At 35.1% G+C, this 60,948-nt stretch overlaps 1 long non-coding RNA gene across 1 annotated transcript; it reads left to right on the top strand.

The window, feature by feature from the left end:
- The first annotated feature begins 720 nt into the window (after positions 1–720).
- LOC121405572 lies at positions 721–31,358 on the top strand. Its single transcript, XR_005968652.1, has 6 exons — positions 721–829; positions 1,534–1,683; positions 2,337–2,456; positions 12,832–13,107; positions 26,127–26,620; positions 30,455–31,358. It is a non-coding gene; the product is annotated as an uncharacterized LOC121405572 (long non-coding RNA).
- Positions 31,359–60,948: the final 29,590 nt, after the last annotated feature.

Here is a 60,948-nt window from a genome sequence, read left to right as displayed (position 1 = left end):
ACAGCATCCGCAGCCAGCTGGTCCGTCCGAAAGACCGCCCGATCCCCGACAGACGCGATGGGGTTGTTTATAAGATCCCTTGCTCGACCTGCGACAAAGTCTACATCGGTGAGACTGGTAGACCTGTGGGGGAACGCATGAAGGAACATCGCCGTGATGTTCGGCTTAGGCGCACCGATAGCTCTGCTGTTGCAGAACATGCTTGGGACTCCGATCATCCACCTAACTGGGATGAGGTCAGCTGCATCGCTAATGATAAGCATTGGTATACGCGGCGCATTAAGGAAGCGATCCAGATCCGTTTGCACCCGAGCAATATCAACAGGGACAGCGGCATTGAGATCCCTGATGAATGGTTACCTACCATCCGACGGCATACTGCATCCACGGTTCACAGCGCGCGGCGCCCGCACCAGCGGGTGCCTGACACCAGCGCGGACGCTGATTGGCCGGCTGCATCGGCCAATCACAGCGCGCGGTGCACGCCCGAGCGGACACCAAGCACCAGCGCGGACCCTGATTGGCCAGCGGCTCCAGCCAATCACAGCGCGGCTCACGCCCGAGTGGAGCCAGACAATAGCTCCCGACGCTATATAACCCGTGCGCAGCAGCGTCTTTGCTCATTGCCTGACGAAGTCTAGCAGCTTGCAGACGAAACGTCGCTTTCCTACTACGTTTGCTACATCGTGAGACAACTGGTTATTTCTTCTACTCAATAAGAGAATACTTGCAGCGAACTTATGAGTATCGGCAGGCACAGGTCAGAGGGGAACTCTCTGTTACCGAGCTCATAGACCTGTATCTATGATACGAGGATTTATCCAACTTGGTAAGAAACAAAGATGCTTCTGTAGAATGTGCCAATTAGTTAATTATACAGTTTATCCCCCGATGTACATGTAGTGCTTAGTAGAAATCTGTATCATATAATGTGAACATCTACAATTTCTTTATCATTATTTCACCTTTTAAAAAAATCTACCATGTACCAAAATGTTTGCAGAGTAGGCAGAACCACTGCATTCATTGAAAGTTATTATGCAAAATTGAACCTCTAACTGTTTTTTGCTGTGCACTCTTGCAGCCAATCACGTTGTAGTGTGTGAGTTGCTAACTTGACGCACTTTACTATCACATCACAAAAAGTTGTGAAAGGAGTGGAGGATTCATTAAGGCGATTCCTTGTGAAGGAATACAGCAGTCGATTGCTGGAAAGGTACTTCATGAGTCCTCAGGATCCAAACTTTAACCATTAGCTGAAACATGAAGGTCCTCCCATTGTCAGACTGTGGCATGGCTTCTCCATTTTTCAGAGACTGTGCCAACAAAACATGTCTCCAATTCGAACACACTCCTGTGTTATGCAAGCATGCCACATTGTCCCGATCTCTACCTTGGCCAGGCAGGGATATAAGTTTGCCCCCCCCCCCTCCCGTGTAAATCCATTTGGATTCTCGCAGAGGAATTTTGCGCGAATCCACAGATAATCATGAAACGGTGGGATTAATTAGTTTGTGTTTTATTTTATTCCAGATCAATGTTGAATTTGCACTTATGTTTCCTGAGGAGTCTGGGAATTTTCTGAAAAATGGGGGACTACCTTCAGGGAGAACATCATCACCACTGCCAAGGAGGATTATGCTACAATACAACAGGTCATGAAAGATCATGAAGATTCTGACAGTAAGCTGCCATTTTTTACGTTATTAAAACTGCCAAAATTGGAACACTGATGTGATCAAACATGAAATATGCATCCAACTTAGGAATGTTGTGTCACTTACTTGCATTCCAGCCAGATTTGCATTTTCATGAGTGTACTTTGTTGAAATTGAATAATTAGGAGGTTGTTTTTCATGTTTTGATTTTAATTAAATCTTGTTGTAGTGCAAATGCAGTAGACTTACTTTTTTCACTGGAGTGAATTGTGCCTTCGTCAGATAACAATGAACAGCTTGCAGCACCTAATGGGCAGGTCTTGTTTGTTGGATATCTTATATGTATTCAGAGTGTCAGCGATTTCATCGCTTGACCTAAACTCTTAGGCAAGCTATGTGCATCCATCAGCATCCATAAGAGACCAACGCTGTGTGATGTTGACCAACAAAATCACTCGAACTCTGAATGCACCCTTTTAGTGGCCTTAGCTGAGCTTTCGATTGCAACAGTCTTTTCCAGGCTTTGCCTTTGAAATCTGATAATTACCAAACAAGTCTGCCCTTGATGAATGTTCTGCAATTTACTTCACATGTCTTGATTTGTGGTTTCATGCGATTGCGACAGCTTATGACAACTACTATTTAACATATCTGTTTTAATTTTGTCTGCTTTTAAAGGACCTCTGTGGGGTCATAGCCGTAATATACAGGTTGCATCGACCTGTGACAAGGAGGAAAGGGGAAGACTTCTCATGCAGTAGGGCAGGAGCTGTGGAACACCTGATGCAAACTGTGCCTGTAAGTTATACCCTGAACTTAGATGTACGGGGGAGTGGAGATCCCAAAGTTTGCCATTTATCTTCTCTAGCATGGAAAAAAAAATGTGGGGGTATTTGGGTTTTGCTCGGAGAGTGCTTTGGTAAACCTTTATTATTATTTTTTGGGGGGGGGATATGAGCATGATTATAATTGCACAAGAATGCTGCGACGCACACTAATTTTATTGCACCTTATATGCATTGTGTTTTCCCGCTTGTCTCGGCAAGGACCGGAACACATCCAAATTTCTCCCCATGGCTGACAAAACTTTACATGGGCGGTATTTGAACTTTGCTATCTCTGTTGTACGTCTATGGTGCAGAAACACCAACAACAAACTATGCAAATTACAATAGCTGCATATTAAAATGATATGTGGCAAGAAATACCAAATTGAACCTTGAATTACTCAGTAATAAATCTTTGTACAACATCCACTTAAGTCAGTTTTGTTAGGTTTGTGCAGGGCTTCTATTAAGTACCGGAAGCCATTCACCCCATGGTTACTAAATTTTAGCTCCTGGTGTGTCCAAAATGTTGCATTAAATTAAGAACCAGTGACCAGGAGCTTTGTCTTTGCAAATAGCAAATTTTATCTCTTTGTCCAGCAGTACTTAATAGAAGCCTTCGAAATGCATTTATATACTAGCAGGGTTTCACTATTCAAAACCAGAGGTCTACATAATATGCGATGTGAGATACCTAATCTATTACACAATTGTGTGCCCTTCATGGGCGGATGGGGAATGGCTTCACAGCTTCACATATTGTTAGCATGTTTGATAAAGGCATGTTAGAGGAAAAGGCCAAAAAGATTGAGATAGCTTCAACACTACAAACTGTGATATGATATTTATCTATTTTTAATCTGTTCCATTGCTATATATCAGGCTCTGCCATTTGAAAATTGATGGCAAGTGACAAATTGCACTTCTCATAATTGTGTGGGGAGCTCTAGGCGAATGATGTCAATATTCAGAGATGCCAGTCTTCAATAGGATTCACCGTACAGGGATGGGGTTTTTTTGCATTTCAGGTTTATGAAGAGTAATGACTGGCATGCATCTCTCAATATTATCCTGTTATTAGACCAAATAAAGGCAAGTGATAAAAAGCTTGCTGCAAATGACAAGGCCTGATATATTTTTTTGATGAAATAGATGATGGATATGGTTTTTACTGATTTCTTGAAAATTGTAATATTTCAGGAAGGAACTGATTTGAGGGTGACGGCTGGAAACAGAGAAAATGTTCAGCCAACCTTTCCTTTTGAAGAAGAGCAAGCAACACTACTTGGTGTTGGACCAAAAAGTCCTTGTGGCAGGTGATACCGTTGTTGATTCATTTGACAGGCTCTTCAAAAGCCCATTACTGTTTCAATGTCCACTTTGCCCAAGTTTTGGCACCATTTTATGAATATGTAGCAGCCTACATATATGGGTTTTTGCACCCATCCAAGATGAGACCTGCAGTGCGCTCACTTGCATCAGTTATTATGTCTGATCAGTAATCCAGACCAAAATGTTATACTTTGATCATCACTAAATAGGCAGGCCTGTTAACATCGTGAATTGATATAGAAAAGCACTGAACACAGCACAAATGCAGCTTCTGTTGTACATATGACACGCGCATCGGTATCTATGACTTGCGTGTGAGTGGGATTACCTTGCGCGCAGATGAAGAAAAGCCTCACATTTCTTGCCTGTTTAGTGATAATCAAAGTAGAGTGGCAGGTGATGGCTTTGTTGAATTAATTGACAGGCTATTAGAAGCCAATTTTGTTGTTTTAAGGCCATATTCCCTAAACATAAGACTGATAACGAGGTCCGCCGTGTTTACTGGAAATTTTAGCTGGTTTACACTTGTTGGATTTACAGTTTTTTAATACAGAAAGATGGAAGTCATCATGTTATATTAATCATCAAAGTTGTTGTATAGTATAATTCTTCCAAGTAGTACAATTAAAATTGCACTACATGCGACATTTCAGTAGCTAGCAGCCATATTTATCAAGCGCTAAGGTGAAGTGATGCTCTCTGCACACAGCTTGTGTTGACTGTTGCCTGGTAACACTAGTAGAGTTTCGAGTTGAATTGTCAATTGATTTTTATCTTAAAGAAGGGGGAGAAACAATTTTTTTTCCTTATCCCTCAAAGGGGTAAAACAACATGCAGTTTATTTGACAAGTCACTGAAATAACTATGGTATATTTCACACAATTTTGATGAAATTTTGGTTCAGTATAGGAGGGTCAAAAAAGTTTTCCATGTAAAAAAGAAAATTTCCAACCCAGCCATACCAAGTATTTATGAAAACTTCCTTAATAAAATTGTTTTCATCCTTACAAATATGCAGTTAGATCCAAGTTAACATTTCCACCAGTGTCAGTGACAAATTAAACATGGATTTGGTTAGGTAAACTTTATCTCATTTTGATTTAGAAAATGGATGTAACATTATAATGTGCCTCTATACAGTCCACACTGCTGTTTTCATTGCATCTTTTTAACTTGCATAGTTCTTCACTCTCTGAAACACTGTGTTTAAATCCTACCTAAAATATGCAATATGTATCATATCCATTGTCAAAGTTGGATGAAGTGTATTAGTATTCAAGTATAATATTTGACCAAAAAAAATGGCAAATATGGATTGAGTTTATCTGAGTATATAAATACCAAAGAAAATCAACTTAAACAATTCTGTATGATGGGGGGACCTAAAGCTACGCACTTTGTTTACAAGCGATGTAAAATATGCCAACTTTTATATTTGAACAAATCATCTTTTACTAATTTGTGGCAAATATTCTAAAGATCCTTAACCAAAAAGAAAATATCACAAAACTCACTAATACGAAAATCCCGTCATGTTTTCCGAACACCTCTTGAACTCGCCGCCCGATGTAGAAGGGGTCCTAAAGCTACGCACTCGATTTATCATGCAAAAAAAATAATATTTTCTGTGCCTCAATTTTTAAAATTTGCTCAAATTATGATAGTATAATATGAAATTAAATCGAATGTAACTCAAAAATTCTAAACAATTGTGGGTTTTCTCTGCATTTAGAGATTTACTGCAGCCCATGTAGAAAAAATTGAAAAGGAATCGTTCGTCACACTGCAGTCACAGTTCCACACACAGAGTGCGCATTTGCCATTAAAAACTGCATGCGCGATGAGTGGTGCGTAGCTTTAGGACCCGCGTAGCTTTAGGACCCCCGACCATACATGTATTATATGATAATATTAAAAGCAGATCAACTGTAGTTAGGTAGCATGATTAATTGAAAAACACTGACACCCTTACAATTTATGCCATTTTTGCATGATTTGATCTTGTATACATTTCACATGGTCTGGCCCTAGGGTAGCAAAGTCAAACACTTGGTTATTTTCAATGTTACAGAATGGCTGTTTAAAGTGCAGCTTATGTCTAATGATATTGTGTGATACTCATTGCCTACTCCGGTCCTTCTTAACCAGATTGTTCATCAGTTCAATAATTTTCTATATGTTTGTGGCTTAACCCTATATAGCCGGAGGGGGGGGGGCTTTTTAGCCCCTCATTACTCTTTTCGATATCTGGTACATGAAAAGTTCACACCATGACGTTTGATAATTTTAACAGGTATATGGTTCCGAAATTGCGCAACATTTTGTAAACACACGTCAGACCCAAAATTGTTCAAAAACATGATTTCATGTACAAATTCAATTCAAATTCTGTTTCTAGCCAAAATTCATAAATGTATCATTAATTTCATGTTGTATTATGATCTGAATAGCGTCGCTGACGATTTCCATAAAAAACAATACAAAACAAAAAGTCGAAAAAAAATAACAAATTCAAAACACAAAGAAATACATAGGAACAAAAAAAATTGATACCACCATTTTTGGGATACATTTGATGAGAATCCTAAAAAGAGTGTTTAGACATATATTTAGCAGTTTTGGATCTGTATGTATATAGAGATGTACAGCTGAATTCTAATTTCATGCATAAATTAGGAGAATTGATTTTAAAAAATTGAATAGTTTCGTAATTATACAATTTTGGAGATTACGTTGCGGAAAAGGTGCATGCCAATTTTCGTCGCGATCAATGGCCAAGATCTGGGGGGGAGGGCAAATAAGCCCCCCACCCCACCCTGGGCTATGCAGTTTCAAAATAGCCCATGCTATATAGGGTTAAGATAAAAGCTGATGAACTACACAATTGTAATTTGGCAAGTGTGCAGATCTACTCAATCCATGAATACACCAAAAGTTTTAGGTTATTTTGATTTTTTGTTTATTAGCTACAGGTAATTCAACATGGCCAGTTAGCGGTTTCAGAGAACGTTGTAAATTGTGCCCAGTGCGGCGACTCTGACTGGCCTTCCTGGACGGGGGTCGTATTCCTAGCTCTCCCTGCCATGTTTGAATTCACCAGGCCACTTCTTAACCATTCTTTACGAAGTGGCAGTATCTCCAAATGTGGTCTCCATGTTCTTGTTGATTTCTGTTTGTGTTAAGCCCTTAAGACCGGGGCAACGGATGACCGAACAGTGCCAGATTTTTTAATTTTGTCCCAAATCTCATGGTATAAAAGGTTAAAAACTGATGACAAACTGTATATTTTTTAAATTAGCTACCTAAAAAACGAGAGATGGCACTAACTTTAAATGAATTAGGATCTGCACACATCTGCCACAAACTTATGGACCACCCCTTTGACTGTAACATATTATATGAGTAAATGGCAAGAAATCTTGAATTAGTAGGCCTGATTATTAGAGGCTAGTAAATGAAATAAATCTACATGATGTACATTCCTTGATTGGATTGCTGCTGTTGCTTACTTGCATTTTGTACACACAAAAGTTAGGGCAATTACTGAATTACCATGACAAAAGGAAGTGTTGACCATAATTTTTGACAAATTTTAGTACATTTTACTAGGCATAAATTTCGATATACCTTAATACTTTGTAGTTTTTTATTATGCATCATCAGTTCATCTGTTATACCAATTTGAGCTATGAATTCGCAACAAAATGGAATGAATCGTACAAAATATAGTTTTTGCTTTATAACTCGTAAACTATTTTATGGTCAGCTAGTACTTCCTTTTGTCGTGGTAAGGCAGTATATGACAGATTGATATTGTAAAAAGGTTATGAATTGGTTTGAATTTGCATATGTTGATTTATTGTGGAATTTGAAATTCTACATTATCTTATAATTGACTATTTCATGGAGAAATAAATGTTTATGAATTTGAAGTACTTGTATCGTGTTTCATTTGTCGTTGTTCAATATTTCTAATTCTGATATGGACTTGAAAACAACCCTTATGTGATTTGTTTTTATGTTGGGATTTACCATTCATATTTAACCCTAAAAAGACTGGGGGGGGGCTGATTCAGCCCCCCCCTCGACATTTTCGCGATAAATCCGCTGCGCGAAGTTTTTTGACCGCGTCGCTCGCTGACTTTTTACTTTCAAGTCTCGCGCGACTTTTGAGACCAAAATTGTGACCCCCAGGTACGCGGTTCCAAAATTACGCAACATTTCGTAAAGTGCATGCAGACCCCAAATTACTCAAAAACGTGAATTTGTGTATAGTGTTCTTAGCCAAAATTCATAAATGTATCCTTATTTTTCCTTTTACTGCTTAAAATCAATTACTTTTATCTTTTTTATGTTAGAAATAAAGTCCCCGACAATTTCCATTGAAAAAACAATAAAAAACAAAAAGTCGAAAAACAAAGAAATATATAAGAAATTTAGAAAACAATAGAATACATAAGAAAATGAATGTGATTTTGAAATTTTTTAAAAATCAATTCGATCAGATGCCTATCTTGAGTATGTGAAACAAAAATTAGCATTTCAGGGGCATTATTTTATTAATTAGAGCAAACTTATGATTTTACGCATAAATTAGCATAATTAATGAGACATGAGATTTTTTGCAGAATTTGATGCTATAGTTTTGTAGATAATGCCATGGGTAACGCATGTGCCAATTTTCGTCGCGGTCGCGCGATCATCAGCCGAGATCATAAGGGGGGGCTGAATCAGCCCCCCCCCGTCTTCTTAGGCGTCGAAATAGCCCAGTCTATTTAGGGTTAAACCGTAGAAAGACTTAAACTGCAGTAAATCTTGATGGTACTTAAAAATAATTCCTGAAGGATTTCAATTACAAGTCCAAACAACTTAAAATTCAAAACTTCTACAGGCTTAAAATTTTAAGTCTAAGGATGGTTTTGTTTTTAAATGCAAGGGTTTTGTCATTTTAAAGGGGAATCCAACCCAAATAAAAACTTGTTTTTATAAGGAAAAGAAAAATCAGACAAGTTGATAGGTGAAAGTTTGAACAATATTGGACAAACAAAAAGAGAGATATGAATTTTTTAAAGTTGTAAATATTGGTAATCACTATACCCATGGAGATTTCAAATTGGCCGCATATGGGATGTCATAGTGATGTAAGGCAAGGACTACTCTTCCATGTACTCCAATACATATTATGGCTAAAATGTCATTTTCCCCAAAAGTTTTATTTCAAATTATATTTTTCTTTAATGAGGACATAAAACAATATACTACATGGGTTATATTTAGATTACTGCCCCAGGGGAATGGGTACTTAGGAGAAAACCACAAATCCCTGATAATAAAGTACATGGCCTATGGGAAAGTTGTCCTTGCCCCTTGTCATAATTTACTTACCCAGTTGCCAATTTGAAATCTACATAGTAGTAGTGATCTCAATTTTAAAGCAGCTATAACTTTCTTATTGCTTGTCTAATTTCTTTCAAACTTTCACCATTCTGTTTAATTTATTTTTCTCCTTCCCAACACAACATTTTATGGCCAAGGCTTGATTCCCCTTTAACCAGTCTCTCTTGGTTTAAGATATAAGTCTTGTGGACTTAAAATTAAGTCTTTGGAATTTTAGCCTTCTTTGGGAATTTACCCGAAAGAGCTATGATCCTCCCAAAATCTTGCAGATGACCCTTACGAGATTTGTGAATCATTCACCATTTACATTCATGTCACAATTATCCTTTGAGGGTAACTGATTTATTGTGAAAAGGCCAGTATGAAAGCAAACCTGAGAACTTCTCGTCAGAGGTCATTTTTTTTCTCTCCTGAAGTCCCCTGTACCGAGATTCTGCGTGCGATAAGTTGGAAGCTCAGCTGAATGCTATGGCCAAGTAGATACCCTTGAACGTATATTTTTTTACTAACAATATTTATTAAAGGTCAAGTTCACCCCAGAAAATGTTGATTTGAATAAATAGAGAAAAATCTAACAAGCACAACACTGAAAACTTCATCAAAATTGGATATAAAATAAGAAAGTTATGACATTTTAAAGTATCTCATATTTTTTCAAAATAGTTATATGCACAAGTCAGTGATATGCAAATGCGAGAGTCTATGATGTCCATCACTCACTATTTCTTTTGTTTTTTATTGTTTGAATTATACAATATTTCAATTTATACAGAATTGACAATAATGTAAAACTTGACTGAACTACATAATGTTAAACAATGTTAATTCCATAAGTTCAGGGTGGAATAAAGCTTGATTTCAAATGACATGGGTGAGAAAATCAGAATATTTCATATTTCAGATAATAAAATATAAAAGAAATAGTGAGTGTGTGATGTCATCAGTCCCCTCATTTGTATACTGGCCAGGATGTGCATATAACTGTTGTGTGAAATTAAGCGAAACTTTAAAATGTCATAACTTTCTTATTTGACATCCGATTTTGATGAAATTTTCAGTGTTATGATTGTTGGATTTTTTTTATTCAAATCAACTTTTTGTTGGGATGGACTTGTCTTTTTATTAAAAAGCACTTTTTACATGTATAAAATGCGCTGAAATATAAAAACAAGTTGATATTGTGTGTTTTTCTCGTAATACTTTTAAAATATGTTGTAATTAATTTTGTATACCTTTTTGTAATAGGTAAGAAGTAATGTTTACAATTTTCTTTCGTGTTGTTCTGCAATCACCTGTTGACTTTCGCCTGGGAAGAAATGTCAGAGCGAAAGGGTATATTTTTTTCTTCACCGGTGAAGTGAGGAATGCAAAGCAGAGAAGTTTGCTGGTGAGAAATGAAGAGGGCAGTATGAAACGGGTAGAGGTGGAGAACTTTGCTGGCATAGTTCGCCAGTGAAAAGGCCAGTATGGAAGCAAACCGGAGAACTTCTCTTCATTTAATGACGTCAGAAGTCAATTTTTTTCTCTCCCGAAGTCCCCTGTACCGAGATTCCGTGTGCGATAAGTTGCAAGCTCAGCTGAATGCTATGGCCAAGTAGATACCCTCAAACATATTTTTTTACTAACAATATTTATAAAAAAGCACTTTTTACATGTATAAAATGCACTAGAATATAAAACAAGGTGATATTGTTTGTTTTTCACTTAATACTTCCAAAATATGTTATAATTGATTTTTTTGTATACCTTTTTGTAATAGGTAAGAAGTAATGTTTACAATTTTCTTTCGTGTTGTTCTGCAATTGCCGGGGAAGAAATGTCAGTGCGAAAGGGTACATTTTTTTCTTCGCCGGTGAAGTGAGGAATGCAAGGCGGAGAAGTTTGCCGGTGAAAAATGAAGAGGGCAGTATGAAAGGGGTTACAGACTAAGACTGATAATGTTGGACATAACTATGTTATTGAAGTCACTGGTTGCTTTACAGATTCATGTCTGTTCCATAATTGGAATTAGAGATAAATGGCAATGCAAAGTGTTTATAGCTGGCCTCACTTATTTCTGTTCTGCCAGGGACAATTAATAATTGTTCTATTGAATGGTATGGTATAGGCTGAGTGATTCCTGAATGGAGCTATGCATTGACTTTGATTTTGCTTGCTCATCCTTGCTTATTGTCTCCTGTTCCTTTTTTTTACTTTCAATTTCAAACATGTAATTAATCGCAACACCCTCACCTCCAGCTTACTTTTGGCTAATTTACTTGTTGTTTACATTGTTTTGGTTTTTTTTCACATTTCATCTCATATCGCTATGCTTGTCTCATTAAAATGTATCACACAATTATCCTTTATGAATATGAGGCGCAATATTAGTAAATCTTTAAATTGAATTCTTTATCAGTACTGAGGTCATCATATTCTTGCATGCATGGACACATTGTATTGTGGGTCATTTTACAATCTGGGTGACCAAATTGTTTAATGAAAAAAACTGGCTAATAAAAAGATTGTTTTGTTTTTCATTATTTTTTTTTGTCTGTAGTAAACAAATGAAATGCTAATGATTCCTAACAATTGTGAGGCATTAATAAGGTCACCCACTTATTTTTATAGGGGTTCAACCTTTTAATTGCATGTTCTGTCAATTGCCATATTTTTTAGAGAGGACAATATCAGAGAATTTGAACCTCATTTTTGGTTATAAATTCAAGTTGGGAATAAGAAATCGCACTTCAATTATCAATTCTGATTGGCAAAACAATACCTAATGATTGCTAATATTAAAGATGTGCATGCTTGAAATGGGGGGTGGACTGTAATTTCGGCCATAAATACCAGATACGTGTATTTTGATAATTTCCTTTCCTCTTGAAAATTACTCTATTAGGTGTCCAATACCAGTTACCCATTTTAATCAGGGAAACAATGTTAAACAGCCAATAAAATTTAGGCATTTCATGGAAGTTGTCATAACCCCAAAACAGACCAGATGTTGATATTAATGAGTTCACAAATGATGTGACATAGTAGATTCAAGAATCAGTAGATCATAAGGTGGTTTCAGACCGCCTCGAAGTTCGCCAGTTCCAGGTATTCTCTGATCGGGAAATTTACCCCGATCAGAAAATACCAGGTATTTTGGTAATGTGAAAGCAAACTACGCGTAATCTCCCCGAAAGAAAATACCCGCTAAATAGTAGGTACTTGGCGAAATTACGAGAACTTTCGTGGGGATTTTTCCAAGGTCGCAGGTATTTTGGCGATGTGAAAGCAAATTACGGGAACTTTTATCCCAGCGTGTCGTTGGGCGCGGCGGCGTAGGTGGCTGCTGGGCTAGTGATTTTGAATCTCCCGCCCTGCCTGCTTATCAGACCACGCTGTGCATGCTCGTAACTTCGGGAACTTATCCCGAAGGATGTGTTTCGGGGCGGTGTGAATGCAGGAATAATTAACGGGTATTTTTTAGCCTTAAAAAGTTCTCGTAATTTAACGGGGATTCTTGTGATCGAGGCGGTTTGAAACCGCCTTTAGTCATTTGAAATAATTGTCTTAATGATACTTGAAAAGCATGAAGTACATTGTACATATTCTTCTGCTTGGTTGTAATTGATTTTCTATAGGTGCCTATGCACATCAAGGCAGATCAGTCAGCAGTCCATTAGATAACATGACTACAGCAGCAGTGGAAGCAGCAGAGATAGAGACCAAGAACGAGAGAGGGAACGTCGCGAATGTGAAAGAGTGAAGGAAAGTGAGAAGTCTCCAGTGAAACGATCCAGGTCTCCACATAATTCCAAGTCTCCACATAATTCCAAGTCACCAAGAAGATCACCACGACGTACCAAGAGAGTAGTACAATGATACTGTGTTCAGATCCCACACTTTGCTCTGGATATGTGAGTCATTACACCTTTATTCTTATTCTGTATTTTATTGTATAATGATAGGGATGATTTCTAGATTACTGCCGGTGCAGCTTTGCTGCTCTTTCATCAGGTGCTATAAGACATACATGTATTCTATATTCGAATGCATGTGTGCCTGGTAACAGGCTTCAAGGCAGGAAGGCATAAGATCCTACTTTCACCACTGGTATGATGGTTGAACATCATACATGTACTTTAAGTTCACAAATCATTACATGCACTGCATCCATTGTAAAGAAAGGAATTTTTCAACTTTCATATATATGTATTTGTACACATGTATTAACTGCCTACAGCTCAGTTTCAGTTTACTTTAAAGACGTTCCACAATTAAAGTGAAATCCTTGTTCGTTTCACCAAACTTTGCACATTGATACTTTAGCACCTGAAAATTCCAAATATGCAAAAATTAACATTGGTCCATGTGCTTGATTTTTTGCAATAGAGAGGTTCAAAGTTCACACAAATGGATGTTCTTAAGAATTGCACATTTTAAAGAATTTGGCATTTTCAGACCGTACGAGAGATTACTACAATAATTGCATCCTTAAGATGGAGAATCTATTTTAATTACTATTCAGTGCGCCCCCCCAAAAAAAAAAATGTCCCTTTGATATGCGGCTAAATTACTTCAAAAAATATAAATTATTCTCAATGAAATGTATGGAACTAGAAAGCTCCTCTCTTGTTCTAACTTCTATAAAAATTTCATTGGTCTTGCTTCAGTGGTTTTTAATACACAGTCTATTATATAACTGGTATTTTCAGCCCATTCCAAGTTTGCATGCATGCAGCACTTCTGTGCGTACTTCACTTTGTAGCAAATCAAACCCCTTTGACCATTCTGACAAAGGAACTCCCTGATCTGACTGTGGAAATCAAGATTTCAAGCTACACTGACTGCCTCCTTCAATCTTGAAGATTCTTGCAGTATTGTAGTACCGGGAACCGGCAGGTGCAACCTTGAACATGTTCAGAAGGACAAAAACAGTATTTTACAGTTTATTTCATGTTTGATAACGGGAGATGCGTAATGATTGAGACAACAGGTCATGTCTGTTTCAAAAAAATCATTTTTCTAAGCTAAATATCGGTTACCAAAATATGTTAAAAGTGCATTTTTTTTCACTGTTTAGAAAATTCAAACTTTTATCTATAAAAAGACCAATCTTGAGAAGAATACACAATTCTAAGAGCAAAAAAACGCTGATTGGAAAGATCGTCTTCAATGAGCTGCTGTCAGCTCAGCTACTCACTACTCATTGTGTGATGTCACTCAGCTGGAGCTCGGTGGAAGGCAGCAATATGGCATGAAAATAAATCATTTTTGAGCTGATTTTTGCAAACTCTAATCACTATTTTGAAAAGTAAAGTTATATATTTGATTAGTAATACTTCCCCTTTACAATGATGACCACAAAATGTCATTATAAAATATTTTTTATTCTTTGGGTGTGTGCTTTAAGTAAAACTCAAATTAACGGCTTTCGCGGGGGGAATAGGACAAATGGCTTTCCATTGCCTTTCTCCTGCCTCAAGAATGAGACATCATGTTGTATGAGAAGTATTGTGATTCCATGGGCTTGTACAATGAAAAGAGGGTTATTTTTCTGCTTTTCAGATTCAGATTTCGAATTTTTGTTTTCAATTTGCAAAAATAAATGACAATGACAATTATTCAGTTCTCATATTGCTATGTCAGGAAAACTGGTTACACATAATCTGATTGCAGATATATTTCAAAAAGCTGTGCCAAATGAGCAGGAAATAAAATATGATGAAAACTAGTCAAAGCCATAGATTTCATCAGTTCAAGCTAGTTTAGAAAAAGATAGGATATCTCTATGTGATAGAAGTGAAGAAATAAAGTGTGTAATCTGAAAGAGGGTAAAATCAGCCAATTTTTCTGTGTACAACTCGGTCTCGAGGCTGGCGAAAGCATTTACAAGGAAAGTGTATTTTCAAAGCCTGATAATTGGAGCTATTGTTAAGCCAAATATCCAGCTGTTAGTGGTGAAAAGTCATATACATGTAGCTTGCATTTCTGTATTGAGTAGTTTATCATACCCCTTTCATAGTGGGCGTGTTTCAAAATTGTCGTAATCATGTCGGACGGAATTCGATAGAAAAAACTGCTGTCATTTTTGGTCCAGAGATAGAGGCCTAATATCATTTTGCCTGTATATGGATATGGGTCATTCCATAAAGGTCGGACGTACATTCGGACACATTTAAGAGCTGTAACTCCTTTGATTTAATAGCAGTGTTTTATTTTTCCGGTATATTATAACGTGACCTAGGCTTATCATTACACCATGACAGGACCAGGCTGCAATATGAAAAATAGAAAATATGGGCAAAAATGTGAGAGCTCGGACGTACATCAGACAAAAGCAGGTTTTATGCTTTTAAAGTTCATGTCAAAATCTCTGTGATTTGTGTGACCAATACAGGTACTGACATGACGAAAAACTTCCATTTGAGAACACTACCCCAGTTCCCCTTCTCATCAATTCTCTTCTCCAGCCGTAACTGCCTCAAGAAGCAATTTAAGTATCAAAACACCTGTTTCTTGACGTTGGTCCGAAGATAAAACAACAGCCCGGCATATACATTCACAGCAGGGGGCCACACACGATGGGATGCATGCGCAGCGCTGAGTGCGGTCCCTGTAAGCATGCCGTCATTTTTATTCGCTTACTTTCCTTATTCCGAGGTCGATTTTCTTCGTTCGAAATTAAAAATAGACTAACATTGGGTTACTGAATACAATATGCCTTTGAAAACGTGATTAAATATGGAATACAATAATTTCATTCCGAAGGTCCTACTACAGGCAGAGAAGTCTTACGTAATAGCGCAGCTGTTGTTTATCTTTTCGTCCTTTGCTCAACGCTCATATACTGGCCTTTGGGGGTGAAATTGAGACAGCGGGGATTACCCCTGGATTACTTGGCCAAGCGCAGTTGATAAGGGCTTGGAAATGGTTTTTAGGAGATCCAAATGGAAAATGGGGTACAACACCGCAGTTCGCAATCCGAACTGAGATCCAAATGGAAAATGGGGTACAACACCGCAGTTCGCAATCCGAACTGCGGTATCGTTTCAAAGGGAATTTTGATGTTTTACAATGGAAATTCTAGTATTGGCTGTTAGCTAAAGGATGAATCTTAAAGGAACTGAAGTAAAGAAATTGATAAGCATTGCCTTGTTTTAGTTACTGGCTGATCTATTTGGGGTCAGACGTACGCTGTGCAAGATATGTGAACACTGTACGTCCGACCCTCTATGAAGATCAGTTACACAAAACATAGAAATTATAAACTGGAGAATTTTTGTCTCGCCTGCGTAGCGGAGCGAGACATAGGTATCACTATTTCCAGCGTTGGCGGCATCGTCGTCAACAATTATGTTGTACACCCAATAACTTTCTATAGCTTCAAGGAGGGATCACCAAATTCATACCAGAGGTCCATCTCCTGAAGGCACAGGTCAAGTTCGAATATGAGTCGAATTTGAATAAGGTCAAAGGTCAATGAACTTTCCACGACTGGCACAATTGTGTTGTACACCCAATAACTTTCTATAGCTTCGAGGTGTGATCACCAAATTCATACGAGAGGTACATCTCCTGAAGGCACAGGTCAAGTTGCGAATATGAGTCGAATTCGAATAAGGTCAAAGGTCAATGAACTTTCCATGACTGGCACTGTGCTATGTTGTACGCATAATAACTTTCTATATCTTCAAGGAGGTTCACCAAATTCATACCAGAGGTCCATCTCCTGAAGGCACAGGTCAAGTACGAATATGAGTTGAATTTGAATAAGGTCAAAGGTCAATGAACTTTCCATGACTGGCACTGTGCTGTGTTGTACACCCAATAACTTTCTATAGCTTCGAGGAGAGATCGCCAAATTCATAACAGAGGTCCATCTCTTGAAGGTGCAGGTCAAGTTCAAATGTGAGCCAAATTTGAATAAGGTCAAAGGTCAATGAACTTTCCATGACTGGCACTGTGCTGTGCTGTACACACAATAACTTTCTATAGCTTCGAAACGGGTATTAAAGATATCTGACTGGTACTATATGTTCGTTGTTCCACTAATGGCATGACCTTATCTGTTTGTTCCACTAATGACATGACCTATAGTTTTGACATTCAGTCTCTTCATGACTGCAATATGCAGGCGAGACAACGCTTGGCGTTTGCCTTGTGGCATACTGCTTGGTTTAATAGTTGTCTTTCACATAAGACAGAATTAACAAATGAATCTGATGCTGGTGAAGAATTATGCTTGATTAAAGTTGACATGCATTCAGACAATGTACGTCCGACCCCCATACTGATTTTCTTACAGTCAAGCAAAATACCCCTCATATCTGTTACAAATTATTCAGAGGGGTTAAACTGTTTCAATTTTAATGTCTACATTTTTAGACCACATCAATAACAAAACAACTATTCACACAATGCAGGATATTTTCACTGTTAAACTTCAAGTAAAATCTTTTTAATGGTTTGCAAAGAACTGACAAAGAATTTCTTCAGCATTAAAAAACTTATCCTGTTACAAACTTTGTTTAAAAAAGGTGGGTTTCGAACCATGAGTCTTCCCTGATGGTGCAATCAATAATACATGCATTATCAATTTTGAACCCTAGATGACCTTTGATCTTTCCATCCTCAAGAACACATGTGGTTTTTTCCCACTGATCGTTTTGTTCCAAGTTTGAGCAAAATTACATCATTTGACATTTTTAGCCCTAGACTTTTGACCTCTCCATCCTCTTTAACAAATGATGCACCACGCCGTACACCGGGGTACCGTAGTACCCCGGGGTACGGCGTTGTGCAGCGCCATCTCGTGTTGTAATAGTGTACAGTTACATTGTTGTCATGGTGATCACGGTCGTACGATCGGTGCGACAATCATGACAATGATGGGGACAATGATCACAACGCCTATTTCCTTTCTTTGATACAATCTTATGCCAATAATAGTAAACAAATAGAATAAAGTTATCATTTGCATGCATTAATTGTTACATAAGATCACTAAAAAGAAAAAAAAAATCTGTACAAAACATTAAATATACTTGTACACATTTTTGGTAACCCAGGGTACAGCGCAAAAAAATGAAATAAATAATTCAACAAAATGGCGGATTATTATTTGGTACCCCAGGGTACCAAATACTGCATCAAATATGTAGTACTACCCACTGATAACTTGTTCCAATTTTGAATACAAATGATGCACACAAAAAAAAAACTTACAGGTAGCAAAAGTTTAACTCCTCTGACTCATTTGTGACAGATATGGGGAGTATTTTGCTTGACTGTAAGAAAATCAGTATGGGGGTCGGACGTACATGTACATTGTCTGAATGCATGTCAACTTTAATCAAGCATAACTCTTCACCAGCATCAGATTCATTTGTTAATTCTGTCTTATGTGAAAGACAACTAACCAAACAATCATAACCACTTATCATTTTGTTATCAGGAATTGTACATGCCACCATGCAAACCTTCAAACAATTTATTCATATATATATATATTCATTATATGATTCATGTCAAATTTAGAAGATATGCATGCAATAAGGGTACAAGTGAGTCAGTACATACACTCCTTAAGAAAATATGATATTCTTAACAGTAAATTTTGTGCTAAAAAGGGGCACCTCAACCTATATGGTACTATGTGACGTTTGAAACAAAATTGTTGATACTGCTGCAAATGGGAATATTTACCATTCTGTCAAAGGCCTTGTAAATCATTAATCATGAAATCCTCCATATGTTATACTTCATTGCATAACTGACCATGATTTCCTCGTTACATGAAAGGCAGAATGCAAACTATTGTTACATTTAAAAAATGAATGTGCATATTAGAATGAATATTACATTTATTCATAAAATCCTTGTTTGAACTCTATTTCCTTGCAATTTCAAGTCATTCATTTAGCTAATTTTACAAAATGAGGATGACAATAATTATAACAATGATAATAACAATACTAATTCTCATTTTAAGACCTGTCAGCTAATAACAGTGTATCATAGGTGAAAAGATATCGGTTTCTGACATTGAAAAATTTCAGTAAAATGGTAACCTGATTGATGATAACTTTACTTTAAACAAAGGGGAAAGTTATCCACACTGGCACTTTGGCAGTTCTAAAACTGAAAAAGAATTACAATATAAGGTCTATACACTATTCTGATGTTAGATATAATACAAATATCAATGCACATTATTCATTAAACATTAAAAGACTCATTAATCATGATAGTTTATGTTGGTTAGGCTCTTTGTATCAAATATTGTAATCTGATTGTTATTACAGCGCTGCATGTTTACATAGGGGTTTCTTTTCAATGAAGTTAGGGTATGAATGTGTCATTTCAGCATAACTGATGAGTATTTTACGGGGTTTTTTTGTTTATAGGCCTAACATTTTTATTAAAGGTATTGTATGCAATTTTACGTATTTGTGAATACTGCATAATATGGAATGATTTTGAACATGGAACGTTCTATGATAGTGCCCCCATACACGAATTAGGGTGACATGGGTCAATAAAATCATTGTCATTATATGTATAGAGACATGACAAAAGGGTGTATTCGGCTCATACACTCCTTTATCATAAACAGTCTCTGACTTTTGAGGCGAAACTGGAAAAGGATGTATTTTGCAGATACACTATTTTGCCGTAAACTAGTGTTTGACTTCCAGGGCGCACAATTTATGGAAAGAGTGCATGTAATTGCAGACAACACTACTTTGCCATAAACTAGTCTCTGACTATTGTGGCACACAATTTAAGGTAAAATTTGTATGTAGATACAGATACATCCGTTTGCCATCAACTATTCTATAGAGCAGGGGTTCTCAAACTTTTTCTTGAAAGGGCCAGATGAGACTCCAAGTAAACCTGACAGGGCCAGGGTGAAGTGGATAATCAGAAAAAAATGTGCGCGAAGCGCAAAGACCCTTGCGGTCGGGGTCCTAGATGCTCTCTTGTGCAATCTGGCCCTTATTTTGGGAGCATTTAATCCAACAGATTTATAACCGTTTCATATGGAACGCAGGCAAAATTAGAAAATATTTCAAAATACAGCAAGAGTCAATATTAATGATAACAAAATTGTAGTACTTTGCTAAAAGGAATCTAGATTATATCTATACAAACCTGGTATATGGGAGACATATAATGTCTTGAAGTATCAATATTTTTTGTATTCAAAGTATATTTATATAATATTGACTGGCCTTGAGGGGAACATCAAATATATTGCCAGCAAATGAATCATATTGGCCCGAGTCTTTAGACGAGGGCAATATGGGTCATTTAAGGGCAATATATTTGATGTTCCCCGAAAGAAGAGCCAGTCAATATTTTTATTATCATCCAAATCAGATATCTAGAGCAAAAATCATGATAATGGGGATATTTCTTTGAAAAATAGAGTTCTATTGTGTCATGTTAATATCGGTCTAGTCTTTGCACTTAACCATTATGACGTACTTGCAAGCGCTCGGATTCAGCGTTGTCTTTATTATGACGTATATTGTTGGTGGGCGGATCCTAATGAAGCGTATCTCTTTATACGCATCCACAAATGCCCGGATGTGAGACCAGGGAAAATACAAAGGTATATTTTGCTTCGTCTCTGCATGCAAAGTAAATACGCGCATTGAGACCGAGGAAAATACAAACAATATACCTACCCTTCCCGATATTCAGAAAATGTAGGGCAATACGGTTTTGTAAATGACCAGCTCAGATGTCTGATACGGGTGATAATGAATAATAGAGCTTGTCTGTTGTAGACTCTAATATGAGTGTCAGTCTCCTAGTCACTCTCAATGGGAAAAGTAACACTGTCTGCCAGCAAAAAGTTGCTTGAACTTTGGCACAAATGGTGTAATTGCCAGACAAAGGCAGTGGTGCAAATGTTCACTGGTCAAGAAGGGGCTGCAGAAGCGAAGGGGTGGGGGCTGAAGTCCCCCCACACTTTCTTCCAAAACCATGTACGAAAACGTAAAAAATGACCATATGATTGTGATTTTTTGCATGGCCAGCCCCCCCCCCCCCCTTGAAAACCGTTCCGCGGCCCCTGTCAAGGTACTTCGGTATGAGTTAGTTCTTTAAAATGTTCATTGTGGAAAATGCAATTTCGCACCTGTATGTATAGATCCAAACATGGTGAGAACGGCGCTGCGGGTCATCTAATAAGAAAGTAGATCGAACACACAGAAAAGACTCCACTGAACTTTGTTTAAAAATCAAATTAATTTGACTGCCATTACTTTTATTATGGTTGGGTCTACATGGATTCACAATGTAATAATATTGAGCTATATTTCATATTGTGATTAAAAAACCCAGCATCGTCTCACGGGCCGGATTGAGAAGCTCCGCGGGCCGGATCCGGCCCGCAGGCCGTAGTTTGAGAACCCCTGCTATAGAGTTTGTGGCTCACCATTATGGGAAAAAGAAATTTGTTGCAGATACATTGTTTTGCCATATTTCACTAAGCTAAGTGCGTTCACTCATTACATGGCAGAAAAGTGTAACTAATCGATACACCATTTTACCGTAAAACATTGTGCTCTTCTGCATCATTTTTGGAGTGTATCTGTAAGATACATCCTATTACCATGACACGAGTGGGCAGATTTGAAAAAAAGTACTGTAGATAGCCCATGCTATCTTGAAAATGAAAATACCTGTAATTATGAGAGTAAGCTAAAGGAAAAGAGCTCCTAGAAAAACCCTCCCAAATGCAAAAACCTGAAAAAGTCAAAATTTTCAGTTACATCGTTTTACCATGTGAGGGCCGCATTGTTAAACTAAGTTGAAATTGAAATTTGAATTTCATATTGGAAGATTGATATGAGTAAACAATGTTATGATATTTAAATTTTGCAAAAACATCTAAGCAGTGCAAGATGACCTTATAAAAGAAGTTGCAAAGGGGTCGGACGTACAAAAAAGTTGTAAGTCCGACCCCCATTTAACTTGAAATCCCGGACTAGTGGTGAAATGTATGAATCTGAAAGATATATGTATATAAAACAAATCAAACTTGCTTTGCATCTGACTTTGGGGAAATTATTGCCTCCGATGAAGATTTTGCTAGGATGGAAACTTAGGCCCCTTTTGACTCTCTAATTTGGGGAAATTTATTTAATTATTTATTAAACAATATTTCAATAGGGTGCCCTTTCAGCAAAAGCTGGTATCAAAAGGGGCCCTAAAAGCATAAAAACAAAACATGTATATACATTGATAAAAACGTACAAGGTAAAAAAAGGTAAAAATATTTTATGAATCATACATATTACAGCACATAGGGCATGCAAAATTTAAGTCATTAAGATATTTGTAGCACAGGAACCATTGACATTTTAACATTTGCTGGACATTATATATGATTTGAGTTATTTTTTAAAACTAGAGAGGGTGGATAGGGTTTTTAAATGAAGCGGCAAGGAAAGGAACATTGATATTGAGGAAATAGTGAATGAGCATTTATAGTATTCAATATTGCATTTTGGGACATCGAGTTGTAGATTGAGGCAGATCTTGTATTTACGTTATTTTTTCAGATACTACTTTAAAGTTTTCATTAAAGAAGTCGGAAGATAAATTAAGATAAATTTGTCTGCTTTTGTTTTGCTTGTAAGAATAAAAGTGTATGTGAAAAGGGGTCGGACGTACATTTGAAAGTGCCTGCTTTTAATATATTTGATTTTAAAAATCCGACATCCGACTTTAATTATTTCAAAGCTCATATAAGGTTTAATATTTGTTGCAAACTTGACCTTTTAAAAATAAGTAAAATTATATTTTGTCGCTACGGTGACTTCAATGCCTTGCCAAAATGAAACGATACATTTGCAATTATTTATTTCAGATTCATACATTTCAGTGTCTTTCAGTGTCTTTTAATAGCTTTCAAGTGATACCTAATTTGTTCTGTTTGTAGGATTTTGAAATTTTGACCAAAAGGTTTACTATTTTATGGAACAGCCCATATCATACTTGGTACCAAGATATTACGATAACTTTCCAATCGTCTTCTCTAAATTTGTCTAGGGCAGCAAAAACTGACCATGCCGGACAGAATCGATATACCGGTATATGTAAATGGGGTCCCCTGACTTTTTATGTTTGAAGTTTTATTCTATCGAAAGTTTTAGTAATCACTTAATTTTTCATTGTGCAATGATTAGATAAGTATTCAAATAAATTATTTTTGAAAAGATCTCTGATGATATATTGTTGTCATGGAAACAGGGAAAGCCTAAAGTCTGATCATGTCGGACGGAACTAGACATGTCGGACGGAATGAAAATGTTACTTTTTTGGCAAATTGCAAAAATCATAATTTTTCAATGTTTGGTAGGAAGGCCATAGCACAAAGTAATATCTTAAGTGCTTAAAAAGAGTCTGCCTCTCTTCATCAAATGTATATGATAGAAATAAACAAGAAAAATTCCATCCAACATGTAGATTCTGTCCGACATGATAAACCAAAACTTTACACATAGCTAATTAGAAGCTTGGTTTTTGTTGTAAATTATTTTCTGTGATGAAAAATCATACTACTGAGCTGTATTTAAAGGCATATTTTCTTTTTTAATATTAAAATACATTATTCTTGTTTATTTAAATAATGATGCATATTCTAAATGATGTAAGTGTACAGGATTTTCTTTCTTTTTTTTAAGTAAAATGTAAGTAGCAACCAATCTCATTTTTGCTATTGCCACTCAATAAATACACAATGCAATCTTGTACATGTATAATTAATGAAATTCATATAATACAAAAATTTGTGGTAACACTTTCAAATTCATACAGAATCCAATAAAATGACCACCCAAAACTACATATATCTTGCATTAAAAAAGAAATTGTGCGAAGGATTCAGGAACACATTGTATAATTTGCTGAGCTTGGGATTTGAGTAAAACATCAGTGGGGAGGAGGGGGGTTTTCCAAACAATAATAGTTCTGTGGAATATGGGCTTATCTGTGTTGGCTATCTATCTAGATAGTGTGATTATTTTCTTTTTTTCATTTTTTCAAGGATTTATAAAATTCAGTTCTCTACTTGTACCAAATCAAGATCCATAATGATATAATTGATGTCATACACTTATATGTATGACTCCCCATTACTTTATATTTCACCTGAACTTTCTCCTCTAGCTAGTCTTTTTCACAAGATCAGAATTGTGTTCTTTTGATGAGAGGGTGTTTATTAATGAGGTTTGACAACATCATGGATAAAATGAAAAATTTGTTTTTCATATCATTAGCATGAGCAAAAAATGGGAGAATCTCCATAGCATTTGTGATATTGATATTCAAATGCGAATCTTGTCCCATTTTACTTAATCTTTTGTTAATTTTAATCTACTTTCATACTTAAAGGGGAAGTTCACCCTGACAAAAAGTTTATTGTAAAAATAGCAGAAAAAATAATTAAAAATATTGCCGAAGGTTTGAGAAAAATTCATGAAATAATTAAAAAGTTATTAGAATTTCAATTATTTGATTTGTGACGTCATATGCGAGCAGCATTCCTACATAGCGAATGGTAAAAAATCAATGAAAAGTCATTTTCTCAGAAAATTGAAATCGGTTTTCACTGTACCTTTTGTATATCAATATACAAATCACTTCACACCCGATCATGAATAGAAAACATCATTAAGTCATCAGGAGCCACTCAAAATTTGAAATTCATGCATTTTATATTACATAACACACGGGGCAGCTGCTCGTTTATGACGTCACAAATCCAAAACTTTGAACTCTCATAACTTTCTTACTCTTTAACGGATTTTCCTCAAACCTTCACCAATATTTTTTACTATTTTTTCTGCTATTTTTACAACAAAGTTTTCTTCAGGGTGAACTTCCCCTTTAAGCTAACTTGCTCCAAGGGTTTCATTCTCCTTTTGAAGTTTTGCTATGGCAAAATACTGAATGATACAAGCAGATACATGTACATGTAATTGAAATTGCCCATTAGTGTTTAACAAAAATTGTTGATTTGATCTTACTGCTATTTAGCCTGTTTTTATTTGGTCTACTTTCCAGATTTATTTATCAATGCCTTTGCAGTTTTATTGACAAAGCTTATGAATAATTTCGAGCAAGTCAAAATACAAATAAAGCAGTGTGATCTTTATGCAAATGAGGTTATACAAAACCCATACATAATTTTTACCTTTCAAGTAAAGGTATCCAACTACGGCTAAAATATTCTGTATCGACTTATCATTTTCCAGAAAAACATGAAACATTGAAATTTCAGTAGGGGTATGAATAATTCTGTTGTTAACTGTATGTATATTCATTAGGTGGGTTAGATGATGTCAAATCCCTGCTTTCTTTTTTCTTTTATATGCTATTTATACAAAATAGCATAATGTTTTTGTACATATGTTAATAAATGTTTTCTTTGTAATGAAATAAGTTGCAGCAATGAATATGGAATGCACTCAACCAGTTGTCAATCCATTTTAATTCAGTTCTTAATAATAAATTGAATAAAACTTATTTCATACAATAATTGAATACAAAGAACAAGTGGGGATATGACATCATCTAGTTGTTCATTAAATTGGCCTAATTGTGAAGACATTTTGATCTGAATAATGCAAACCTTTATAATACTATAACTCTGATATTCCTTGTCCGAATTCGATCAAATTGTCAACGTTTGTTTTAATTTTTATTTATTTGCTTAAATCTTATCATTCTCGGCAGCATTCCCTAGAAACTATTCGACTATCATCCACAGCTATCGGGGCTTATTTCAAATACTTGGAATTTAGGGTGTCAATAATGCAATCTGATGGAATACTTCATTCAATGTGTAATTAAAAATTATAGGTTATTCATGTTATAAATTTCATGGTGATTTTATTTTCATTCATTTGTGCAGCCTTCCTCAGAACTCCAGACTCGTGAAACAAAGCCTGTTCTGGCATTGATTGTGGATGGGGGACCTGATTTTAATGTCAATCACCACATCAATAAGCTGTTCTACTGGCAGGTTCTTCAGACAAAGCAGCTTGGATGGACTGCTAGTTACTTCTTACGCTTGTGGAGAATTGGCATTTAATCCTGTCAAGCATTTATGGGCTCCCTGTACAAATGCATTGGTAGGGGTGTACCTGCCTTCAACTATCGATGGAAAGGAGAAGCCTCCCCTTCACCAGACGGACTTGACACCAGAGCTTAGGGTGGAGAAGGAGAACAGCGACAACGCCATATCCCTCATTCGAGACCGATACTGGCGTGACATCACGTTTTCTGGCCACAAGATGCAAGTGCAAGTGGAGAAAAGCAGTGCACCATCGGCTTCATATGGTGGAGACTACAATGAAGTGAAAGCAGTCATCTCTGGCACTGTCAGGCGATTGAAGGGGAAACCAGGTGTGTACTCAGAGTACAAGTTACCATGTCCCACATCAACCGAAGGATCGGAACAATTATTTTTAGCACGTGTGACGATTTCTCGTGCACACATTGCATCACACGCCCACAAACTGTCCCACATGAACTGCTCCAATGCCTCCGCCACTTCCCAACTCCAAGCTCAACCCATCCCGGTCACTTCAAAACATTTAATGAAGCTCTGGTATCATCATATCTTCCTTGTGAACATCTGCCCAGCAGAAAAGGCTTGGGCAATGTCAGAAACCAAATTGTAGATATGTGTACAATAGTAAAAAAAAAGATGTTGATGATCATCAACTAAAAGTTCATTAAACTATAATAGGATGCTTCCCCGCCCCCAATCTCTCTGCCTCTCCAGCTTTCTCCGTTTTTCCTATCAGGAGCAATGATAAAAATGGAATGGTTTCTCCGGGTGATATGAAGTGATCAACTCAGTTCCTGGTTCCGTAATCCTTCCATTACATATCCAATAAAAATATATACTTGTCCATTGTCAAATAATTGAACGTAAGATGAAAATTTCAGCATTTATCGCATGGAATGACTTATAATGAAAGTTGCTTGATTTCATGATCTAAAACAACGTATTGTTGTTTGAAACCAATGGAAAAACAATGAACTTTTTTTTATTTAATCCATTGCATATCCTGTATTTCATTGTTTTTGTGTTTAGACAGAATAAAAATTAAAAACAAGTCCAGAACACAGAATATACTAGTGGCTATGAATTTCCAATTAGTCTACTGCCAACTGATCTTATAAACATAGTCTACGTACATTTCAATAGTCTAATATTCCATCCAGTGGCGTACCTATGATTTTCCAAAGGGAGGGCAAAATCGTCCGGCAAAAAATTTGACAAGGAAAAAAAAAAGGTCTTCAAGTTCAAAGGAGGGGGACACTTACGGCTCAGGGATCAGTTGCAACTCGTGGGAGGGGGGGCAGTGATGCGTCCCTTGCATGGGTTGTGACTCGCCAGTTTGCCCCCCCCCCCTTAGGTACGCTAGTGCTTCCATCAACATTTTTATAGTCTAATAACTAATTTGTCCAATAAATATTTGGTCTGATAGTCACTTGGTCTAATTACCATTTCGTCTCAGAACCAGTTGAAGTAATATCCATTGTAATTTCATTAATTTTGCACGTTAAACACTTAAATCTGACCGAATAGTATATGAACTAAAAATGGCTATTGGACAAACTGGTTATGGGACTAGACGGTGAGCGGGAGAAGGAAAAGGGAAAAGGAAAGGAGGAAAGGGAAAGGGAAAATCAAAACAAAACAAAGACCTTAATATTTTTTAATAGGAAAGTGGGAAAAGGAATGAAAGAAGAACATTTGAGAAAGAACAAATCATTCCGTAATCGGCCTAGGTACATGTAAAGCAATAGCATGAAGGGAAGTAAAGTTAAAGATGACAAAGTGGCAAATAATAGCAGGAAATGAAGGTAGAATTAGTCAAAAGCTAAACTGGAAAACCAAAAACGAGAAAAAAAACACTTGATAACACGACCGGGCTGCCGAGGATTGAAAATGAAGACCGGGAAGGAAGATGGACTGCATGCATGTAATATTTTGCTATAAGCTTGCTAAATTTCATGCAAAAAAGCTACCAGGGCTTTGCCCCAGACCCCAGCAGTAGGGGCTCCTCATCAATAGGCCTAACATTCAAATGGCTCTATAACGCCCCCCCTGTAGTGACCCTTCCTACGTTAAGCTTTTGGTTCAATCACTAGCGTACAGGCGTGGAGGGGGGCCTTGGTTCCACACCCAAGGGGAAATAAAAGAAATACAGGAGACAAATTAATGAAACGAATGGAAACAATGAATGTTATTTTCTGAATATAATGGAAAAATCTATCACATAATTAGAATTTAATTTTGATTAACAATTTTTTCCAGCTCGATTTGCTCGCTGGCAACTTTTTACAAAATTTCCCATATCGCTATGTTTTGCCCCCTCAAAATATTTGGTTCATTAGGCAACTGGGTTGAATAAATGTGTTGTGTGAAAGCTATATCCTGTATATACAAACGATATAGCGGCAATCTGCAGGGTTTAACCCTAATTCTCCCGGGGGGGGGGGCCATAATGGCCCCCCCCCTCAACAATTTTCACGTTATATCTGCTGCGTGAAATTTTTTCACCTCGCAGCTCACTGACTTTTTACATTCAAGTCTCGCGCAAATTTTTAGACCAAATTTGTGACGCCCGGGTACGCGGTTACGACATTACGCAACATTATGCAAGTGCATGTCAGACCCAAAATTGCTCATAAACGTGATTTCATGTACAAATCCAATGCAAATTGCGTATTTAGCCAAAATTCATAAATGTGTCATTATTTCTACTTTTACTGATTAAACTTAATTAATTTTGCCTTGTTTATGATCAGAATTATGTCTGGAACAATTTCCATTGAAAAAACAATAAAAAACAAAAAGTAAAAAAACAAAGAAATACATAAGAAATTCATAAAACAATAAAATACATAAGAAATTTATTTCCAAACCAAAGTTTTTTTGAATTACGATTGTTAAGAATGCTACAAAGAAAATTTTTACCAAAAATTAGCATTCTAGGAGCTTTATTTAGTGAATTAGAGCAAAAAGTATGATTTATGCATAAATTAGCATAATTAATTCATATAAAATAAAATCTCATTATTTTGGAAAATTTTACCATACAGCCTTGTAGATTACATCGCACACTACCAGCGTGCAAATTTTTGCGTTGCTCGCGCGATCGGCGGCCGAGATCTTAAGGGGGGCCATAATGGCCCCCCCCCCCCCGGAATGACAAGAATCAAAATACCCCGGGAGATTTAGGGTTAAATGGCTTTGATATCAAGAATTCCCGGGGCCCAACCGCATAGCACTGCCATATACGAGTATGGAAGGGTTGGGCCATGGCCCCTAAAAGTTCTGTAACTAAAAAAAAAGAGGAAAGAGAACCACAGAAAAAGTGTTGTTTTTTTTTTCTTCTTCACGCTACTGCTGCAAAAATTCCTGTTCACAGTGGCGTACAGACCACAAAAAAAGGAATGGAAAGAGAGGAGAGTGAAACATATTCTCTGGATATCATGTCAAAATCTATCACAAAATTGATATTTTGTATGATATTTTGTAATTTCAAAAATGTCAAAATTTTTGCTCTCTCGCTTTGCTCTGCTCGTAAAATTTTTTAAAAGATAAATTCTGCCCGATACGCCATATCTCGCCCTCTCAAAATAGTTGCCTCATTACACCATTGCGCCTCTTCATACCATGATATAACCCACTCACAATAGTACGAGGTTACGTTATGCTATACGACCGGGAAATTTTTTACTCTTGTCCCCCCCCCAGCCACCGACCCCTGTTACACCGCTGGTGATTGCAGGGCGTACGCGTGGAATTAAAACTTAAAAGGTGAGTCTCTCGTGAGCTTTAGGCGAAATACTCCTGTTGTATTGATGTATCGCTTGCAGAAGATAAGCCAGTTTTTACTTTATTGAGATGCTCAATGGTCAGAGTCAGAGCAATGGTGTTTTTTAAGAATAATTATTTTATAGTAGTTTTCAAAGTCAGCACTGCTGCTATATTGAATCACGTAATGAAGGTGAGACTACCAGAGGCGCTCCACTTGTTTGTTTTTTCTTAAGTTATTTTCATTGATATCCACTTTTTACACTGGTATTGTGTGCCTTAATCCCCTAGAAAGTGAATGAAAATGAAAAATTTTGGTCATGAAAATTAATCACTTTACAGAAAAACAGAAAAATTAAAGGATGTATCTCATCATGCAGTATCTTTACTTTTTTGCTCAGACACCCTGAAGAGAAGGCCAGCTCTAATAAAGCTACATCTACCAACCTCAGTGGTGAGCTCCTGGATGTCAAGAAGAAACTCTCCTTCTGAGCGTGCTCTCATTGGCTCATCCACCTGTTCCAAGAAGCTCATTGGGACCGCTCAGTAAAACCTGGATGAAATCATGCTCAACTTTAACGAGGTCCTGGAGGAAGCCGTGCTGCCCCCTACAGTCAAGATTCTTGAGAAAGGCAAGGAAGGTATCAAGTTCAAGACAGAAAACAAACCTGTTGTTAAATAAAAAATAAAAAAGCCCAAGAGTAAAGAAGTAGAGATTGCATGGGTTAGTTCAACACTGAAGCACTAAAAGAAAAGGTAAAAAATAATGCTTTTAACCTTTTTTTTTATAATATCACATTTTTCATACATGCAAAAGACCCTAGAAATTATAATCTTATGTAATCAATCATAGAGGTTGAAATTACTTCACAAAACAAGTGGGATAATGCATTCAATGATGATTGTAATACAAAGAAACTATTAAAAAAACTGTTGATAAAATCCCACAATACCATTCATTTTGAAAAAGTAAAACTAATCGATAAAGGTTCTACTAGATCAGGCCATCCATAACTGGACTCATATTTGTTGATTTCAGACCCCTATTAACATTTGGATATATTCTATCTCTAATTTATGCATATGATTTGTCAAATTGTATGTTTCAGTATGATAGATTCAAAAGTTTATGTTGAAAAATATTTTGATGATATTATCTTACAAAGAAAACCATTAGGTTTTACTTTCGTAAACTATTAAAATTGGATATCCCGAGATACCCATTTCAATGTCTTCATGTGATTTTTTAGTCATGACATGAATTATTCATAATTTAGTTTCTTCAGCAATTGAATGCTCCAGTCTTCATGGTCTAAGTATGTATGATGCATGATTTACCTGTGCTATTATTTTGGAAAGATGTATTCCCCAATTCATCACAATATCTGCAATTTTGTCATAAATTTTCTTTTTTTAAATTGTGACTAAGCCTACATCTTGTCTGCTCTTTTTTACTGAAAGTATCAATATCAAGGTATTCTATACACAACATAAAAAGTAAGTCCCCCCTGAAACAAACATCAATAATTTCCAAACCAATGCGAGTATTAAATATATTTTTACATGAGCGTGTAGGTAATTTTATAAGCTACCGTATGAGTAAATGTTATGGACATATTTTACGTCATGCTTCAGTGAGCACCGTCAGAAGGCAAAAATGTCACTTTCGAAAAGTCACAAGCCAAATATCATGACTTTGATTCCATTTTATTGGAACTTTTTCCACATTCTCATCATGAAAAATAGTCAGAAGGCTTATAAAAGGTACTTTCTAAAGGACGACACAACTTTTTTGGCTAAATTTCACGGTTGAATAAACACAAGTCAAAATTTGCTATAATTGGATATTTTACACGTTTCTATCAATAGAAATGATAGAATATGATGACAGTTACTTTTGGGAAGAGTTTCTTCAACAATATTCATCGTTTCACGGTTCAATGAACATTTATTGAAAACAAAAAATACGATTTTCAAATATCATAGGCAAGTATTGTTTCATTTTGATAACTGAAATGATCTTTTCTCAACTTTTTTGTTGTGTTTATGACCAATTAACATGCTTCAATGATTCAAAGGCGTTTAATTAAACATTCACGCTTGAATGAACATGTGGAATGTGATTAGCTCTTTTTTACGTTATTGGAAAAAATGCAATTTGTAACTATGAATATCTGTCACAAACCTCCTTGCATAGTTCATTTGATTTGATATTTGTGAAAATCCCGATGTTTAATGCATCAGTGAACACACAATACTCGAAAATTATGCAAATGAGAAGAAAGTTCAAGGCCTTGGCCCCACTCTGTGCCGTATCGAATTGTTACTTTGGTGTGCGCAGCTTTTGGATAGTGTTACTCTGAAGCCATTTTCGAAGTTTCATGAAATAACTGTTGGCAGAAGTAACAAAAACCGTCCATGAAACAAACCCTCATTTCAAAATTTTGACTTCTTCTCTCATAGACTTGTGTACATTATGGGTGCATATGTTTACGAATAAGTAACCCCTTATTTCAATATGGTGGAACTTTTTTTCAAGGCTGTCTTAGCAATGTCGTTTGGCAGTAATGTTTATCAACCTATGGGCAAAATTCTGTGCAAAAATGAAATTGATTTATTTATTTATGGATGAGTGAGCACGCATCAAAGTGGGAAAATTGGTATTTTCAATGTCACAGACACATTTTAAAGGATAATAAAGTGATTATTGGGGGCAAATTTGGTTTCAAATGTGACTTTAATTGCTGTTGTTTTTATCATCCATCATTTCTATCGCCACACACTTTCCGAATTTTAATCATTTTCATGGTTGAGCGAACACAATCAAAAACTTAGGAATGAATACTCTTTATACTGCATAAATGTATTCTTTTCCTAACAATTTCTCAGGATCAGTTGAATGTATGGACAAATCAGTGGTGGATCCAGAATTCTAAAATGGGGGAGGGGCCTATATTCGGGGGAGCCACTAACATTTTCAAATTTTAACATGATCTAACAAGTTGTAGAGGATACTACCATAAATCCCTACGATGATACGTCACAATTCAGGGGCCGCGGAACGGTTTTCAAAGTGGGAGGGGGGAGACTGAGCCAAAAGTGAGGGGGGGTGCTGATCATGCAAAAAAATCAAAACTGTATGGACATTTTGGTACACGCTTTAGGAAAAAAGTTTGAGCTGAAGCCCCCCCCCCCCCCCCCCCCCGCTTCCGTAGCCCCTGCAATACATTGTGCTCACTTAACCATGAACATACGATATCAAAATCTGGTCTGAAGTGATTGAATGATGGACAGTAAAACAGCATAACACCAAAAAATTCACCTGAAAACAACTTTTCCCTACTTTGTATTTGAACAAACTGAAAAACGACTCTTGTGACTTTTAAAAATGGTCATTTTTAATTCAATCTATAATCACTCATCCATGACTCCACCGATCGATCTCATTTTTCCCCAGGAGTTGCTTAATGAGTGCAGAAAATCACCTATGAAATATCATATCTCAAACTAATTTGGTTCAAAAGTTACAGCAATTTGATTTAGGGGGGGACTTACTTTTTTTGTTGTGTATAGTTAGGAAGCCTTTCGTGAAACAGGTTTAGTAAGATTAGAACTAATTCCGTGGTTGATGGATAAAATTATGACTAACTTGTCCAGGTGTTAAGAAACGGGCTCCAGCTTTGTTCACAGCAGTGCTAACCATTAGTTGAATTGCCAAATATACTTTGACATTGTCAGTAAGTGAATGATTGGTATCACTTTTTATTTCATCCTGAATAAACTGTTTAAAAAATACTTTCCCCATCAAATTCTTGTCTTATCCCAAAATGTATGAATATGTCTTGCCCGATGATGTATGAATAAGATGGTGCTGTTACTTGTGAATCCATAGCAGTTCAAGGCAAACTTACTCTGTATGGTTTTTTTTTTGTTTGTTTGGGTTTTTTTGCTAATCATTGACTTTATATGAGAATGTCTTTTCTTATACCGAAACATTGCAAACTGAAATTCAGGATAAATTTTATTTGCTTTAGTTCAATCTCTGTAGCCATTGGGATATAGTACTGTACAATCATATTGTCACACTGTCAGCTATTACACATTCATTGACAACAAAACAACCCAGGGATTATCTTAGTTACCACTTACTATTAGCGATACCGGTAACTCTGCCAAAGTCAAATCTCTTGGGATCAAATAAGAATGAATATGTTTGACTTGGGCAAAATTCAACTGAAAAGAGGTATGTAACACATGTTTTGAATAATCTGATCTAAAAATTGCTCGACTTAGGCAATTATTCGACTTATGGAAGATCGACTTGGGCAGAGTTTTCTGTATATGATAGGGATACTTTGCTCATTATTGCGACCCTGTTAAATGATAGAGACTCTCTAAGTTGCATGACATGTAATGATAACATTTTCACTATAAATTCAATTGGATTCCATTTTTGGCCCTTTTAGTGCGGTATGGTGTGTCATCTCGTAGGACTAGCGTGCCAAAATTGATTTTTTTTTTTTTTTTTTCGCTTCAATAGGGTCCCCTTAGACCAAAAACGATGGGGTTCAAATTTTCAGACCCCTCCTTCCCTTTATGGGGGGTCCTTCTTGGCGCCATATTGGCCTGTACAAGCCCAATAGGATAATCCATTGTTTTCAACCTTATTTCTCACTTTTCTTCGCCAATTTTATTTTTAAGTTGTCTGAGATGTACAAGAATGAATATTTGATGATGTTGTGATGTCAATATTTTTTCACTTTTGCCATACGGGGGGCGGATTTTGCAAAAAATGCCCCAAAATTATAAAATATTACCCCAGAAATATAATTTTCCCCCTTTTTGGCACTAAAATTAGGACAAAAAGATTACAAAATGAAGTGCATATGTCTTGTCGTACAGTCCAATAACAGAGGAATACATCACATGTAATTTATATGATTATTATTGGTAAATTAATGTAAAAGTCACCCCCATTTCAGGATTTTATGCAGTGAAAACCTAACTACAACACTAGAGGGCGCCATAACTTATCATAATGATATTAGTGTGTACGGTATATCATGACACAGTGTTCCAATTTTCCCCACCCTCACCCACTGCCTAAGGGGGGGGTCACCTATATCAAGACCCACTAAAATCAGGAGTATTATTAATTTTGCGCCCGGTTAAACAATGAATTGTTTTATGGTATTTTATCATCCCTAGACAGCTAGAATGCCTATATCTGAAGGCTTCAAGTTGGACGAGCATCCTACCAACCATATCCCCTACTGTCCCCCCCCCCCCCCCAACTGACTGGCATACAACTTTCACCATTCGACCACTCGTTCTAGAGTACAATTTACGATTAAAGGACTTCTATTCGAATTGTCAATTATATACTTCTCGGCTAATTTACAATTACTGATAGAAAAAAAAAAACATAAAATATAATTTTATCCCCCCCCCCACGCACACATGCACATAATCATTATTGAAATAACATGTGATGTTTAGAGAACTTTCGAACTTACATTGTTTTTCAACAGTTGTTAGTACTAATTGACCTCAGGAATAATATACTAAAAATCTACCAAAATCTGCATCAGGGAAAGTGGTTATTTTCAAGATAGTATCCAAGATGGCCACCATTCACTTAAAATTAATGAATACGACTCACTCATTATCCACCCTAGAATCCTAATTAGTTTCATACTCCATGGTCTAGGAGTTAAAATAATTTGTTGACACAGGGTCGAGTGAATATAGGGACCCCAGGATACCTGGAAAATATAAGATGGCATCAAAAAAGCCTGCCGTGTGCTAAAAATCCGCAATTTGGTTTTGATTCAATGATTTTAAGGGTGAAGTAGTAAATTGGAAAAAAGTTACAAGGACAGTGAGTGATCTGGTGGGTCCAAAAATCCATGATGGCTTCAAATAATTTATTCTGAAATGGCTGCTAAACTTAAAGCAGACATAGCTGATTTCCTATCGTCCATGGAAATGTGATTTCGATGTTTAATTTTAAACCACTGGTTTGGGTTAAGTAATATGTAAAGATAAGTTACAAGGACAGTCAGTGGTCTGGTATGTCCAAAAATCAAAGATGAATTCCAAAAAATGATCTTAAAATGGCTGCTGATACTTAAAGCGGACATAGTTCATTTCATATCGGCCTGGGAGATATCAGGTGGGCGTTTCATAAAGCTGTTCGTAAGATAAGACGACTGGGGAACCTTTCTTTTGGTAAATGGTATACACCATAGGCAAGAAAGGATAACCAGTCGTTCTTAGAGTCACTCTTAACTTACGAACAGCTTTATGAAACGGCCCCCAGTTTGGGTCTAAACCAATGGTTTCAAGGGTCAAATAAGACATTTGGATAAGTAAATAAGGGCTGTCAGTGGTCTGGTATGTCAAAAAATGCGATATGGCCTCCAAAATGCAGGGTCTAAATTGACTGTGGTTCTTTAAAGTAGACTCAGTTCATTAGAAATGCACATTGTGGATTTGATTTTGGTGTCTACACTAGAGTTTAAAGGATCAAGTATTGTTTCAAGTTGAAAGAACAGTCGGATGTCAAGTTTATCAAAAATCCAAGATTGCTTAAATGACTGCTATTACTTTAAAAGTGGATATAGAACATTAAACATACACCTGGGGATATTATTTTGGTGTCTACACTAGTATTTCAAGAGTTGAAATTAAAAATACTTATTAAGGACTGGCTACAATGACTATGCAGTTATCCATTTTGCCTTAAAATCCAAGTTGGCTGTAAAAAATGGGTTCCAAAATGACTAATGTTACTTAAAAGTGGAGACATTATTCAAACAATACCAACCTGTGAGAAATATTTTGGTGCCTACACTTATATGTATGGGATAAGTTATATTGATTCATAAGTTTGTAATAGCACCCATTTGATGAATTTTTTTAATCTACCATGGATTTTAGACAAAATGGAAAACTAAATATCCTTGTTATTTGTTGAATGTATTATCTGACCCTTTATACCACCATGTAGACATCCAAATTATTCCTCACATATTAATATTGTATAAACTCTGACCATTATTAATGAGTTTTAGGAATCATTTTAGATGCCATTTTGAAAACTTTCTTGGATTTTTTTTAGGCAAAATGGACAAGTGCATATCTTTGTAACTAATCAAAAGTATCAATATAATCATGAAACCATTGAGTGGACACCAAAATCATATGTCCTTGGTGAATTTTAAATGAACGATGTCCATTTTTAAGTAACAGCATTCACTTTAGACTCAGATTTCTTCACGCCATCTTGGATTTTCCGACATAGACCAATGACTGTCCTTGTTATGATATGATAATATTAATAATATAGGTATATTTACCTAGGGAAGCCACTTTAGTTCTAAAAAACGTTCTCCCAGGGGGCCTTGCCATTATTATTACCTGCCTTAGTTGGGCTGCCTAGGCACTTTAGCATTCAAGGAATTCCTTCGCGCATTCAGGAAATTTCTTCCTACTGGGTACCCATTTACCTCACCTGGGTTGAGTGCTTCACAATGTTGATAAACTTCTTGCAGAATGAAACTATGCCATGGCTGGGATTCGAACTCACGACCCTTTCAAAGTCAAAAGACCAATCCACTGGGCCACAACACTTGAACGGTTGTTACTAATTTTCTGACTTTAAAAATCATGGTTTAAACATCAAACCATATTCTTGATGGATATTACATGTCCACTTGTAAATAACAGTGGCTATTTTATACTCTATTGCTCGACCAAGGACTCTCCTTATAACTTATTCTAATGTATTATTAGACTCACTTTTCCATGGTAGTCACACACATTCATATTCCCAGATATTGAACAAACTATATCGGTTTTTCAAGCAGCAACAGCAATTTCAAACTCCATTTTTGGAAGCCATCTTGGATTTTTTAACATACCGGACCACCGACTGTCCCGGTATGTTGGGTCCAAGATGGCCTCCAAAAGTTGAATAAAGAAAGGAAACGGTATTCTTGTCCCAATTTTGATTGTTGAAACTATGGTCTAGACACCGATTCCATCTATCTCAGGTATATAAAATGTGCTATGTCCATTTAAAGTATCAACAGCCATTTTAAACTCCATTTTTGGAAGCCATCTTGGATTTCTGGGTCCTTGTAACTTTTCCTGATATACTTCTTCACCCTTAGATATCTTTGAGTAGAAACCAAATTAATGTCACTTAACTCTACATGCGTTACGTTCGCATTATTGCACATCCGTAGGCGTGTTTCGTTCGCATTTTTGCACAACCACACATTTCCCATAGACGTCCCCTGTCCCATTGTTTTTCGAACAATTGCATACCTTACATGTGTACCGATTGATGGATTATCGCAGTTTACAAATTACAGAATGGTTGAGTTTTCCCCAAAAATCAATACATCCTGATCACAGCCAGGAAGTTCATTGAAAAAGGAGAGGATAAAATCAATAAAACCCTCCTCACAAACAATAATATGGCCAGGTTTTATTGTTAGGAGTCTGTGACTCATGGCACGAATGTGAATGAGACCCTAAAATAATGCAACACATACGGGGTTTACAGGTGAACGCATGAAGAGTTAAGTAACAAAAATAATCCAGGAATTTTTTTTATTTTTAGCCCAAGGCAGCCATTTTGCCCCCCCCCCCCAGAATCAAAACAAATTAGATGCCCATACTATGAATCGGCATTGGAAATAATTGCTCTTGAAATGTGTCAGCTTTCAAATTTATTGATAAAATTACAGTGCCTAGAATTTGATTTTGTTTTAGGGAAGTGCTTATGATAAGTTATGGCGCCCTCTAGTGTTGTAGTAAGGTTTTCACTGCATAAAATCCTGAAATGGGGATGATTTTTACATCAATTGACCAAAAATAATGATATACATTACATGTGATATATTCCTCTGTTGTTGGATTGTGTAACAAGACATATTCATTTCATTTTGTAATCCTTTTGTCCTAATTTTAGTGCCAAAAAAGGGAAAAATAATATTTTGGGGGCAATATTTTACAATTTTGGGGCATTTTTCGTAAAGTCTGCCCCCGTACGGTAAGAGTTAAAAAACATTGACATCACAACATCATCAAATATTCATTCTCATACACCTCAGACAACTTAAAAATATAATTGGCGAAGAAAAGTGAGAAATAAGGTTGAAAACAATGGATTATCCTATTGGGCTTTGTACAGGCCAATATGGCGCCAAGAAGGACCCCCCATAAAGGGAAGGAGGGGTCTGAAAATTTGAACCCCATCGTTTTTGGTCTAAGGGGACCCTATTGAAGCCAAAACAACAAAAAAATCAATTTTGGCACGCTAGTCCTACGGGAGCTGTGTCAGTGACATACCGTACTACACTATTTGAAATAATGTGTGGTTATTTGTTAGAAGTGCCAATTTTTATGTACGTAACTATTGCTTAATATTCCAATATTTTAACATTTTTATGGATGTTTTATCAAAGATGAGGTAATGTGAAGTAGGATGCAGATGATTTGTTAATAGTCATAACTTATTGACCAGCTTTATTTGAATTATGAATGATGACAAAACATAGAACACTGAATCTAAGTGAAATTGTATGCTACTTTGATGGAATAAATGATAATGAATAAAAGTCAGATTTCTTCATTATGCACTTGAGAAGAGATTACTAAAAGACACTTGTAAAATTAGGGAGTTGTTTGAATCTATAAAAGACAGATTTTTATTGTTTTTACACAATTAGGGAATGCAAAGTACATACAAATACATACAATTTTGAAAGTTTCAAAATTTGGAAGGGCATGGAATTGCGATACATTATAGTAGTTCTTACCTATGCTCTAAAAAGCAGAATTTTGTTTGTAATTGTGTAATGAAATAAAATAATTTGGTCATCCTTCTATGTTCAGGGAGGGATAAAATGACACAAAATATTTATTTGTAGAGAGTATGTGGGTATATGAGTTCTTTAATAGTTTGTTAATTTGCTCTTTGAATGATACATTATGATTACACATTGTAAGGCAAATATTTTTCAAGTTTAGAATAGGGGGGGGCAAATTCTCTGATAAGTAATAGCATATTCGTAAAATGCTAAGTTGCATTGAAAGTATGATATTTTTCTTGTGAGATAAAACATTTCTTTCCATAGTGTGGAACTGGAACTATTTGTTTTACTTTGCCTTCTTAAAGTGTTCTGTAGTTCACAACCTTGATATTATATAAGAGAGAGAATAGTGAGAGGGGAAAGAAAGAAAGAAAATAGTGAGAGGGGGAAAGAAAGAAAGAAAGAAAGAAAGAAAGAGAGAGAGAGAGAGAGAGAGAAAGAAAGAAAGAAAGAATATGAATATTGATAAAGGAAATGAATAAATCATCAATTAATTGACAAGAATATTGCATTAAGGAAGGAAGTAAGAAAAAAGGGGAAAAACAGATACAAAGAGATGTCCAAATTGATAAAGAAATGTAAAGAAAATGAAAAAGAAATAAAAAATGAATAAGAAAGAAGAACAAAATGAGAGAAAGAAAACAGAAACAATGCTACAGACTGGTGTCAACAAGACGAGAGATGGTGCTTATTTGACTATTCTTTATGGTGGCTTTTGAGGTGAGCGATTATTTCTAATTGACATGATTGAGAGTGCGAGACTTATTGTGATCTGTTCTTGATGACTTTGACTTTTATCATTGGGTTCTGATTATATAATAGAACTAAGTCATTGAATCACCCAGACACTGAAATGCCTTATATTGCAAAATTCTAGTAGTTAAAAGGTAAGAGAGGAAGAAATAAATGAAGATAAAGAAAAAGAGGGAAGAATGCTAGAAAAAAATAATGAACAAAAATAATCAAAAGGTAAAATAATATTAAAAATCTGTGTCATTTCATCTTGTCAGCATGGTCAGTGTAAAATTAAAGAGAAATTCCAGTAGTTGCAGTTAACACTGATTTCATGAGAAAGTCTGTAAAACAAGGCTTAATTGCCAGTATATCATCGAGGATCTAGATCTGGTACAGTTACATTAACTGGACTTTGTGAAATCTTGAAATCTACGCTGAAAAATGTTCACACCGAAAATCCCCAACACAGATAAGCGCACGTGGGACAATGTATAATTATTGCTTAGGGCGTCGGGCCCGACGCCCTACCCGAATCCCGTGCTTATTTGCTGATTTCTCAGCAATTACACAATTTCTTCCAGAATCCTTTGGCACATGCGTTTTATTTATACAAACAGACACTTTAGTGGTCATTTCGTTGGATTCTGTACGAACTCATTTTGATATCGTTACCAAAACTAGCATTTACCTTTAAAGATGTGGTAGTATTGCATTAGGAGCAAGAAAGGAAGCATGAAATAAATATATCAATAAAGAAAAAAAGAGAAAGATCGATAAAATTAGAGAAATAAAGGAAGAGCTAGGTAGAAAGTAAGAGAAAATAATCAAAAAAGTAAAATTAATAAAGAAATAAATGTGAAATGAATGAATAAATGAAGAATTATTAAACAAATTAATTGATTAAAGACCTTGTAATCAATAATTACTCAATAAATCAATTGATTCATTGTTTTTAAATACTTGAGAATAATGGAATGAAAAAAGAATAGATAGATAGATACTAGATAGATAGATAGATAGATAGAAAACGAAAGAGCAATAAACAGAAAAAAGGGAAAGTTAGAGCATACAAAATAAATAAACCAGTAAAAATAAAGAAAGAAGAAAGTAAAACAAATAAGAAAAAAAACTTTGAAAGATGACAAAAACAATGCTACAGACTGGTGTCAACAAGACACAGGATGGCGCTATTCCACTATTCTTCATGGTGCAGGTTGCTTTACTTCAGGTGAGTGATTTATTTCTTATTTTCATGATTGAGATGACTGTGATATGTACTTGATGACTTCGAGTTTTATCATTGGATTGTAATTGAACTAAACCGTTTAATCACCCAGACATAGAAAGGCCTTATATTGCTAAATTCTAGTAAAAAAAAGGGTTTATGTTGACAAGCCGTGCTAGCCATATTCTTCCACAGAGATACGAATCGTACAATCTTAGACTTAGTTTTACGTTCCGTGTTGGTAAGGCAAACTCCCGAAGGGAGCTAACGGCAACGTTTTGTCTGCTGATGGCAAATTTGAAAGATGACTTTGGTGGTCAATGTTTTTTTTTTCAGGAGAATAACGTCAAATTACGCAAAATCTATGATTGACTAAAAACGCTAATTGTTTTATTTCCTTCCCACAACATCACCGGCAACATCCCCACGAGATCTGTGCGAAGTGTCGATCGTTCTTATCTGTACTCTGTCTGCGGATTTAATGTTTCTGAAACGAAATAGCTAGACTAATCATCTGTTTATAGAATTGTTGTTGGAAATCATGATTTCCGACTGAACTTCATCGGAGAAAAATATAATATTGCGGGAACATCAATATTAATCTAATGACATTCCCTATAATCAGAACTAGAAATAAGTTAAAATCATTTTCATGTTTTGATCTCACTTGCAATTGTGTGCCGGGGTTCGGGGCTCATCCTGTATTCTTTACTAATAACCTTCATTCCATAGTTCAATTTTTTTGCCTGACTTCCAAATAAATCTGTCATTGGATTGAGTGTCTCAAAAAATGTAAAATTTGTTGTAGATCTAGAGTAATCTAGACCTTTATCAGAATCCCACATGTAGGTCCAAAGTAAACGTAGGCCTAGCCCTAGGCCTATATCTGTATTTTAGTTTATTGTCAATCATCAGGGGTAGATCTAGATGTGGACTTGTTTCTGACCTCCCGTTTTACTAGTATTAGACTATAGACTATAGTAACGACAAACTGTCGATTTTAGACATGGAGTCTAATGTTAGGCCTATTCAAATTTAGGCCAATGTACATGATGTAGGGATGGTCAGAGCGGCAGCGGGATCCGGCCTTCGATATCGCCGTGTTTGCCGGCTAGCGAAATTGTCGATGTAACGTTAGTCCTGGGCAATGGTATGAAAATAGCGCTTTAAAGTTTAAGGTTAGGTATAGTCCGTCCCCGCTAATTCATCTTATGAAGTATAACTCTCAGCATTTTCTATTATTCATGAACTTTTTTTTACTTCAGAATAATCAGTGTCGAAATATAATTCATTTAGCCTGAAATGACTTGACCTAACGTTAGACCTAAATCAAGTCTCTATGAACAGGATGCCCTGGGCCTGGCCTAGGGTGGTACTGGTATTCTTAAAACGTTCTTTGTGTTTACTTCATTCAGATCATGTGATGTGATTCTAGATTTACAGGCCCTGCGTAGACATGCTAGGTCCTGATTCAGCTATACAGCTGTAGCAATATGTGGTTAAAATCATTTACTTTTATAAACAGAGTCAGGTATGCCTCTCTGTGAAACCAGAGAGAATGAAGTTTTGGGTCCAGATACTTTTTTTTCTAGTTTGTAATACGTATTGGATTAGGATATGGGCAGCTGGAAATTATAAAAAAAATTAAGAAGAGTAATTTTATCTCCTCTAAAATTCTCAACTGTAAAATGTTATTGGGACCAAGTCCTTAGCAGTTCTCACCCAGTCAGAAGTACAAAATTGAGAACCATGCAGATATGCTTGTTTTATTTGATAATTTACAGGCTGTATCTAGCTAAGCTCATCATCCCCCCCCAAAAAAAAAAATGATGATAATAATAATAACAATAATAAAAGTAAATAAATGAATATTCCCCTTTTGCTTTTGGGGAGGGGGCTGTGGCCAATCGTGCAGAATCATGATTTGATATCATGTAAAATTAAAAAGCTCCATTGTGAGTTCATATTTATTTGAATTCAGATTCACCAGTATTTCCATTTCACCAGTATCACCAAATTATCATATCTCCTGTCAATTTTGCACTCTTCATTATCTAAACATATTGTAAATCATTATTATATTGATCTATCAATTCATCTGGATGTACAAATAGGACAAAAGTGACTGCATGTGCTAAACTTATTGTATCACCAGCTCATTTTGTTTTGTTTTTTCTTTTACCATGCAGGTTTCCCACTTCTCGAGATGTTTAAGTACTGGTATCACAACAAGTGCCAAGAAGAAATATTAAGGCCAAGTTAATAAAAAGTAGTTACTTCATTGCAATAACACATTGAAAATGAAGTAATTTGAATAAATATATGTATAAAGCATTGAATGTTACTTAAACTGCACAACTGTAGAAAAAAAGTGCAGTACAAGTTCAGGTTCATCACCGGGCAATGACATTGAAGTATACAAGTTTTAATTTCAAACAAAATACAAGTAAGAAATATTTCCCAACAGGCAAATGTATCACCTTTTATTTTTATTTTATACTTCTACTAGTTTTTAGTAGCTTTCATGAAATTAATCTTATTTTCCAGTTTAAAGGCCTAATTAATATCAGAATAGGTCTTCTTTTAGTGACATACTTAGGGTTTTGTATAAAACAAAAATACTGTATTTTGAAATAAAAATCATGCATACTTGAATGTTAATAAAGGTGATCAGAGGATTAAGAGACTTTTGTATCACCTTTGGACCTCATTTCATAAACAAGTTGTTACTATTGCAATCTCATCATTATGAAAATTTCCATGGTAAGAGGGCAAAACAAGAAATCAAGGTTTTTATGGTAGCTGCAACAGACTGGGGCAAAGTTACCATAATTGCAAGTCTTAATAATGCTTGAATTGTTATGTAGGGTGTAGGGATATTAAGTTGCATTTATTATTATCTTACTTTTAAAAATGAAATGGGTTACCTCTGCAAAAGTTTATAAATAAGACTATATTTAAAAAAAAATCATTCTAACCACAGTGACAGTATACAATATCAAATTTTGTTAATGATTCACTAATGTTTGTGGAAATGCACCGTTTAGGGAGATTCTGGCATTGTGCCCCCACCCCCTTATTAGGAGTGCTCTCACATCAGCAGACTATTTTCTTTTGAAAAGAATTTATGATTTTTTTTGAGTGACAAACTTTTTGGAAAAGTGATTCATCTAAATCAATTACCTATAATAATAATGGAGGGAAAGGGATATAAATAAATAGATAGATAGATAGATAGATAGATGTATATGCATCAGGAGCAAGAAAGGATGCATGGAATAAAGATATGAATAGAGAAAAAAGATGGAAGAAAGTAATTGAAAATAAATTAACTAATAATTAAAAAATAAAGTGGATAAAATGCCTTAAGTAAAGGAATAAACAATAAGTAAAGGATTAGTGAATAAATCAATGGATTAAAATCAGTTAATGAATAAATGAACTGATAATCAATATATCAATTGATTCATCAAAATCAATTTCTTATTATGAATAGTGAAAAGAAATGAAGATAAGTGAATAGATAGATAGATAGATAGATATATATAGACAGATAGAATGAGATAATTAATAAATAGAAAACAAAGAGTGGGGAAAATCAATTAAAAATGAATAATGAAAAAAAAGAAAGCTAGAGTATACCAAACAAATGAACCAGAACGAAGTTTCAAATAAGAAACAAACAAAAAACTTTGAAAGGTTAAAAGAAAGTGCTACAGACTGATGTCAACAAGACGCTCAGTCTTTTTAAACTTCACTTCTTTGTTTAGCCATGGAGTTGACCTGGGGAGCATTTCATCAATATTTTCATCCGACAAGTTGTCAGATCTGACATCTTTCCATGATTTGGTTTGGCTGAGAGGCACTGTTCCTACGGTAACTGTCAGATAAAATGGGACTTGTCGGATAAAACGTCCGACAAGTCCTTTCATGAAATGCCCCCCAGGTTTATCCTCTGGGCACTAGTGTACCTACGGGGGGAGGCAGGGGGCAGTTTGCCCCCCCCCCCCCCCCAACTGACGAGCCACAACCCATGCAAAGGACGTATCCCTGCCCCCCCCCCCTGACGAGCTTGAAAGACCTTTTATGCCCCCTGACGAGCTTGAAGACCTTTTTTCTTCCTTTCTTTTTTGCTTGTCAAATTTTTTGGCAGACGGTTTTGCCCCCCCCCCCCCCCCGTGGAAAATCCTAGGTAGGGCCTACGCCTCTGGGTGGACATACACTCTATCCACATTACATGAAACAGAACAAATTAATGACCAATCAAAGAATGTGTAGTGTATCGTATGGGTGTACCCTATAACCACATTACATAATACAGTGCATTAATGAGCATGTTTGATTCATAGACAGGGCAGTGTATCAATGTGTGTAACAGAGAACATGACTGCACAGAGAACCAATGAAGCATTCAATCCAGGTCAACTACATGTCTAAACAAAGAAGTTGAATTTAAAAAGACTGAACAGATGAACTGAATTGCATCAAACATTCCATCTTGTTTATAGAAAGTTCATTGACCTATAGAATACGAAACTGCATCGAACCTGCACATGACTTGTATGTAATTGCAAAATTCTCTGATCTATGAAAACAAGGCTTTACATTATCTCTGTGGTGATTTATTTCTAATTTGAATTATTTAGAGGAGTGTGATATGTTCTTGATGACTTTGAGACTTATCAATTGTATTAATCATGATAAAACTAAATCATTTAAACACCCAGACACCGAAAGACCTTATATTTCTAAATTCTAGTTTTAAAAAATGTTCACGTTGACAAGAATCTGTTGCATTTCATTTAGTCATTTTCATACCAACGATGAGGTAGTATGTGCATCCTGAGCAAGAAAGAAGGCAAGAAAAAAAGATATGAATGGAAAAAGAAATAGATAGATAGATCGATAAAAAAAGAGAAAGAAAGGAAATGTGAGGAAGCGTAATAGAAAATTGATAAACTAATAATTAAAAAGTAGAATGTATTCAAGAATATTAGATAATAACGAACAAGATGTTTATTTTGAATAAAATCAATTAATATTGATGAGTAAATTAACTGATAATCGATATCTCAAGTGATTCATCAAAATTAATCGCTTATTATGATTAGTGGAGAGAAAAGAAGATAGATAAATAGATAGGCGATTAGATAGAAAGATAGGTAGATAGATAGATAAATAGATGGATACATACATACATACACACATACATAGAGAGAGAAAGAGATAGAAAAAAAAAACTTTGAAAGATAAAACAATACTACTACTGGTTAAAGCAAGACGCGAGATGGCGCTAATCCACTATTCTTCATGGTGGTTTCACTTCAGGTGAGTGATTGACATAGAGATCTATTACGAGTTTGCACTAATGTATAAATATCTCTATGGTTATTCATTACTAAATTACATGATTAAGAGGATTGTGATATGTTCTTGGTGACTTGAGTTTTATCATTGTATTATGCTTATTATTGAACTAAATCATCGAATCACCCAGACACCGAAAGGCCCTATATTGCAAAATTCTAGTGGAAAATGTGTTTATGTTGACAAGCGTGTGCTAGCCGTGCTAAAACCGGTGTAATATTAACATCGTCATGTTTTTATAAGCAGAACCCTTTGGGAGAACTATTTTCAGAACTAAAGTGGCATCCCTGGTTAAAATATGACGTCATTATTAATGTAAGCCTATTATTATTATCATTATTAAGAATCTGTGTCATTTTATCTAGTCAGTGTCATATTAAAGATGAGAAGTATATGCATCAGGAGCAAAAAAGAATGGATGGAATAAAGACATGAATAGAGGGAAAAGATAGAAGAAAGTAATTGAAATAAATCAACTAATAATTAAAAAATAAAGTGGATAAAATGCTTTAAATAACGGAATAAACAATAAGTAAAGGATTAGTGAATAAATCGGATTAAAAATCAGTTAATGAATAAATGAACTGATAATCGATATATCAATTGATTCATCAATATCAATTTGTTCTAATGAATAGTGAAAGGAAATGAAGATAAATGAATAGACAGTTACATAGATCGATAGATAGATGGATAGATATAGATATAAATTAATATAGAAAACAAACAGAAGCAGAGTAGGGAAAAGTTATAGAAAATAAAAAGTGAACCAAAAAAATAAATAAATATTGAACAAAAAAAAGCTCGGGTATACAAAACAAATGAACCAGAACGAAGAAAGAACGAAATGAAAAATTAAAAAAGTAAAAAACCTTTAAATGATATTAAAAAACAACAAAACTATGCTGCTACTGGTGTAAGCAGGACGCAAGATGGCGCTAGTCCACTATTCTTCATGGTGGTTTTACTTGAAGTGAGTGATTGAAATAGAGCTCTATTACGAGATTGCGTTAAAAGTATAAATATCTCTACGGTTATTCATTTCTAAATTACATGATTGAGAGGAGTGTGATATGTTCTTGATGACTTGAGTTTTATCATTGTATTATGCTTATAATTGAACGAAATCATCGAATCACCCAGACACCGAAAGGCCCTATTGCAAAATTCTAGTGGAAAATGTGTTTATGTTGACAAGCGTGCATGTGCTATAGCCGTGCTAAAACCGGTGTAATATTAACATCGTCATGTTTTTATAAGCAGAACCCTTTGGGAGAACTATTTTCAGAATTAAGGTGGCATCCCTGGTTAAAATATGACGTCATTATTAATGTAAGTATTATTATTATCATTATAAAGAATCTGTGTCATTTTATCTAATCAGTGTTATATTAAAGATGAGAAGTATATGCATCAGGAGCAAAAAAGGATGCATGGAATAAAAATATGAATAGAGGGAAAAGATAGAAGTAATTGAAAATAAATTAATTAATAATTAAAAAATAAAGTGGAAAAATGCTTTAAAATAAAGGAATAAACAATAAGTAAAGGATTAGTGAATAAATCAATGGATTAAAAATCAGTCAATGAATAAATGAACTGATAATCGATATATCAATTGATTCATCAATATCAATTTGTTATTATGAATAGTGAAAGGAAATGACGATAAATGAATAGATAGTTACATAGATCAATAGATAGATAGATAGATATAGACAGATAGAATGAGATAAATTAAGAAATAGAAAACAAAGAGTGGGGAAAATCAATTAAAATAAATAATGACAAAAGAATGCTAGAGTATACCAAACAAATGAACCAGAATGAAGTAAAAACAAATAAGAAACAAACAAAAACCTTTGAAAGGTTAAAAAACGTGCTACACACTGGTGTCAACAAGACGCTCAGTCTTTTTAAACTTCACTTCTTTGTTTAGACATGGAGTTGACCTTGGTTACCTACGGGGGGCAGGGGGCACTTTGCCCCCCCCCCCCCCCACACTGACGAGCCACAATCCATGCAAAGGACGTATCCCTGCCCCCCCCCCCCCCCTTGACGAGCTTGAAAGACCTTTTATGCCCCCTGACGAGCTTGAAGACCTTTTTTTTCTTTATTTTTTTGCTTGTCAAATTTTTTGGCGGACGGATTCGCCCCCCCCCCCCCCCGGTGGAAAATCCTAGGTACGCCTCTGGGTGGACATACACTCTATCCACATTACATGAAACAGAACAAATTAATGACCAATCAAAGAATGTGTAGTGTATCGTATGGGTGTACCCTATAACCACATTACATAATACAGTGCATTAATGAGCATGTTTGATTCATAGACAGGGCAGTGTATCAATGTGTGTAACAGAGAACATGACTGCACAGAGAACCAATGAAGCATTCAATCCAGGTCAACTACATGTCTAAACAAAGAAGTTGAATTTAAAAAGACTGAACAGATGAACTGAATTGCATCAAACATTCCATCTTGTTTATAGAAAGTTCATTGACCTATAGAATACTAAACTGCATCGAACCTGCACATGACTTGTATGTAATTGCAAAATTCTCTGATCTATGAAAACAAGGCTTTACATTATCTCTATGGTGATTTATTTCTAATTTGAATTATTTAGAGGAGTGTGATATGTTCTTGATGATGTTTACGTCTGGGACCGACCTTTAACGTCACCATCCGAAAGACGTGACCAGGGCTCGAACCTCTGCATCAATTTGTAACTTCCCCACAGCTTGGATTACAGGCGCACGCCACAACGCCCAGTTGCTATACTGGTGTAAGCAAGACGCGAGATGGCGCTAGTCCACTATTCTTCATGGTGGTTTCACTTCAGGTAAGTGATTGACATAGAGATCTATTACAGTTTGCGTTAAAAGTATAAATATCTCCATGGTCATTTATTTCTAATTTACATGATTGAGAGGAGTGTGATATGTTCTTGGTGACTCGAGTTTTATAATTGTATTTTGCTTATAATTGAACTTAATCATCGAATCACCCAGACACCGAAAGGCCCTATATTGCAAAATTTTGGTAAAAAATGTGTTCATGTTGATAAGCCGTGCTAGCCGTGCTAAAAGCGGTGTAATAATTAACATCATGTTAAGCAGAACCCGCTGGGTGACAAATGTTAAGAACTAAAATAGCTTCCCTGGTCAAAATATGACGTCATTATTGATATTAGTATTATTATTACATTCATTATTAAAAATCTGCGTCATTTTATCTAGTCAGTGTTATATTAAAGATGAGAAGTATATGCATCAGGAGCAAGAAAGGATGCATGGAATTAAGAAATAAATAGAGCAAAAAAGATGGAAGAAAGTAATTGAAAATTAATTAACTAATAATTAAAAAATAAGTGGATAAAATGTTTTAAATAAAGGAATAAACAATAAGTAAAGGATTAATATCAGTTAATGAATAAATGAACTGATAATCAATTGATTCATCAATATCAATTTCTTATTATGAATAATGAAAGGAAATGAAGATAAACGAGTTGATAGTTACATAGATCAATAGATAGATAGATAGATAGCTAGATAGATAGAAAGATAGATAGATAGAATGAGGGAAATAAATAAAAAACAATCAGAAACAGATTGGATAAAAGCAAGAGAAAATAAATAATGAACAAATAAAGCTAGAGTTTACAAAATAAATGAAGCAGAACAAAGAAAGAACGAAGCGAAACAAATAAGAAAGAAAAAAAAACCTTTGAAAGATACAAAGAAAAAATCAACACAATGCTAACTGGTGTAAGCAAGACGCGAGATGGCGCTAGTCCACTATTCTTCATGGTGGTTTCACTTCAGGTGAGTGATTGACATAGAGATCTATTACGAGTTTGCGTTAAATGTATAAATATCTATATGGTTATTCATTTCTAAATTACATGATTGAGAGGATTGTGATATGTTCTTGGTGACTTGAGTTTTATCATTGTATTATGCTTATAATTGAACGAAATCATCGAATCACCCAGACACCGAAAGGCCCTATATTGCAAAATTCTAGTGGAAAATGTGTGTATGTTGACAAGCGTGTGCTAGCCGTGCTAAAACCGGTGTAATATTAACATTGTCATGTTAGGCAGAACCCTTTGGGAGAACTATTTTCAGAACTAAAGTGGCATCCCTGGTTAAAATATGACGTCGTTATTAATGTAAGTATTATTATTATCATTATTAAGAATCTGTGTCATTTTATCTAGTCAGTGTCATATTAAAGATGAGAAGTATATGCATCAGGAGCAAAAAAGAATGGATGGAATAAAGACATGAATAGAGTTAAAAGATAGAAGAAAGTAATTGAAAATAAATCAACTAATAATTAAAAAATAAAGTGGATTTCTAATTTACATGATTGAGAGGAGTGTGATATGCTCTTGGTGACTCAAGTTTTATAATTGTATTTTGCTTATAATTGAACTTAATCATCGAATCACCCAGACACCGAAAGACCTTATATTGCAAAATTTTGGTAAAAAATGTGTTCATGTTGATAAGCCGTGCTAGCCGTGCTAAAAGCGGTGTAATAATTAACATCATGTTAAGCAGAACCCGCTGGGTGAAAAATTTTAATAACTAAAGTAGCTTCCCTGGTCAAAATATGACGTCATTATTGATATTAGTATTATTATTACATTCATTATTAAAAATCTGCGTCATTTTATCTAGTCAGTGTTATATTAAAGATGAGAAGTATATGCATCAGGAGCAAGAAAGGATGCATGGAATTAAGAAATAAATAGAGCAAAAAAGATGGAAGAAAGTAATTGAAAATTAATTAACTAATAATTAAAAAATAAGTGGATAAAATGTTTTAAATAAAGGAATAAACAATAAGTAAAGGATTAATATCAGTTAATGAATAAATGAACTGATAATCAATATATCAATTGATTCATCAATATCAATTTCTTATTATGAGTAATGAAAGGAAATGAAGATAAATGAGTTGATAGTTACATAGATCAATAGATAGATAGATAGATAGATAGATAGATAGAATGAGGGAAATAAATAAAAAACAATTAGAAACAGAGTTGATAAAAGCAAGAGAAAATAAATAATGAACAAATAAAGCTAGAGTTTACAAAATAAATGAAGCAGAACAAAGAAAGAATGAAGCGAAACAAATAAGAAAGAAAAAAATCTTTGAAAGATACAAAGAAAAAATCAACACAATGTGTGTGTGTGTGTGTGTATTTTAGTTTTGTCAGACGTGTATCAATCAGATATGATTGTTTACGTCTGGGACCGACCTTTAACGTCACCATCCGAAAGACGTGACCAGGGCTCGAACCTCTGCATCAATTTGTAACTTCCCCACAGCTTGGATTACAGGCGCACGCCACAACGCCCAGTTGCTATACTGGTGTAAGCAAGACGCGAGATGGCGCTAGTCCACTATTCTTCATGGTGGTTTCACTTCAGGTAAGTGATTGACATAGAGATCTATTACAGTTTGCGTTAAAAGTATAAATATCTCCATGGTCATTTATTTCTAATTTACATGATTGAGAGGAGTGTGATATGTTCTTGGTGACTCGAGTTTTATAATTGTATTTTGCTTATAATTGAACTTAATCATCGAATCACCCAGACACCGAAAGGCCCTATATTGCAAAATTTTGGTAAAAAATGTGTTCATGTTGATAAGCCGTGCTAGCCGTGCTAAAAGCGGTGTAATAATTAACATCATGTTAAGCAGAACCCGCTGGGTGACAAATGTTAAGAACTAAAGTAGCTTCCCTGGTCAAAATATGACGTCATTATTGATATTAGTATTATTATTACATTCATTATTAAAAATCTGCGTCATTTTATCTAGTCAGTGTTATATTAAAGATGAGAAGTATATGCATCAGGAGCAAGAAAGGATGCATGGAATTAAGAAATAAATAGAGCAAAAAAGATGGAAGAAAGTAATTGAAAATTAATTAACTAATAATTAAAAAATAAGTGGATAAAATGTTTTAAATAAAGGAATAAACAATAAGTAAAGGATTAATATCAGTTAATGAATAAATGAACTGATAATCAATATATCAATTGATTCATCAATATCAATTTCTTATTATGAGTAATGAAAGGAAATGAAGATAAATGAGTTGATAGTTACATAGATCAATAGATAGATAGATAGATAGATAGATAGAATGAGGGAAATAAATAAAAAACAATTAGAAACAGAGTTGATAAAAGCAAGAGAAAATAAATAATGAACAAATAAAGCTAGAGTTTACAAAATAAATGAAGCAGAACAAAGAAAGAATGAAGCGAAACAAATAAGAAAGAAAAAAATATTTGAAAGATACAAAGAAAAAATCAACACAATGTGTGTGTGTGTGTGTGTATTTTAGTTTTGTCAGACGTGTATCAATCAGATATGATTGTTTACGTCTGGGACCGACCTTTAACGACACCATCCGAAAGACGTGACCAGGGCTCGAACCTCTGCATCAATTTGTAACTTCCCCACAGCTTGGATTACAGGCGCACGCCACAACGCCCAGTTGCTATACTGGTGTAAGCAAGACGCGAGATGGCGCTAGTCCACTATTCTTCATGGTGGTTTCACTTCAGGTGAGATCTATTACGGAGTTTGCGTTAAATGTATAAATATCTATATGGTTATTCATTTCTAAATTACATGATTGAGAGGATTGTGATATGTTCTTGGTGACTTGAGTTTTATCATTGTATTATGCTTATAATTGAACGAAATCATCGAATCACCCAGACACCGAAAGGCCCTATATTGCAAAATTCTAGTGGAAAATGTGTTTATGTTGACAAGCGTGTGCTAGCCGTGCTAAAACCGGTGTAATATTAACATTGTCATGTTAGGCAGAACCCTTTGGGAGAACTATTTTCAGAACTAAAGTGGCATCCCTGGTTAAAATATGACGTCGTTATTAATGTAAGTATTATTATTATCATTATTAAGAATCTGTGTCATTTTATCTAGTCAGTGTCATATTAAAGCTTGTGTATAGTTTTGGTAAATCCACCAAAATGCACCTATCACTATTCCAATTCATTGCTAGCTAATATGAATGGATATGCCCTATAACAGTTATGATGTGGAGGATATGAAATGAAAATGTGTTTTACAGGATAAATTTTGCGATTTTACATGGAAATTTAACTTGATCGGGTCACCCGATCAAATTAAAATATCTGTGTGTTTTTGTCTTTCAATTAAATCCTATTCCAAATCATGGAATGGGCTGAAACTTTCAAGATAAAAAATTATGTTCTTTGTCTGTAAATTTTGGATATTTAATCACTAAATTTATAAGATAAGTGCTTGAATGCCCATTTTTTAAATTTAAAACAAGCATCGCCGAGAGAGGGCGCTATATATCCAAGATTTGAATATTTGAAATTTTCTCAGAGAAGTGCAGTTGGAAAATATCGTACGGTCTCTACGCTTCAGTAAGACTGTCATATTAGATGATATTCGATTATCAATCACATTATTGACCCTTTACCAAAGCTATACACAGGCTTTAAAGATGAGAAGTATATGCATCAGGAGCAAAAAAGGATGCATGGAATAAAGACATGAATAGAGGGAAAAGATAGAAGAAAGTAATTGAAAATAAATCAACTAATAATTAAAAAATAAAGTGGATAAAATGCTTTAAATAAAGGAATAAACAATAAGTAAAGGATTAGTGAATTAATCAGATTAAAAATCGGTTAATGAATAAATGAACTGATAATCGATATATCAATTGATTCATCAATATCAATTTGTTATTATGAATAGTGAAAGGAAATGAAGATAGATCAATAGATAGATAGATAGATAGATATAGATATAAATTAATATAGAAAACAAACAGAAGCAGAGTAGGGAAAAGTTATAGAAAATAAAAAGTAAACCAAAAAATGAATATATATTGATCAGAAAAAAGATCGGGTATACAAAACAAATGAACCAGAACGAAGAAAGAATGAAATGAAAAATTTAAAAAGTAAAAAACCTTTAAATGATATTAAAAAACAACAAAACTATGCTGCTACTGGTGTAAGCAGGACGCAAGATGGCGCTAGTCCACTATTCTTCATGGTGCTTTTACTTGAAGTGAGTGATTGAGATAGAGCTCTATTACGAGATTGCGTTAAATGTATAAATATCTCTATGGTTATTCATTTCTAAATTACATGATTGTGAGGAGTGTGATATGTTCTTGGTGACTTGAGTTTTATCATTGTATTATGCTTATAATTGAACGAAATCATCGAATCACCCAGACACCGAAAGGCCCTATTGCAAAATTCTAGTGGAAAATGTGTTTATGTTGACAAGCGTGCATGTGCTATAGCCGTGCTAAAACCGGTGTAATATTAACATCGTCATGTTTTTATAAGCAGAACCCTTTGGGAGAACTATTTTCAGAACTAAGAACCAAAGTGGCATCCCTAGTTAAAATATGACGTCATTATTAATGTAAGTATTATTATTATTATTATCATTATTAAGAATCTGTGTCATTTTATCTATATTGTCAGTGTCATATTAAAGATGAGAAGAAAATGCATCAGGAGCAAAAAAGGATGCATGGAATAAAGATATGAATAGAGGGAAAAGATAGAAGAAAGTAATTGAAAATAAATTAACTAATAATCAAAAAATAAAGTGGATAAAATGCTTTAAAATAAAGGAATAAACAATAATGAAGTAAGAACAAATAAGAAACAAACAAAAACCTTTGAAAGGTTAAAAAAACGTGCTACAGACTGGTGTCAACAAGACGCTCAGTCTTTTTAAACTTCACTTCTTTGTTTAGACATGGAGTTGACCTTGGTTACCTACGGGGGGCAAGGGGCACTTTGCCCCCCCCCCCCATTGACGAGCCACAATCCATGCAAAGGACGTATCCCTGCACCCCCCCCCCTGACGAGCTTGAAAGACCTTTTTTTTCTTTCTTTATTTTTTTGCTTGTCAAATTTTTTTGCGGGCGGTTTTGCCCCCCCCCCCGGTGGAAAATCCTAGGTACGCCTCTGGGTGGACATACACTCTATCCACATTACATGAAACAGAACAAATTAATGACCAATCAAAGAATGTGTAGTGTATCGTATGGGTGTACCCTATAACCACATTACATAATACAGTGCATTAATGAGCATGTTTGATTCATAGACAGGGCAGTGTATCAATGTGTGTAACAGAGAACATGACTGCACAGAGAACCAATGAAGCATTCAATCCAGGTCAACTACATGTCTAAACAAAGAAGTTGAATTTAAAAAGACTGAACAGATGAACTGAATTGCATCAAACATTCCATCTTGTTTATAGAAAGTTCATTGACCTATAGAATACGAAACTGCATCGAACCTGCACATGACTTGTATGTAATTGCAAAATTCTCTGATCTATGAAAACAAGGCTTTACATTATCTCTATGGTGATTTATTTCTAATTTGAATTATTTAGAGGAGTGTGATATGTTCTTGATGACTTTGAGACTTATCAATTGTATTAATCATGATAAAACTAAATCATTTAATCACCCAGACACCGAAAGACCTTATATTTCTAAATTCTAGTTTAAAAAAAATGTTCACGTTGACAAGAATCTGTTGCATTTTATTTAGTCATTTTCATACCAACGATGAGGAAGTATGTGCATCCTGAGCAAGAAAGAAGGCAAGTAAAAAAGATATGAATGGAAAAAGAAATAGATAGATAGATCGATCAAAAAGAGAAAAAGAAAGGAAATGTGAAGAAGCGTAATAGAAAATTGATAAACTAATAATTAAAAAGTAGAATGTATTCAAGAATATTAGATAACAACGAACAAGATGTTTATTTTGATTAAAATCAATTAATATTGATGAGTAAATTAACTGATAATCGATATCTCAAGTGATTCATCAAAATCAATTGCTTATTATGATTAGTGGAGAGAAAATAAGATAGATAAATAGATAGGCGATTAGATAGATAGATAGATAGATAGGTAGATAGATAGATACATACATACATACATACATACATACATACATACATACACACATACATACATACATACATACGTAGATAGATAGATAGATAGAATGAGGGAAATAAATAAAAAACAATTAGAAACAGAGTTGATAAAAGCAAGAGAAAATAAATAATGAACAAATAAAGCTAGAGTTTACAAAATAAATGAAGCAGAACAAAGAAAGAATGAAGCGAAACTAATAAGAAAGAAAAAAACCTTTGAAAGATACAAAGAAAAAATCAACACAATGTGTGTGTGTGTGTGTGTGTATTTTAGTTTTGTCAGACGTGTATCAATCAGATATGATTGTTTACGTCTGGGACCGACCTTTAACGTCACCATCCGAAAGACGTGATCAGGGCTCGAACCTCTGCATCAATTTGTAACTGCCCCAAAGCTTGGATTACAGGCGCACGCCACAACGCCCAGTCAGCTACTACTGGTGTAAGGAAGACGCGAGATGGCGCTAGTCCACTATTCTTCATGGTGGTTTCACTTCAGGTGAGTGATTGACATAGAGATCTATTACAGTTTGCGTTAAAAGTATAAATATCTCTATGGTTATTCATTTCTAATTTACATGATTGAGAGGAGTGTGATATGCTCTTGGTGATTCGAGTTTTATCATTGTATTATGCTTATAATTGAACTTAATCATCGAATCACCCAGACACCGAAAGGCCCTATATTGCAAAATTTTGGTAAAAAATGTGTTCATGTTGATAAGCCGTGCTAGCCGTGCTAAAAGCGGTGTAATAATTAACATCATGTTAAGCAGAACCCGCTGGGTGAAAAATTAGCTTCCTTGGTCAAAGTATGACGTCATTATTAATTTCTAATTTACATGATTGAAAGGAGTGTGATATGTTCTTGGTGACTCGAGTTTTATCATTGTATTATGCTTATAATTGAATTAAATCATCGAATCACACAGACACCGAAAGGCCCTATATTGCAAAATTTTTTGAACTAAAGTGCATGCTTCCCTGGTCAAAATATGACGCCATTATTAATATTGATATTATTATTATTCTCATTATTAAGAAGCTGTGTCATTTTCGAATTAACGATGAGTAGTATATGCATCAGGAGCAAGAAAATGCATGGAATAAGATATGACTAGAGAAAAAAGATAGAAAGATCGATAAAAAGAGAAAAAGAAAGGAAAATGTGAAGAAGTTATAGAAAACTGATAAACTTATAATTAAAAAGTAAAATGTACTAAAGAAAATTAGATAACAACGAACAAGATGTTTATTTTGATTAAAATCAATTAATATTGATGAGTAAATTAACTAATAATCGATATCTCAAGTGATTCATCAAAATCAATTACTTGTTATGAATAATGGAGGGGAAAGGGGATAGGCGGTAAGATAGATAGATAGATAAATAGTTAGGTAGAATGGGAGAAATTAAAAAATTAAGAGCTCACTTGCAAAAGGGGTTAGGTCCGTTTTTCATCGAATTTGATTTTTATGTCTCAATGTCTCTTTTTTTAGGAGCTAATGATACCAAAGAAAAGTTGAAATTTCTATTAAAAAGTGAACCAAAATGGCAAAGAAAAGTCACTTTTTTTCAAAAGGGGTTAGGTCCCTTGCAGTTTAGTTGCAAAAGGGGTTAGGTCCACGCAGAATTTTTGGGGAAAAGGATATCTTCAAAAAATATGAAGACAGGTAGATTTCTCTTATACCCAATTTTATGTTCACATGATATGGTATCATGAAAATTCATTTTCGCATAAGAATATTGCAATATGGAAGAATTAAAAAAAAAATATTTTCTTGGAGTGGACCTAACCCCTTTTGCAACCAAACTCTTCTGTATAACTCATTTGTCAAAGGGGTCTAGGTCAATTTTTCATAAACTTCATTGTTTTCTGTCTCTTAACCTCTAAATTTTTAGTCACTCCGATGATACCAAAGACTATTTAGAAATTGAAATAAAAACGTGTATGAAAGTGGCAAAGAAAAATCACTTTTTCAATAAAAACGTGTATGAAAGTGGCAAAGAAAAATCACTTTTTCAGTCAATAGAGATTGGATTCATTTCAGTTTACTTGCAGAATGGGTTAGGTCCACAATGACAATTTTTAAAAGAATAAATTATATACAAACAATGAAAACAGGTAGATTACTTTTACACCCAATTTTATATTCACATGATAGGGTAGTACATCATGACAATTTGCTTTCTCATAAGAATATTGCAATTAAGTGAAAATAAAAAATATGTTTTTTCTAGGAATGGTCCAAAGTGGACCTATCCCCTTTTGCAACTGAACTCTTCATATATCTTTATTTTAATGCTTTCTTTCTTGCTCCGGATGCACATTAAATTCTTTCGGTATCTGAGTGATTCGATGATTTAGTTCAATTAAAAAAAAAACGATGATAAACTCAGAGTCATCAAGAGCATATCACACTCCTCTCAATCGTGTAAAATGGAAATAAATCGCTCACCTCAAGAAAAGCCACCATGAAGAATAGTGGAATAGCGCCATCTTGCGTCTTGCTGACACCAGTTAGTAGTAGCATTGTTTTTTCGTATCTGTCAACTGTTCAAAGGGGTTTTTTCCATAGAGATAATATAAATCTCTATGTTTTTTCTTTTCTTTCTTACTTTTTTTTTACTTTTGCTGCTTTATTCATACCATACGCTCTAACTTTCTTTCGTTTTTTTTTTTTGGCTTTGATCCTATCAATAGTAACTCTATGGAAATCCATCAGTGTCATAATACTTTCTACAGGAAATTTGCAAAATGTCCTTTGTAAACAAAGCAGAAAACACTAAATTGTCAGGAAATCAATGAATTTATGGATATACATTATTTTCATCTAAATTTTTTTGAACTAATATTGTTTTATGTGTTGACTTTGCTGGCTTTCCAAAGAGTTGCGATTGATCGGATCAATCGCAACTCTTTGCAAGACAGGCCCCAGATTTACTTCGCCCGAAGTACCTTGAAGTAATGAACCATGAAGAAAAGAGGAATAGCGCCATCTATTGTCTTATTGACAACAGTTAGTACATTTCCCTGAACACTCACTGATCTCTCCACTGTGGAGAGATCGGTGTTCCCACTTCCCATGCTCCCTCATAAATTTTCCAAGGAGTTTTAGTAATAATTTAGCAACTTTGATGCCGCAAGAATAAAATATATTTGACATGTTTTTCATTGGCACATTCTTTTGTGCATTCTTTTGTTTGTAATTGTATTAATGTAATTTTGATTTGTATATGAAAAATTGAAAGAATAGATATTAAATAAGTCAATAAATTCAATACTAAACAGACAATTTTTTTCTTGGGGGGCACTTGTTTTTTTGCAAATTATGAATGAATGATTCCTGCCTACCTGCAGACTTACTGGCCAGATAAAATAGGAAATTTATTGTGTATTGTATTGTATTTTTGTCTACAGGCGTATCCCGCCACAAGCCTAAGCTTTTAGGGTATACGCCTTCTTCCTTAAACCTAATATGTACATATTTATTTTTTTATTTTTTTTTATAACAAGTTGATTTATGTATGAATTTATGTTATGAAAAATGTACTGAAATGGAAGAAAATGAATGTTTTATTTGAATTGAATTGAAATCTGCTTTCGTAATGATTACCTTTCGCTGCCTCTGGTCATTGCTGGTTGGATA

The sequence above is a fragment of the Lytechinus variegatus genome, chromosome 18 (assembly GCF_018143015.1).
Source record: "Lytechinus variegatus isolate NC3 chromosome 18, Lvar_3.0, whole genome shotgun sequence".
Taxonomy (NCBI): domain Eukaryota; kingdom Metazoa; phylum Echinodermata; class Echinoidea; order Temnopleuroida; family Toxopneustidae; genus Lytechinus; species Lytechinus variegatus.
The sequence above is the reverse complement of the archived record's forward strand: the minus strand, read 5'-3'. Positions and strand labels throughout refer to the sequence as shown.